This window comes from Arvicanthis niloticus, chromosome X (assembly GCF_011762505.2).
Source record: "Arvicanthis niloticus isolate mArvNil1 chromosome X, mArvNil1.pat.X, whole genome shotgun sequence".
Classification (NCBI taxonomy): domain Eukaryota; kingdom Metazoa; phylum Chordata; class Mammalia; order Rodentia; family Muridae; genus Arvicanthis; species Arvicanthis niloticus.
In genome coordinates this window covers 105,553,258-105,625,346 of record NC_047679.1, presented here as the reverse complement: position 1 = coordinate 105,625,346, position 72,089 = coordinate 105,553,258, and the positions used below count along the sequence as shown (strand labels likewise).

General features: G+C 34.5%; 1 pseudogene; it reads left to right on the top strand.

Moving 5' to 3' along the window:
* The first annotated feature begins 28,534 nt into the window (after positions 1-28,534).
* LOC117694515 (heat shock protein HSP 90-beta pseudogene) lies at positions 28,535-30,610 on the top strand (annotated as a pseudogene).
* The last annotated feature ends 41,479 nt before the right edge of the window (positions 30,611-72,089 follow it).

Below are 72,089 nucleotides of genomic sequence, written 5' to 3'. Positions count from 1 at the left end.
GACAGAATGAGTCAGAGATAGAATATGCCCAATCCTGATGAGCAGAACACTTGAAATAGAGATTACTTAAGAGCATGACAGCAATGGAGAGAAGTTAGACACAGATGGTAGTGTGCTATGTGTGTGAGGCAGATAAACCAAGACAGTTTAACAGAGACAGGTTGTGGGAAGGACAACCTAGACACAGTTGAAGACAGAACTAGCCAGTGAACAAGAAGGAGCCAGAGATAAGAACACATTGCAAAAATAAATATGAGGCCAAGCAGAGCAATTCAGGAAGAAGCTTAGAGAAGCTGGATTGGATCACTCATTTTGGGAGATCTAATTGTAAAGGGGCTAGATGTTTCCAGGCCTAGGCCTCCTAATAGCAAGAAAATAGAAGGAATGCTTGGGTTTAGCTCTCACCTCATCCCTTCATCTGTGGAAATAAAAAGAACATTTATACCTAATTCTGTGTTTTTTAATTGAAAATATAAAGTCAAGTATTTTAGTCTCTGATCTCTAGGAATAATATAACTCTTCACAAGCCAACTAATCATATATAGAACTTGTGATTGAGTCAATGTCTTAATATGAGTTACAAAATGAATAGACTTTTCCTGATCAAGCTCTAATGTCCTTGTAGGCATACACAGTTACCAAATGCAATTTTCTATGCTCTGATAAATCACCATATGAAAGGTTCTGAGAAGGAAATCCAGTTATTGCCAGGTTGCATGTTGTTGTTGTTTTTTAACCTGAGATTTATTCAACACCACCTGAAGAGAATAGTAATTGGATTAGAATTCCCAGGGTGTTACTTTAAATTTTTGATGCAAGAACTGAGCTGATTAATTTAAAGAGATGTGATGTGACTCCAAATGAAGTATATTGAAACACAGGGAAAACTAATCATCACCAGTACTGGATCTAGCCTGTGGTTATCAGAAGGAAATATTTGATGGATGAGACCTGACAATAATTAGCTAATTGTTATTTCATTTTAAGATTATGTTCAGACAGTCTCTGTAGACATAACTAAGGGTGAAACAATTTTTTTGCAAATGATTGCTGAAATTGGACAAATTCATCTTTTCTAATAAATATCACTGGTCCTTACCTCATGCCTCTAAAATGAAACAAATGAAACATCTCTCTATGTGTGTGTCTCTGTTCTCTCTCTCTCTCTCTCTCTCTCTCTCTCTCTCTCTCTCTCTCTCTCTCTGTCTCTCTCTCTCTCTTTCTCCAATATTGTCCCTGTATTTCTTCTAAACAGGATAAATTCTGGGTCAAAAATTTTGAAGGTAGGTTGGTGTCCATATTCCTCCACTGGAGGTTCTGTCTATGTACTCGAGGTGGACTCTTTAGGTTCTCAGTGAATGGTTCAACTTGAAATCCATCCAGTGGGCACTATTACTGATAGTATGTTTTATTTGCAGACAAGACACTAGCATGGCTGTCTTCTGAGAAGCTCTACCAGCAGCTGACTGAGAGCTCTACCAGCAGTTGACTGAGAGAGATGTAGCTACAGATAGCCAGCCATTGGACTGAGGTTGGAGACACCTCTGGAAGAGTTAGGGAAAAAACTGAAAGAGCTGAAGGGTATTGCAACCCCACAGGAAGAACAACAGTATCAAATAATCTGGACCCCTCAGAGATCCAAGAGACTAAGCCACCAACTAAAGAGCACACATGGGCTGGTCTGTGGCCCCCACCACATATGTAGCAGAGGATTGCCCTGTCTGCCCTCAGTGGGAGAGAATGTACCTAATTCTGTATCGACTTGATGCACTAGGATAGGTAGATGCTTAGGTGGGGTGAGGTGGGGGTGGATAGGTGGGTGAGGGGTGGAAGAAGAGGGTGTGAAAATTCCCTATCAGATACAAAGGGGAGGGGGAGGAAGAACTCTTGCGGGGGGGGGGATGAGGAAGGGGGTCAACATTTGGAATGTAATAAAATAAACAATTAAATAAATAAATAAAACATATGTCACATAAAACAATTATATATCTGTTGTTTTAAAAACAAAATCCAAACATTCAACTTATCAAATGAAGACTCAGGAGTCATATGTTGTGTTAAAAGCCTGCCAGCTCAGGGAGGCAAAGAAAGCACACAGCTGACCTACCTGCTCCATCATCACAGAAGGAGAAAGCTTCTTCTCCACACTGTCTTAAATACCCTTCAAATCATAAAACCTCCTTTCTGTTTCCTGGTTTTTCTTATGTTCACTCCCTCTTAACTGGTTACTTGCTCCACCTTTGACCTATGGTTGGTTTTCTTTAGCTTTTGTTTGCAGAAAGCTCTTAGGTTAAATGTTATGTGATAGGGCTGAAACCATACTACCACAAGAAACAGATTTTCACAATTCACAATCTCAGGGTTCACAAGGTGATCAAATATCCTGTAACATATATCATTCCTTTAAGACCTCTTTCTTTTTTGTTAGTTATAAGGTATAGGCATATTAATTCTAGTCATCATATGCACCCCCATTGTCATACAGAAAACTATAAAGCTAATAGAGTTCATGTTCCCTATTTTAGTTTCTTGATAATAGTAGAAGCAGCATTGGAGATGAGCTCAGAGTGAAAAAAAAATCTCATGTTGTTTTCATTCTCCAATGATTTATTTATTTTTGTTTATTTATTACTGTTTGAAACAAGGTCTCAGTGTAAAAACAATGGCTAGATTGGAGCTTCCTATGAAAATCAGACTGGCTTTGTACACCTGACCTGTATCTTCAGAATGCTGGGATTAAAGGCATGTACCACCAAACATAGCTACCATGGTATAATTAAATTTATTATGAGATGATAAAAAAATTACCCAGTCCAATAACTCTTGAATAAATGCCACCACGTATCAATTATCCTTTCTTAGCAGAATATAACATATGAAATAGCAAAAATTTCTACCCTAAGTCATTATGTATTGAGATTTGAGGGAAAAAGATAAGACATTTAGCTTACAGTAGGAAAAACAATAATATCATAGTGATGTCCATATTGTAGTTCCTAATACCTGAGAAGGGTGGAAAGAATTAAAACCTCTGAAGAGAGAAGTGCTGAAGTTAGTGGCAAAAAGCTGGCCAGAGAATTCTCAAAAAATGAAATACCAATGTTGGAGAAATACTTTAAATATTTTAACATCTGTTGCATTAATGCAAATTAAAACTACTTTGAGATTACATATTACTCCCTTCATAATGGATAGGGTTAAAAAAAACAAAAACAAAAATCCTTACAAAAAATCTTGGTATGGGATTACAGACCATTTCAGTCACTGTTGATTTCTTGTTACAGTAAGAATTTATATGCATACTACAATCAAAAAGGTTTACATGTTCTACTTGAAATAACAAAGATGATGGTTGAGGCAAATATTGTTATTATTATCACTTCATAAATGAAGAAATTGAGACTACATTTATGTAATATAGTCAGTAAGTTTCTAAGCTGTGATTTGCACTTGGCCTCCACAATTCAAAAGATAATGCATTATTTTTAGTGACAGCTGACCTACACTATTAGGATTATATAGTAGCAACATATATTCCTGCAACATGTCTATCATAATGGTTGAAGAAAAAGAAAATGGTTGAAGGAAATGTAGATATAAAGAAAGTAATGAAATTTAAAATACATTGTAATGCATACTTATTTTGATATTACAAATGTAATGTAGACTAAAGCATAAATTGAATGTCATTGTGCCCTAATTACATAGTTTTAATAAATATGCAATACCCATGTATCCACAAATGAGATGTAAATGATAATATACTAAAAATATTCTCTATTGTCAACTTTGCTTCAGTGTCCCTGGAAAACTTTGTTTTATTATCTCTCCTAACAGTTTGCCTTTTCACATAAATAGAATAACATAAATATATTATAAATTGAAACATACTCTAAGTAGCATTCATGATGGTTCTCTTTTACATAACAATGACTAGGAGATCCACCTAGTTTTACCTTTTTAGTAGAATTTTATTAGATAAGAATACCATATTTTTCTCAGAATTCACTTATTCCAAAATAATTAATGTATACATTGTCATATATACTTGCTGCATATAAAGACTGTCTAATTAAACTTTCATAATCAATTGCAAAGAATAAATGTTGTTTTTATTTCATTGTATGATGTAATGAGATGAGAGCCATAACCAGTGTGTCACTATTTGGCTTGGGCTGAGCCCAGAGAATTTCTTTCTCTGTTCTAACTATGGCCTAGGACTGGGCTTGGAAGCTTCTATCCTCCAAACAATCTAATCTTCCAAACTGACTGATTTTGACTTAATTGTTCTCATTGGCCTCATACTAACTTTTGCAATATGTCCTAATCTTGAGTCTTCTTCTTTGGCTTATTCTGTCTTCACATGTGTCTAGTTTATTCTCTCTCTGAAAACTGTCCTGGTTAAACCGCCACGCAAAGACCCTGTACACCATCTTTGTCTAGCCCCTTCTCTGTCTCTACAGTGATCTGAAGTAGCCTCAATTTTCAGTACTTTTCTCATCAGAGTTAGGCTACATCTATCCTTGATTCATTCCAGCAAATCTCTCTCTGATTCATCACTTTGTCTACCTCTCAATTAGATGTCATTTTCAAACATGGCTGCTTCCATATACAAACTAACCTTACTTTTATTGGTAGAGATTAAATGTGTGTATGAAGGGCTTGTGTGTATTCCAGATAGATTATACTGTAATCCAGAGTATATCCTCATTTCTTACAGATCACATAGACCTAGGTATTTGGGTGTGATCCTTTTTGAGAGGAGTGATGTTGCTGAATTAAAATTTCTTTCCAGAAAATAATACATGTCTAGCACTTTTCAGCCTTTTGTCTCATTCATAACCTCAACTGCATCAATTTAAAAACTGTACACACTAACTAAAACCCTCTTTTCCCTTTTTATGTGTACCATGAGAATTGGTATCCCTGATGCACATATTCACTTGTTCATTCTTCACATCTCTATCATGAGTCTTTGTTTACATATATGCTACACTTAAAGATCTTGATGTACAGACAGATTACATAATTCTTGCTCTATAACGCAATGCAAACATTGAGTGTGGCAGGGCTTTGATTTCTCATGGAAAGTCTGATTCAAGCATACAAGCTCTCAATCATTTATATGGCTTACATTCAGTACATTTTTATATGGATTGTTTTATGTTCATCATTTTATTTTCTTCTTTTTGTTGTCGATTCATGTTCATCATATATTTTTCTCTTGAGAGCATAAAGTTTGTTTGGATTTGATATAAATCTTTATATACCAAATATATTGCTCCTTTTCTAATATTTTTCAAGTAGTTTTTCTAGCTTGTTATTTGCTTTCTTCTTACTTAGTTCCAAGAAATTTTATTACAAAAACATTTAATTTAGTATAATCTAAACTGGTATAATACTTGAAATTTTGTATCTATTTCAAGATCATTTAAATATTCATTCATGAGTTGTAACATCTTCATTCTAGTATTTATTTGATATATAATATGTTTAATATAATACTTTTAACAAAAACTTTAATTAATTTTTACAATAAGTACATATCTAAAGAAGATATTTAAGGGTATTTTCTATACATATTGTACATGTGAAAAATTGCTGCAAAATCATTGTTTTAAACGTATTTAATTTTGTTCTTCAATCATTATAGAAGTAAAAAACTTGAAGTGAGTGTCATTGAGATAAAATCAAAGTATAGAAACAGCCATGGGTATCTGCTAAAAGTTGTAGGTGACAAGCCTTCCCTTGTCTTATATAGGTTCTAGAAGCATTGAAATTTCATTTCTGCTCTCATCAACCATCTTTGAAGGTACTGATAGATTATGTGGCCTTTATTATATTCTGAAGCTCTTATACTATCTCCTTATCTACCTCCCATTTCCACACTGTTGGTATCATATTTGATCTCCCTAGTTAACACAGGATAACCTAATTGAAGTCAATCTTCATTACCCATTTCTGTATAAGTCTAATGTATATGCATATTTGGGAATTAAGAAGTGCAAATTACCAGAACTTCATTGAATGATTCTTCTTTGTATATTTTCAGAAATCCATATGTAATAAGGAGTATTTCCACTTTAGATGATAATTTTTTAATCTATTGTAGATAAAATTTCTTATGTACTATATGGATGTAACACCTGTCAACTAAAGCTGATTGGCCTGTAGCAGAGGAAGAAAGTAGAGATTGAATATGCAGTAGGCATAAAGGATTTCTGGGATGGAGCCAAGCAAGGGGGTGGGGCAGTAATGGGCCCAAGACATATAGAAAGACAATCTCATGTATCTAAGAATGAGGTAAACAGCCATGTGGAAGGATGTAGAATATAATAATGGGATTGTTATAAACAAGTCAAGAAATATGCCTAGCAACATGGACTAGGTATTTGTAAATACATTTGAATATCAGAGTAGTTGTTTCTGGAAGTGTGGGGCTGGGAAAAAGAAGCATGTGCTTACTGAAAACTCCTAACTACAATCTATTTTATTATGGCCAATTTCAGGTGAGAATAACCTTTTGATATAAGCATGAACTGTGCTTGCACTAAATTTAAAGCATGATTAAGCAATGATTTAATGCACATATGAATATACACATACATACATAAATATGGGTGTTCTTGTGTGAATGGCTTTTTAAATGCTTCAATTTATTATTAGTTGTAATTTTAAAGAGATTTCAGATATACAAACTTTAGAATAAAAAGCAACCTATTTAAGTAAAAAATTATAATCACAAATTTAAGCAAAAAAGCCAAAAAATTAAATAAGTAGTTGCGTACCAGGAATTCTTGAGCCTTGTAAAAATCATAGCAATTAACAATGCTGCTACTATCCAAGAAAGAATACTGAACTTTATGCATCATTAGACTAACTCAGAGAAGCAATTACAACTCTCTTATGGAGTGTTAGTTTAGCTATATAGTATAGGTTGAATTGTTAATTAGCAAAACTCCTAAAAGACAAATAATGGATTTTTAACTGTGGAATTTTATTTGGAACCATGTTTAAAAGTACTACATAGCTGCAATAATAGAATATTGATCTTTTGTATAAATCTAAGATAATACCATTTAAATAGATTTTTTTAAATTTTAAGAACTCTTTAATACATAGCTATCTACAGAATGAAAGAAAATTTCCACAGTATTTAATATTTATCAGAATGTATTAGCCAAGGTATTTGCTTTGACAAAAATCTATATTTACTCTAGCCCATAAATATATGAAATTTAATAATAGAACTGATTGAGGAAATAGAAATGCAATAATGACATACATACTTGGAAAAGTGTACTCAGAGGAAATCAGTAGAAAGATTTTGGGAAAATTATGTTATCAGCTCTAATAATTTCGTTTGTGGAACATGCATGCACAAAGACACACACACACACACACACACACACACACAGAGAGAGAGAGAGAGAGAGAGAGAGAGAGAGAGAGAGAGAGAGAGAGAGAGTTATCTGACTAGTGTTTTACAAACTTGTCAAAATTTGCCCTCAGTTCCATCTTTTCAGTGGGATCTCTTTCCTTAACAATATTCTTGTTTGATTTCTTCACTATTGCATGTCCGTTTACCCATGTTCAAACATATTAAGAAGCTTACCAAAGTATACTACTTATGTTTAATATGCCTAAGTAATAAGATTTGCCTCTCTATCCTCATAGCTATGGATTTTAAGATATTTGGCTCTTCGTTAATCTAGGCCATTGTGTTTTATAATTCTTCAAAGGAAAGACTTGAAAATGTTCATTTTCATAGGGACTCAGGTACTGTAAAGCAATTTCTGGTATACCATATTAAATATTGTTTTTTAATTAGATATTTTACTTATTTACATTTCAAATGTTATCCCCTTTCCCGATTTCCCCTCCTAAAATTCCTATCTCACCCCCCTCTGCCTGCTTCTATGAAGGTGCTCCCCTACCCACCCACAACCCACTCTTGCCCATCTGCCCTGGCATTCCCATACACTGGGGCATCGAGCCTTCACAGTACCAAGGGCCTCTCTTCCCCTTGATGCCTGACAAGGCTATTCTCTTCTACATATGTAAATGGAGCCATGGGTCACTCCATGTGTACTCTTTAGTGTGTAATATAGTCACCAGGTATGTCTGGTTGGTTGATATTGTTTTTCCTGTGGAGTTGCAACCCTCTTCTGCTCTATCAGATTCTCATTCAGAAACATGCACAGCAATGCCTAAACCACTATGTAAACTTTACAATTCCTGTTAATTTCATATGACATTTGTAGACTCATACATAATTCATATAGAATCTGATGATGGTCAATTACTTTAAAATTAAAACATTACTTATACACCATGCTATTTTATGTCATGTATAAAACCTTCTATTTTACTGTGTATGTCATGCAACAATTAGTTGGTTCAGACTGAGAAAAATTATTAAAGATAATAATCTATGTCAGCAGAGCCTAAATACTTGAATATTAATAAAAGATTATGTCACAAAGGTTAAAATAACATGTTATATTCTTTTCATTACCATTCTTTATTTTTTTTTTATTTACAATCCAAATAGTTCCCCATTTAGGTTTCCCTTCTCACAGTTCCTCATCCAACTCCTCCTAACCCCTGTCCCTGAAAGGATGCTCCCCCCCACACCAGTCCTCTTACCTCCCTGGAGCCTCAGATTTCTCTGTGAATAGATGCATCTTCTCCCACTGAAGCCAGACCCGACCCGGCAGTCCTATGCTGCATATGTGTTTCGGGTTATATGTGTTTTCAGAGGGGCCACCAGGCCAGCTCCTGTGTGCTGCCTGGTTGGTGTATGAGTATCTGAGACATCTCAGGGGTCTACCTTTGTTGAGACTACTGGTCTTCCCATGGGGTCTCCTGCTCTTCTGCTTCTTTCATCCTTCCCCCAATTCAACCACAGAGTTCCCCAACTTCTGTCCAATGGTTGGTTGTAAGTATATGCCTCTGTCTCAGTCAGCTGCTTGTTGGGTCTCTCAGGGGGCAGCCAGGCTAGCCTCCTGTCTGCAAGCACATTAAAGCATCAGTAATAATACCAAGCCTTCGAGTCTCCCCATTAGGTATATCCCTAATTGTGTATGTCACTGGACTGCCTTTCCCTCAGTCCCTTCTCCATTTTTGTCCCTAAGCTTCCTTTAAACAGGAAAACTTTTGAGTAAGAAATTTTTACTGTAGATTGCTGGTAAACCGTCTCTCCCTTCGAGGACCTGTCTTTCTACTGGAGGCAAATTCTTCCAGTTCCCTCTCCCCACTATTGGGCACTTCATCTAAGGTCACTCCCACTGAGTCCTAATAGTCTCTCATCTCCCAGTTCTTTAGTATTTCCTAGAGGGTTTACCTACTTTCCATTTTCTTAGGCAGCATAATTCCACTCATTATGCTGGCCCTCTGGCCTTCTCTCCTACTCCTCCCCATACATGATCCTGTTCTGCTTTTCCTCTCCTCTTCCCTTCTCCCACCTAAATCCCTCCCTTCCTATGCATTTCAGGATTATTTCCTTTCCACTTACAAGTAAGTTTGGAGCATCTTCACATGGCCTTTCTGTTTGTTAATGTTCTTAAATTCTGTTGGTTCTATCCTAAGAATTTTGGGATGATACTTTTTGAGTAATACATACTTATTAATGAGCATATACAATGTATATCCTTTTGCGTCTGGGTTAATTCACTCAGGATAATATTTTCTATTTCCATCCATTTGCTTGCAAAACTCATGATGTCCTTGTTCTTAATAGCTAAATGGTATTCCACAAGGATGAAAATAGAAAGTATTACATTAAATGGAAGACATCAATAAAAGGCCTTTGTTTATATTATTCTATAAATATAAATTTTTCAGAATGGGATATATATCAAAACAGAAAATATGTTAGTTTTCTTGGCAACTAAGGAAAAAAGTGGCATGAATGCTTAGGTATGAAATTTGAGATAAAAAAAAAAACATTCTTTAGTTATATGATGATGATTGCAGAGGATGTGGGAATATATTTTAAAACCACACATTTCACAATGTAAAGGGTGGAAAGTATAATATCTGCCAGAATTCAGTAAAATTATTAAAATAACGTTTACTGATGAAAGCACCTAATACTAGAAATAAATGACAAGCTGAATTTTGAAGTATATTGATGTGTTGGCTATTTAAATGCAGAAAATAGATACATAACAAAGGTTTGTGAGAAATTCTAGAAGCACACATGGAAATCTGAGGTAGTATGTGAATTAGTATTAATTGTAACAATCATACTACATGTGAATATCACTGAAGAAATCAAGATATTGAAAAATACTTTATAATAGAAGTTTGTTGAGTTTGGTCATTGTCTTTACTTTTCCCCATGGAAGCTTAGTATTCTGCATTTTGGATGAGATTGGCTATGTGTTCATTATAAGAATCTTTTACTAGGTTGAGACATGTTTCCTCCAATCTCTGCCGCTAGGGCCACTGTTGTGAAGAAAAAGTTGTTACCAAAGGAGTTTTTGTATCTATTAAGATGATCAATAAAATATTGTCTTTAAATCTGTTTATTTATTACATGTACAGAGATACATATTATGAACAATTCCTCCATCTACAAGTAATGCCAATTTCATTATTGCAAATGAATTTTTATCTCTATTTGGTTTATAAGTATTTCATTGGAAACATTAATAAATATGTACATCCATATGTGTAGTTTTTTCTTTTTTTCTTTCTTTCTTCCTTCCTTTCTTTCTTTCTTTCCTTTTTCTTTCTTTCTTTCTGTTTCTTAAATGCCTTTCTCTAATTTTGCTACTGCAGCAACAGAAGTTTAGAAGTTTTCTTCCTTCTTTCCTTCCTTCCTTCCTTCCTTCCTTCCTTCCTTCCTTCCTTTCCTTTCCTTTCTTTCTCTCTTGTATTGTTTTCTTTTGTTTACTGATTAAAATCTGTACTTTGAAAATAGCTTCTTTGTTAGGGATGGACTTTGTGTCCACTTTGCCTTCTCAGTGCTAGTATTTTGTCTGGTTCATGCCTTTGCAGGTCTTATGTGTACTGCCACAGTCTCTGTGAGTTTATATGTGTATGAATCCTGTTGTACCTTGAAGGCAAGGTTTTCTTGGTGTCCTCCACCATCTCAGGCTGTTTCACTTCTTATAGCTACCTTGTTGCATAGGTTCTTGAGCATTCAGGGCTTTGATACAAAAATCCAGATTGAGTGATTTACATTTACATATTTATGAATATGTATGTATATACACATACACATTATCAACAATAAAACTTATCCATTATAAATTGAACAAGGAGGCATATATAGCAGGGTTAAGAAGGAGGGAAAGGAAGAAGAAATTATGTAGTATATTAAGAATGAATAATTCTTAAAATTATGTAGTATATTAAGAATAAACAAAATGAATAATTAAAAGATATCCTATTTAGGACTAAGTGCTCTAAAATTTCTCCACACTGTTTAGCTGTGTATCTTTTTGTTAATTACCATATACTGAAAGAAGAATATTCTCTGGAATTAGAAAAATCAGTAAAATCCATATTTCATAACTTGCCCCAAATTAATTTCAACTGAGCCAAATACATATATGTGAAAGTTTTAACAATGAACTTGTTCAGATAAAGTACGATGGGAACATTCTTTCAATACAGTAAATGATATAGTGTGATTTAAGAAATTTAAATGGTCATAGTATTGTTTTGTTAGTTGATAGAAAAGAATAGAAAATGTTTATCTGGTAGGAAATTTGGCTTAAAACTCAAATGTGTTAATTTTCTTAGTAAAAGACGCTGATGTGGATGCCAAAAGGTGCATGCTGACAGGAACCTGATATAGCTGTCTCCTTAGAGGTCTGTCAGAGTCTGACACATTCAGAGACAGATGCTCACAGCTAACCATTGAACTGATCAAGGGTTCCCAATGGAGGAGTGAGAGAGAAGACTGAAGGAGCTGAAAGGGTTTGTGGCCCCATGGGGAGAGCAACAATACCAACTAACCAGAGCTCCCAGGGTCTAAACCACCAGCCTGGGAGCACATAGGGAGGGACCCATGGCCCCAGTTGTATAAGTAGGGGAGGATGACATTGTCAGGAATAGGTGAATGAGGAAGTCCTTGGTCCAGAGAAGGCTGGACACCCCAGTGTGGGGGAAATCCTGGGTGGGGAGGTGGGAGTGGGAGGGTGGGTGGGGGCATATCCTCAGAAGCAGGAGGAGGAAGGATGGGATAGGGGTTCCTGGGGCATGAAATGGGGAAAGGAGATTACATCTGAAATGTAAATAAAATATCCAATAAAAAAAACAAAAGAAAAGAAAAAAAAGACTTCAAGTAAATGACTTAATTATTCAGATATTAGATTTCTTATTATATTGATATTATATTTATATGTCATATTTTATAAAATATTTTACTTAATTACTGTGAATGCAGATATTTTAGTGCAACTGATGATGGTTTTATATTCAATATTATTATATTACATTATATAATATTATATTATATGAATAAAATTAAATGATATTGGAATTGAGATCTTTATCACTGGTGTCATTGGTTTTAATACCAGTATTAGTATTACTAACATTGCTATTATCTCTAATCAAGTAGTCTTGTAGAGTTAGAATTCCTTTTCTAATATCACTGAGTGCAACATTGCAGAAAAATCTTGAATTTTATAATGATTTGTAAGCTTTCTTTTAATTTTGTCTTAGTGGAACAAAAAAAAAATAATATTACTATAAGGAAAAAGTAACTTTTTACTTTTTCATTTGTTAAATCATGTAAAAATGGTTGACCTGTTATATTTAGTTTATTATCTGATATTATCTAAAAATGATTTATTTCTTTGGACTGAAGATTTTTTTAATGAGATATTCTCTGTGTTTCCTTTTCTTTACCAGATGTCATTTTTCAGCAATTTACATTTGTCCTCATTTTACCCCTCTTTCAACAAATACTATAAAGACTACAGTCGATATCATTATGTACACAACTTTTCTTATCTCTTACACCTGGTATGACTGGCTAATTGATGGTTTGACTGGTACTAATTACTGTTCAATTAGTACATTGCTTTAAATACCAGAATTCTTAAAATATTTGGATAATACTGTTTAGATCTTAAAGTGGGAACAGCTTTTACAAAAGTTGCCGTGATTATCTTAACATTTTGACCTTATGAGCTGCTACTGAAGGTTTACTTAAAACTTAACATTATCAGTGATAAGGTTGGGCTCTAATCATATGTATAAATTCTCTCTTCTTTCTAAAAAATCTTAACATTAAAACAAAATAATTAAGATTAAAGATGTTGAGTCCAATGGAGAAAATATTTTTATCAGCAGACTACAAGTGACACATCTAAATAAAAGTAATAGAGACTTTGATGTTTATACGTATTTGACTATTTTCTGGATAATGGAGATATGTTTATGTTTTTATAGCGATTATATTGTAGCATGGATTGATAAGTGAGTACTCATACAAATTATCACTGCTAAATTAGCTTAGATTTCTTTTAGTTCATGGTGTAACTGGAGTTTTATGAAAAGCAGTTCCACCAGCCAGACACATTAAGCTTAGTTACTTGTCCAGATGCAGCAATTAAAAAGGCAAGTGATCTTAAAGACTAAAGAGAGGAGATTTAATGAAAATAGCCATGTGGGGTAACTGGAGACATACAGTATCCTCAAGTCCTATCTGAGATAAGTATACAAGGCTCAAATTTCAATTTTGCTAGAAATTTTTAGATTAATGTGTTTGTATTCTTCTATATACTAATTCACAAAATGATACACACCATGATTAGAATTGAAATAAAATAGAATTTTCACCCATTTGTTATTCATACTTAAGCACATATTCTTACAAGAGCTTATTTGACAAGTAAGATGGTTTAACAGAAGTTAAAAATCAAGACTAATACTAAAAATATATTTGTTTTCTAGGGTCATGTTCTTTAAAGAAAAGTAACTTATTGTTAGTGTTCTATCAAATTGTATTACAGTAGTCTAAAATCTAACCAGTTAGTTTATCAAAATGTTATATTGACTTCATTTACCTGTATTATAATCATAAAAAAAGAAATTGAGGATGACAATTTTGAGGTAATTATTTAAAAGAAATTTGGATATATTTGAAAAATAAGTGAAAAATTTGACAAAATTTATACCACACACATACACACACACACACACACACACACACACACAGAGAGAGAGAGAGAGAGAGAGAGAGAGAGAGAGAGAGAGAGAGAGAGAGAGAGAGAGAAATTATCCTCCAAAATTAAGGAAGGGAATCTGATTTTGTATTGTTATGTAAAGCAAATCAGAGGAGAATCAGGCTTCATGTATACCATTTTCTACAGGGACTTGAGTATGCTAAATGATACAAATTATTTGAATCCTATGTAGGTGGTACTCATTAATGAAAAATAGAAAGCAATCCTCAGAAATGATAGGTTACAAGTGCATAAAAAAATCATTCCTAATGAGTTCAGTTCCAAAAGTGATTGCATTCCAAGTATAGAAGACTAGAAATGTAACTGAGAGAGTATTTTCAGGAGATTCTAAGCACTGACTCTAAAGCATTCTCTAAAAAGAATTTTTTAAAAAGTCAGTAACTGAAGACTTATTTGAAATTTGAAAGTTAAGAAAATAAACAGATTTTTTCAGTCCTCAGATCGAAGGAAACAAAATATATGCTCAGAACATGAAGATGGTGATTTAACTTGAAAATTAAAATAGGTAGGGTAGTAAAATTTAAAAAAACAGTGTTTTCTCTTTTTCATATTTTTATAGAAAATAGATTAGTCTCTCATACAATACATACTGACCACAGTTTCCTCTCCCTCCACTCCTGCAAGCTACCCCTACATCCCTTCTCCCCCAAATTCACTCCCCCTACTCTTCTTCTTCAGGAAAGAGCAGTCCTCCAGAAGACAAAATAGCCAAACAGTACAAAACAACATACAATAAGAAAAAGCTCTCATTTTGAGGCTGAATGAGGCAACACAATAAGAGGAAAAATTCAGAGGAGCAGGCAAAAGAGTCAGAAATACACTCACTCCCACTGTTAAGAGTCCCACAAAACCACCAAACTACCTGTCACAACGTAAAACCAGAGGACCTGGTGCAGACCCATGCAGACACCTTACTCAGTCTTTGCAAGTCCATGTTAGCTCTGATTAGTTGAATTGGTGGGCCACATTCCTTGATTTCCTCAATCATCCCTGACTCCTACAATCTTTGCTCCCCTACTTCCATAGAGTTTCTCAATCTCCGAGGAGAGGGACTCACTGGAGACCTCCAATTTAGCTTCTCTCTTTTCGTAATGTCTGGCTGTGTGTCTTTGAACCTACTTTACTATGGAGCTAGAGGAATCTTTTGTGATAAGAACTTAACAAGGCACACATCTAAGAGCATTAGCAGAATCTCACCGGGAGTCATTTCACTGTTTTCTTTTTTTCAGTCCTGTTTGTTTCTACCTTAGGTCTCTGGTCCAGTCTCCAGTTCCTGACAATCCAGGCAATATAGGACATGGGTTCCCTCTCCTGGCATGGGTCTCAAGTTATACCAAATATTAGTTGGCCACTGACACAAGTTCTATACCACCATTGTCCCAGCACATTTTGTAGAAGTGACAGATTGAAGATGGAGGGTTTTGTGGCTGAGTTGGGGATCAGGTTTCACTTTCAATAGCCTTCTCAGTATCTTCTTGAACCAAAGAGATTAAAACATAGAGATGAAGGCTCCATGCAGGCACCAGATTGACCTCTCAATGCTCAATGAGCTGTGTGAATGTTTTCTTCAGCAATGGGTTCCATTCTGTCAGTTTTCAGAGCTCACAACCTGGCTCACAACTAAAACAATATTTTCTATTTAAGTCAACTGACACTTTAAAAATCATTTGGAATTAATTAGTATCAAGCAGCTATTATGCATATAATTAAGAAGTTAATCTTTGTTTTTTGTTTATGATATGCCAGGTAGTACTTGAAACTGCATTATAAATATTAGGATTAGTATTTATTATAATATCTATTTTGTGAGGTGTGGTCCATTCTTGAAATCCATTTATCTAAGAAAATTATGTCCTTCCTCTACTTCCATACTGGTCACCAAACCCAATCCAATGGTTGGCTGTAAATATTTGCATGTGTCTCAGTCAGTTTCTGGTAGAGCCTCTCTGAGGACAGTCATGCCAGGCTCCTGTCTGCACACACATTATGACCTCATTATTAGTGTCAGGATTTGGAGTGTGGACATTTGATGGAACCCAGGTTGGGCCAATCATTTGGTATCCTTTCTTTTGGCTTCTGCTCTGTTTCTGTTGCTGCATTTCCTTTAGGCAGGGACAATTCTGGGTTAAAATTTTGAAGAAGAATGGGTGGCCCACTGCCTCACCTGGGGCCATGTTTATCTACTGGAGGTAATGTCTTCCAGTTCCATCTCCTCACTATTGGGCATTCCAGCTAATGTCATCCCCACTAAGTCATAGTAGCCTCTCACCTCCCAGGTCTCTGGGGCTATCTAGAGGTTCCACCATCCCCTAACCCCCACTACTGCATATTACAATTCATTCTCTTGGGCATCTGGGCATCCCTCCTGTCTCTCCATATACCTGATTTTGCTCTTCTTTTTATCTCCCCACCCCTCTCTGACCAAGTTTTCTTCCTCCTGTGCCTCCTGTGATTATTTTATTCCCCTTCTAGTGTGTTTCAGGTATCCACTCTTAGGCCTTCCTTCTTGTTAAGCCTCCTATGTTTTATGAGTAATATTATGCGTATTCTGAACATTTTGGCTAATATCCACTTACCAGTGAGTACATACCATTCATGCCCTTTTGGAACTGGGTTACCTCACAAAGGATGATATTTTCTAGTTCTATCCAATTCACTGCAAAATTCATGATGTCCTTGTTTTTAAAACCTGAATATAATTCCATTATGTAAACGAACCACATTTTCAATATCCATTCTTCGGTTGAGGGACATCTTAGTTGTTTCCAGCTTCTGGCTATTATAAATAAGGGTGCTATGTACATAGTAGAGCATGTGTCCTTGCGGAGGATATTTTGGGTATGTTCCCAGGAGAGATAAAGCTAGGACTTCAGGAAGAACTATTTCCAATCTGATGAACCCTCAGATGGTTTGAGGTTCAGGACCAATATAGAAGCATTAGACGAAGCATTGAAGGGTTTGAAGGGGATTGAAACCACATAGGAAGAATAACAGTGTCAACTAACCTGGACCTTTCAGAGTGCCCAGAAACTAAGCCAAAATCCAAGGAGCATAAATCAGCTGGTTTGTGGCCCCAGGCAATGTGTAGCAGAGGACTGCCTTGTATGGCCTCATTGGGAGGGGATTGCTTAATCCTGTTGAAACTTGATGCTCTAGGGAAGAGGAATGTTTGTGGGGGTGAGGTGGATGTGGGTGGGCATGTGAAGGAGTATCTTCTCAGAAGTGAGGGGGAAGAGAGTGGAATGAAATATTCGGGAATTGGGGACTGGGAAGGAGCACAACTTTTAGAATGTAAATAAATACAGTAATTTGATAAAGATTTATTTTTAAAAAAATTATGACCCTCAGAGAAGCAAAGTGTCACCAAACCTTATGATTCTCAGGCACACTCCTTATTATAATTTTCAATTTAAATATGATGAACTAGAAAACAAGTAAAATTATAAAACTTTTAATATGGTAAGTGGTTCTACTAAAGTCCCCGTTTTCAACTTGTGTTTCCTTAAACTACTATGTCTCTACTTAAAGTATCAGAGACATTTAATTAAAAGAGATTGTTAAAGCACAGACTACCAAAATTTGAAACCTAGACTTTTTCACTCATCAAAACTGAGTGGGAGCTCCTCAGTTGACATTTGTATACAGTATTTAGGTGGTGCTACTGCTTATGTTTCATGAGCTCCGAATTGAATACTTCTTAAGGAGAATAAAAAATGGCAATTAGAATATTACATGCACAAAGTTTTTAGAAAAAAAAGGATACAGTGTCATAAACATAACAGCCATCTATCAGTTTGATATGAAGGTAGCAAGGTAGAATGGTACTATTTAAGAGCATCAACAGTAAATGGAATAAACAGGCAAACCTTTGACTAAGTTTATTTTTTCCATATTTTTCATAACTCATTTGGAAAGAGGGAGGCAAATAATAATAATAATAATAATAATAATAATAATAATCTCTAATAATTATTTCACAAAATAGAAAAACCTGCTTTTGAACTTCAGTCAATGCCTAATACCAATTAATGATACAAGTAAATTGTACAATGAAAACTGTACAAATAAAAATATGTTTGCATCTCATTAATTTTGTGAATGCATTGACCTATTGCACTATGCTTGAAGGGCATTAAGGATGCATATCAGAACATTGTTAAAACCCATTACAGGAAAGCTGTTGTCTCCTTGGCAAAAGATCTACCTCTGGTCTTGGATGGACACATGATACAGATATGTCAGAAGAGTATCTGGGCCTTTCCCTGAAGTGACTGGGAATTCATTCCACATAAAAACTTATTCATATGAAGATTTAGTATAGGTTCCTCTATCTTGTATTTTTGCTGAGGGAATTTTAGGTTTAAATCAAATTTAGTCTTTCTGATGAGAATCCACATAGAAAATTACCCAAATCTATTGTAAGAACCTGATATCAAGAGCCCACGCTAACTTATATAGCTTCTGTTAAATTGCCTACCTGTATAAAACTCTCCCTCTAGAAAACTGCTTATCTTAGCTTCTGTTAAACAGCATGTTTGCACAAAACCTCCTCCTGCATCTGCTGAGAAATATCAGGATATGGCATATGTTATTAAGAACCCCTTATTCTAAATGTCCCTCACTATTCTTGGCTCCTGAATACTTGAGTGTCGTCCATGATGGCTGAAATAAAGAACTTCAGTTGGCTAAAAACTGTGTCTTAGTGGTCTTCACTGATGGACTCCCCATAATACAATCAAACTTTCTTACTTACTATTGTTGTTTATGTGACAAAATATATTACAAAAGGAAATTATAAAAGGAAATGTTTAAATTTAAAACTAGTGAAAGTCTTTTAAAATTACAGCTGGCTTGTCACCTCCATATCACTTGTCCAATGTTAAAATTTTTCACATATCTTTCATTTAGGTTTTGCTTCCTGATCTTTCTCACTAAAGACCTATATGACAGAAGTGAGCAATTACAGTGTAGTCTGAATGTTATATTCTATGATTTAGCACATGGTATTCTGACATAAACTCATCATAGTAACCAAAATAAACATATGTATCCATCTGGTTTTGATGGTATACACCAATAGAATTTGCTGAGGGAGGCAGAGGCAGGAGGATCACGAGTTTGAGACCAGCTTCAGCTACTTTTCAGTTTCTTTATTTGCCTTATCCATGTTTATAAAAACACTAGTTTGACTTCTATCATATGAATTATTTTGTATTTTATGTAGCTTAAATGAATGGGAATCAATTCTACTTTAAATGATTATTTTGACATTATCCATGTTGCTTCATCTATTAATATTGTTGCACTAATTTTCAGTTTGTCCTGTTTACAAATGCAGCCATGAACGTTTGTAAAATAACATTTATATTCAAATATGCTCATTTTTCTCATGTATAATCATGTTGAAGTGGACTGTTTGAGTCAGAAGATGCAACATTTCCCTATTTTAGAGACCACTTAATTATATTCTAATGTTATTTTGTTTTTCTATTTCTGAAATGGATGAGTTTCAGTTGTTGTACCTTCTCACCAACACTTCACATGAGACATTAATTTATTTTTATTCATTTATGGTATTTTATTGACTATAGATTCTTCTCTTACATGAAGAATCCAAACCACATTTTTTTTCTCTACTTCATCCAGTTCTCACCGACCTTCCCTTTCCTCTAGATCCATTCACTCAGTTCCATTCACTTCAGAAAAGAGATAGCCTCCAAGAGAGGACACCAAATGGGAAAGAACAAAATGAAAGGCAAGCAAAGACCCTCATCACCCACAGTCAGACATTATGTAAGGAGAGAATCTAAATTGGAGTTCTCTATCAAGCCCTTCCACTCAGAGATCAGGTAATCCCAGGGAAGAGAGGGAGGAAAGATTGTAGAAATCAGAGTGGATGGAGCTCACCAGAAGAAAGGCTCACCTCGTCAGTTAAGCAGTGGTCACATGGGCTCAAACAGAGTGAAGTGGCAAAGACAGGCTCTGCATAGGTCTGCAGCAGGTCCTTTGTATATATCTTTTGGCTGGTATCTTGGTGTTTTGCAAAGACTCCTAACAATGGGAGATGGTGCTTCTTTGAATTTTTTTCCCTGCTCTTGGGACTCTTTTCCTTCAATTAGGTTGCTTGTACAGCCTCAAAATTCATGTCATTTCATTAATAATTTAATTTTCACTTTAAGGGAAGTATATTTCTTACTAGAAGGATGAAATTGTAGATTTTAACATGAAATAAAAAAATCTAATCATTGAGTTTGAATATATGGATAATTGACAAATTGTAAACAGACCATAAAAGATGTGTGGTGTACCATGAAGCAAACCAATATATACATCTTGAGGCTTCTATAAACACGAAAGTAGTAAATGACAGTGATTATTTAAAGACATAATAGCTCAAGTGTATGAAACTTTACAAAATATAAATCTATAAAATAAAATTAAGCCCAACAAAAGGTATGATGTAATACAACAAAAATAACAACAGAAAAGCCACACTGAGAAACAATTCTAAGCATACTGTCACAAGACCAAGAAAGAGAGACTATTATAAAAAGTTGAGATGACATATCACACAAAGAAATCTCTAATATAATAACCCACATTTTATTTTTTAATCTAAAACCTTGAATACCAAAAAGCATTGATTGAATTCATTCAGAGCTCTACAAGAAAAAGAACTGTTGGTAAAAAAATTCTATATCTGAATAAACTGTCTCTAAAGAGAACAGTAAATTAAAACATCCAAGATAAACAAAAGCTGGGAAAATCTGTTATCACTAGACTAACTCAAAAGAGAAGTGTCTCCTCTAGGTTGAAATGAGACTAGACAATAAATCAAAGCTTATAAAGAAATAAAGATCTTGGTAAAGAAAATACATTGTGCATTATAATAATGATAACCAAGGTAACTATTACATAACTTCATATTATTTTATTTAAAGTTTTAACTGCTGTCGAATATATATATATATATATATATATATATATATATATATGACTGACTGAATAGAGTCCAGGTAATTTTCATTACTCCTTAAAACTGAATGCTGTTTGTGAGGTGTTTTTGTTTTGTTTTGCTTGGTTTTTCTCCATAGAGAAATCTTTTATCTTTTGTTAAAAATAGCGTTTTTCATGCAATACATACTGAGGGTGGTCTTTTTCTTTATCCCATGTCCTTTGAGATCCTTCCCATATGCACTCACATGCAAATCTGCAACTGTTCTTTCTCTCATTAGAAAACAAAACAGGAATCTAAAAATTAATAATAAAACAAAATAAGATAAAACACATAAACAAATCAGAATAGTAAAAACAGAAGATAAAGAGAAAAAACCCACAAGAAAATCATATAACCACAGATGCACAAGTTTGTACATGTACAAATCCCATAAAAAACAGATGTCCATAGGTGTGTAGATTTTTTTCTGGGTTTTTAATTCTATTCAGATTTTTTTCCAATTCCATGCTATGTGGGGAGCCAACAGAAGGCGGCTATCATACTTGCAGCCATCTTGAGCCATATACCCTGACAATTTGTTTTCAACTGCCTACAACAGCTGAGCACACTCTGATAAGATCTTGTTTTATATACCCAGCATTTTCCCTTGGGTGTGTGTGACTTAAAGGTGTGACTTAAAGGCATGACTTGAGAAGTGAGACTTATAAAAGGCAAGAGGCAGACAGAAGAGGGAACTGGAAACTTGGAACTTGGAGGCACAAGGGACTAGGAACTCGAGACTTGGGACTTGGACTAGGAACAAGAAACTTGGAAAGAAAGAAGAGAGACTTGAGAATAAAAGGGACTGAATCACACTCTGTCTGGTCTTCATTCTTCACAACCGCCTTCACTCTCTTGCTGAACCCTGACCCGTGGACCAGAGCAGCAGTGCGGGCTCTGACAATTTAGCCCCCAAAGATTGGGGCAGTGCGGGTTCCAACATTTGGCAGAGCAGTCCCTGACAATGTTATTTCTGTTAATATATCTTTGTAGTACAACTTCAAATGACAAATGATTATTTCTCCAGAAGTTCTTTTACCATTCAGGAGTGTCTTAGTTATCCAGCTTATTTCTCTCTCTCTCTCTCTCTCTCTCTCTCTCTCTCTCTCTCTCTCTCTCTCTCTCTGTGTGTGTGTGTGTGTGTGTGTTTCCATATGAAGCTGAAAACTGTTTTGGGGCATTTTTACTATATTAATCCTACATGAGAATGAGAAATCATTTCATTATTTGACATCTTCAATTTCTTTTTTAAATTTGTTATTTTTTATTATAGAAGCCTTTCACTTTTTTGGTTAGAGTTACTCCAATATCTTTTTAAAGCTATTGTAAAAAGATATTATTTTCTTGATTTCTTTCCAAATCCATTTCTTATTTGTAAATAAGAAGATTACATATTTCATGTATTAATTTTATGACCTGCTACTTTGCTGAAAGTACTTACCATCTATAGGAATTTCCTGGTGGGATTTTAATGGCCACTAGTGTATACAATCATATAATTGATGAGTAAAATTACTCTTATTTCTTACTTTTCTATTTGTACCTACTTGATTTCACTTATTTGTCTTCATTGCTCTAGCCAAAGCTTCAAGTACCATAGTGAATAGGTATGTAGAGTGTGGAAAACCATACTTTTTCTGATTTTTGTTAAAATGTACTGAGTTTCAGTTGATTTAGGTAGATTTTGGCTGTGAGCTTGATGTAAAGTACTTGTATTCTGTTTAGGTGTGTCTTTTGTATCCCCAGGTCCCTCCAGAACACTTATCATGAAGGGATTTTGGATTTGGTGAAAGGTTTTTTTCTGCACATAATTGAATGATCTTCAGGTTGTTGTTTCCAATCAGGTTATATGGTAAATTTCATTTATCAATTTACCAATTTCCAGCCATCTCTGGGATGAAGCCTACTTAATCATCAGGGATGATCTTAATGTGTTTTTGGATTAGCAAGTATTATTTTTGAGAATTTTTTTATTTGTGTTTATGAGGATACTGGTCTAAATTCTTTTTTCTTGTTATATCTTTATGTAATTTAAGCATCAGAGCAACTTTGGCCTAGTAAAATGTTTTAGTAAATGTTTGTTTTGTTTCTATTTGTAGAGTATTTTCTAAGAATTGGCATTTTTGAAACTGGAAGAATTTTGTGTTAAAATCATCTCATGAGTTTCGTTTTTTAATTGTGAGACTTCTAAGTATTGTTTATAGTTCACTGTAGTTCTGTTTAGATTACTTTTCTAACTTTGATTTAACATTGAAATTTGATATATAAAAATATATATCAATTATTTTAGATTTTTTTAATCTAGTGAAGTATAGGATTTTTAAGTATGTCTTTATGATTCTCTAGATTTCCTTGATTTCTCTCATTATGCCTGCATTTTTTTCTGTGTTTTTTTTTTAATTTGAATTCCCCCCTCTCCTTTTGAGTTAACTTGGTAAATATTTATAAATCTTGATTCTGTCAAGGGAATAACTTTTTGCTTTGTGTTGTTGATGTTGTTTGTTTTGGGTTGTTTGTATTGTTTTTGTTTCTTTGTTTCTATTTTGCAGACCTCAGCCCCAAGTTTGAATATAACTTGCCATCACCTCCTTTTGATATTTCTTCTTTTTGTTCTAGATCTTTTAAGTGTGTGGTTAAGTTAGTAATATAAGCTAATATGTTCTCTCTCTCTCTCTCTTTCTCTCTCTCTCATTCTTGTAGGTACTTATTCTCATGGACATGTCTCTTAAAACAACCTTCCTTTGGTTGCTTACATATGGATGTGATATATATTTTATTTTCTTTCAATTCTTGAAATCTTTATTTCTTGACCCATTTTTCAATTTTTAATGAGTTCTTCAGTTTCCCTGAACTTGTAACCATATATTTTGTTGTTTCTGCTGTTGCTATTTAGCTTTAATCTGTGGTAGTTACATAAGATGGAAGATATATCAGTTTTTTTATACCTGTTGAGAATAGCTTTGTGTCGAAGATTGCAGTTAATTTTCTAGAAAAGTTATATGTGCTGCTGAAAAGTTATATTATTTTGTGGATGGGTAAAATGTTTTTTAAACACCTGAGATTCATTTATTATACTCTGACCTTTAGCTCTATAATGTCTGTTTAATTGTGTCTGATATCTTGTGTATTGGTGAGAGTAGATACTGTAGTCATCCACTATTACTCTGAGAGGGTTATTATGGGCTTTTAAGCTTTAGTAGTATTTCTTTCATGAAAATTTGTTTTCCCTTATGTTTGCTACATAGATGCTTAGATTTGGAGTATCCTTTTACTGGATTTTTCTTTGAATTTTCCCTTACAATCATTTTGGAGTAGTTTTGATTTGAAGTCTATTCTGCCAGAAATTAAAATGGTTATACTTGGTTGTTTCCTAAAACTATTTTTTAGGAATATATTTTTTTTCATTTTTTTAATAAGAGATGACAGTTATCCTTAATGGTTGTTTGTATTTTATTAATAGATTAGCAGGATTGGTGGTATTTTTAATTCTATCTGTTATTCTGAGTATTTTTATGATAATTTGAAACTATTGATATTGATAGCTATTGATAAGTGGTGTTTTTTACTCCCATTACCTAATTGATGATGGGTTTAGTTATGGTGGTGTAAGACTATTCCTTATGTTTTCTGGAGTGTCATTATCCTCTTTGGGACAAAGTGCTTTTTTTTTTTTTTTTTTTTTAAGAATCTTCTGTAGATTTGGATTATTGTGTAAAATTTTTCTTCCTATATTTATATTTATTGAAATTTTTGCTGGCTATAAAAATCTATGCTGGCATCTGTGGTCTCTTAGACTTTGCAGAACATCTGTCCAGGACCTTCTGCCTTTTAGAGTCTCTATTAAAACATTGGGTATCATTCTCTTAGGTATGCCTTTATATGGTAATGGATCTTTTTCCATTGCAACTTGGTTCTATACATTTAATGTTTTGATTTTTATGTGTCACGGGGGAATTTTTTTTTCTGGTCCAATGTATTTTGGTGTTATTTATGCTTCTTATACTTTGATAGCCACTTCTTTCTTCAGGTTAGAAAATATTCTTTTATAATTGTGCTGAAAATATTTTCTGTGCCTTTGACCTGGGCTATTTCCCCTTCCTTTATTTATATTATTCATATATTTGGTCTTTTCATATTGTCTCAGATTTCCTGGATGTTTCATGCCTTAATTCTTTTTAGACTTAAAATTTTCATTGACCAACAATTCATTTCTTATTTTTCATCAATGTTTGGGATTCTCTCATCCATTTCTTGTTGTCTGTTGGTGAGGATTGCCTCTGAGATTTCCATTTGAGTTTCTATATGTTTCATTTCCATTTTCCCTTTGTGTGTGTGTGTGTTTCTATTTCTACTTTAGTTTCTTGAACTTTTTTCTTCATTTTCTTCCGCTGTATGTTTTCATAGATTTTATTAATATATTCAATACTATTTCTTTATGGACATCAAGTATACCTATCATGTCTATTTTGTGGTTCTTGTATCATGTTACAGTTATATTGCACTTCTTAAGACCCACTGTGATACTGTTTCTTGTTTTTGTTGCGCTTTCTACTTTTAGGATATTATGATTTCTGTGAGCTGCCTGGTAGGAAATGTTTTTGAAATTATGTGAGATTTGGCTACTTGGAGTCCTGGGAAGGAAGAGGTTATAGTTTTTGAAGCTTACAGAAAAATGGGGAGAGACTAGAAGGTGTGGGTGTGCTCAGTGGATTCCCAGGAGAAAGGAAAGCTTTTGACTTGTATAGACCCTTGGGAATTGGGTCAGAGAGGAAGGTAAGGCTACCACAGGAAGTCTTCTACAAAGCTTGGGATAAAATAGCTGATTCAAATTGGCACGCAGAGACATTACAGATTGCTTACCTGATTCCTTAGACAGCAAGGGTGAAGGGTTTTGAGCATGTTCCTATGAAAGCTGGCAGCTGAGACAAAGGTTATTAACTGTCTCATATTAGTAGCAACTTAATATCAACATGAAGCATAGAAATAAAAGCATAGCATAAACAAAAGATGATCAAATATAATCACCAAAATTTACCATATGTATCCATTTTTTCCTCATATATTGATTGTGTTTGTGTGTGTCTGAATTGATCATCACACTATATATTCAATATTTGACATTATTTTCTTTATATATTACTAAATATATGAGTGGCTACATACCATGCTTGCAATGTTACTGTATTCAAAATTTTTTAAAATAATTACTATAACCAGTAAGTTTTTTTATTTCTTATTATTTTTTCTTGCTTGGAAGCATCCCTTTTCATGTGAACAGCATTATTTGACAGATTTTTAGAAGAACAAACCTGATGGGAATAAATTCTGTCAGATTTTATGGATTAGAAAAGTTTATCATGTCATGTCTAAAAGATATTTTGTAGGACACAGTGCTTCTAGTTGACAGTTTGTTTTATTTTTCCTGGAGTATTTTGAAAATGCAGACACATGCATATGGGTTCTAAAAAAGGATACACAGATGATTGTTTCTCTAATTCTAAATGTATTATATAATTTTTGCTTTGAATAGTAAATATGTGTATAAAATATATTCAACACTGAAAGTCTAAGATTTAGTATGAACCTCCATAGCTTTCATTTTGAATGTCTACTCAAACCATCTAGATAGTCATTGAGTTATATAGATTCTGGATCTGGTTAATTTTGGTTTGTGATGTTTTATGTATTTGAAATGTTCTTTTACAATAAAGTTAACAATATTTTAAAAATTGCAAATCTTATACAATATCAATAGCTTTTATGATTTGTGATCAGAACTCAATGTTCAAGTGATTTGAGTAATTAATTTTCCCCTGTAACATTGTATTGGAGGGAACCATGATCCAAAGCCAGAGGATGACAATTTTCAAATTTTAATACATTTTGATCATATTTACCCCTGCCTCATATAATATTATAAAAGAAGAAAGAAAAATATTTAATAGAATGAAGTTCTGTTACATGGGAAGGAAAGGTGAAATAATGAATGTGTGGAGGAATATTTAACACTGAAAACCTTTTGTAAAAACATATTGAAACCTGAAATACAAGCTGCTTAAAAGATAGTTTAAGTGGAATCATATTATAATAGAGAGGCACACCCCAATGTAGACATCATATAGGTCCAAATAAGCTAGCAGTGGTAGGAACTTTTTAGGAATTCTTATCCAATGAGATCTTATAGAACATCATACATTACAAGGTATGGTATTTTTTTCTTTATTACCTTCCAAAACTTGATGTTAGGAACCTATGAAAAATTTTTCACATTCCTAAGCCAAAAACATGAAGAAAACAAGTGACTACAGCCTTGGAAGCTTCATTGTTTTAATGTTTAGATTTTACAGTGGAGGAAGGCCTTAGACGTGATGCCAGAGTAAAAAAATAACCATCAATTTCACCCAGCCCTGAACTCTGAATGCTATAGCAATGATATTTTCTTATAAGATTCTCCAAATATTTCAATAGTGTTACAAATGATATGGACTTTACAAACCAGTGTCTGAATAGATATAAATAAAGTGTGCTCTGTGAGATGAAATCCATACCTGAGAATGTTAATTAGACTCAGAACCTGTGGGGGGAAAACTGTTCTTACTATTCTCCAAAATAAACAATGTCAAAATGACCCCTAATGATTTATTTTTATACCCAAAGATTGTTTCTCAACAATCATCAGAGAATGTTTTTGTTGCAGTATACAGCTATTTACACAGAAGTATTCAAATGGAGAGAATAATAGACTTTGGAGTGCACAAATTTAAATGGATGTCTATTAACACCCCATTCTCTCAAGGCCCAAGGATCTTCTTGGAATAGAGGGCATAAAATCTGTCAAAGCCAGAGGTGATGTATGATTTCAAGAAAACTATTTTCCAGACACCATATGTAAGATGGACATATAAAACCAAAAAAAAAAAAAAAAAATCTCACAGCATATGAAGATCTGTATAAGCTCTAGCCATATAAAAATACCCATATAGGAAGAGGTAAATGGTTGACAATTAATCATACTGTTAGCTGAGAATGTACTGACCAATGTTATAGGCTAGCAAAGTTTTAGGTATAGGCAGAGTAAGTTTCAAATACACACACACACACACACACACACATATACACACACACACATATGTATGTATTTAAAATTCATATTTTCTGATAATCTATTTTCCCCTCCCCATTTGTTTCTCTAATGTGCCCAACTTTTTACTTACATATTTATATATTGATCTACATACTTATATTCTCCCTCCCTCAAAAAAGAAAAGTATAAATAAAAATAGAAGCTCTCTTGAGTCACCCCTGAGCAGCCTTGGCTTGTCCTATGAGTCAGACATGGTCCTGGCTATTACTTGGCTTTTCTGTCAAGACACCTGAGGAAGTGCATCTTGGAGTACAAAATGGTGGAGACCTTTGCTTTTCAGGCAGAAATCTCTCAGGTCTTGTCCCTTATCATTAATACTTTCCATTCAAACAAGGAATTTTCATTTGAGAGTTGATCTCTGTTTCTTCTACTGCTTTGGATAAGATTTGGTATGAAAGCCTGACAGGTTTCACAGTGTCAAACAGTTGAAAACTGACATTATACCCAACCTTCCAGGAGCTTACGCTGACTTTGATGAACACAGACATTGACATGAACAAGGCTGACCTCATAAATAACTTGGGAACCACTGCTAAGTCTGCCACATAGGCATTCATGGGTACTCTCCAGGCTGGTGCAGACATCTACATGATTGGTAGTTTAGTGTTGAATTCTATTTGGCCTATCTGGTAGTGGAATAAGTGGTTGTGATCACAAAGCACAGTGATGATGAACAGTATGCCTAGGAGTCTTCTGCTGCTGGATCCTTCATAGTTCCTAAAGACCATGGAAGTGGTACCAAATTGATTCTTAACCTCAAAGACCAGAGATAATCTTTAGAGTAGAGGAGGGTCAAGGCAGTGGTAAAGAAACACTCAAACTTCATAGATTATTCAATCACTCTCTATTTGGAGAAGGAACAAGAGAAGGAGAGCATTGGTGATAACACAGTGGAAGACAAAAGTGAAAAGAAAAAGAAGATAAAGATGATGAAAAAAAAGCCTAAAATGGAAGATGTGAAATTAGAGGAGGAAGGTGACAGTGGCAAAGATAAAAAAAGAAAAGATTAAGGAGAAATACATTGATCAGAAAGAGTTGAAAAAAACTATACTTATTTAAGAAAAAAACTCTGATGATATCACTCAAGAGGAATATGGCAAATTGTACAAAACCCTCATCACTGATTGAAAAGGCTACTTGGCAGTCAAGCACTTCTCTGTAGAAGGTCAACTGGAGTTCAGAGAATTACTCTTCTTTCCCAGGTGAGCTTCCTTTGACCTTTTTGAGAACAAGAATAGCATCAAACTGTACATCCATCATGTTCTCATCATGGACAGATGTAAGGAGCTTATACATGAGTACCTTAACTTTATCCATGGTGTAGTAGACATTGAGTACCTGCCTCAAAAAAGTCTCCTGAGAAGTGCTCCAGTGGAGAAAGATCCCCAAAGTTATCCACAAAATACACTGTGAAGAAGTGCATTGTGCTCTTTTCTGCATTGGCTAAAGACAAAGAGAATTATGAGAAATTCTGAGGTGTTTTCCAAGAACTTAAAGCTTAGAATCCATAAAGATTCCAATAACTGTTGCCAACTCTCTGAGCTCCTTTGCTATTACCTTCCTCAGTCTGGAGATGAGAAGATTTTCCTGTTAAAGAATGTCTCACATGAAGGAAACACAGAAGTTTATGTACTGTATCACTGGTGAGAGCAAAAAGCAGGTGGTCAACTTTGCCTTTGTGAAGTGTTTTGAGAACCTAGGGCTTTGAGTTGATGTATAGGACAGAGCCTATTGACAAGTACTATGTATAACAGCTCAAGAGATTTGGTGGAAACAACTTCATCTCAGTGACTAAGGAGGTCCTGGAGCTCTTGAGGATGAGGACGAGAAGAAGAAAATGGAGAGAAGAGCAAGCCAAAGTTTGAGAATATCTGGCAGCTCATGAAGAAGATCTTGGACAAGAAGATTGAAAAAGTAACTATCTTCAGTAGGCTGGACAGTCAAAATGAAGTGGATCATGAAAGCCCCAAGCACTGTGAGACAACTCTGCAATGGGTTACATGATGGGCAAAAATCATCTAAAGCTAAGGCAGACAAAATGTCAAAACTTTCAAGTACCTTGTAGTGCTGCTGTTTGAAATTGTTCTGGTTTCTCTCTCGAGGATCCCCAAACCAAATCCAACTGCCTCTACCACATGATTTTACTAGGCCTGGATACAGATGCAAATGAGATAGCAGCAGAGGAGCCTAGTGCTGCTGTTATGAGATTGTCTTGAGGGTGATGTGGATGCTTCTCACATAGAAGAAATAGATTAAAGACCCCTCTGGGAAGCCCATGCCTCCTGTACAGTTTCCCTGTTTATCCTCTAAAAGACTTACTGACATCTGGCTCGCTGTTTATGTCTAGAAGAATCTCTTCTTTTTTTTTCTTTTTTGGTTTTCAAGACAGGGTTTCTCTGTATAGCTATGGCTGTCCCGGAACTCACTCTGTAGACCAGGCTGGCCTCGAACTCAGAAATCCACCTGCCTCTGCCTCCCTAGTGCTGGGATTAAAGGTGTGTGCCGCTGCCCGGCTAGAAGAATCTCTTCTATATTGTCCTGTGCCTTAAGGCAGGAATATCCCTTCCCATTCCCAGAATACCAGCTTTGAGTATTGTATAATTTGTTTGTTTTAATTTGTTTTGAAATTAAATGTATACAAAATAAAGAAGATGCCATTTGCCATTTTATACATACATATGGGTCTGCTGTAGGAATATGGTTAATATACTTAGCAGTATGCCAAAGGAAAAAAAATTTTTGTTTTCCAGGAGGTGACAATTGCAAATAGCTTTTTGGTTTGGTGTGGAAATTTGTCCTCTCTTCCCCTTCTTAGAGCTGGTTATTTGGCTGACTTGAATCTGTGCCAGTCTTGTATATGCTGTCATATACTTTGAGTTCATAGTTACTGTATCTGAATGATCCTATTTTCTCAGAGTCATCCATCACTTCTGGCTCTTACACTCTTTCTGCCTCCTCTTCCACATAAACCCTGAGTCTTGAGAGAAGGGCCTTATATAGCTATCCCATTTAGAGATGAATGCTCTAAAATCTTTCACTTTCTGCACATTATGCAATTATGGGTCCCTGTGTTAATTACCATCTACTATAAGAAGATTCTCTTATTATTGTTGAGTGATACACTGATCTATGGGTAGAGCACTGTCATTAAAGGTGATTTCATGGATAAGTTTAGTGGTATATACCACTACATTTCCCCCTATCTAGTCTACTAGAAAGGCTTTCATGACCTATGAAGTTTTAAGTTCTTGGTCACTTAGAAGTGTCAAGTATGAGTTTCATCTCATAGGAAATTTTATGTTAAAATATTTGATTACTCCCCAAATTTTTTAAATAATGTATGGGTCTGTATCTGCCCTGCCTTAAGGCACAGTCTCTGGGAAAATGAAATGCAAGGAGTTTGACTGCACTTATCCCAGGCTACCACACCAGGGGCTGGTGTTAGGCTATAGCTTAGTGCAGAGACACTGCTTAGGTGTTGGGAGAGTTCAGTATGAGATCTTGGAAAATCAGAGCTGGTTCAGGGATTCAGAGCAGAGACAGCTTTCTAGAGCAAGGACAGGTAAAAGGAAAGCTCCATTTTGTCTTAACAGTGATTGTCCTGAGCTTGGCAGAAGCAAGTTTGGTGGTGGCTATGACTGGGAGCACGAAGAGGCCTATAGGAGAATTAAATTGTGGCTCTGTAGGCAAGAATGCCTTCTCCAGGGCTCTCCATATGGATCTTGATGAAAGAGACAGTCCATTGTTCTAAACTGCTTATTGACTATTCTTGGTTGAAAATGGATGCATACCAATAGGGTACCCTCTTCTCAAGGTGGACCTGAAATTAAATACCTCTTGCAGTGAGGAATGTCTGGGAAGGGAAGCTTATTGGTTAAGCCCTCAGGACCTTTAAATACCTCATTAGCATGGAGAACTCTGTTCTGGACTTATGGGACTACAGGTCAAATTTCCTTATGTGAAGAGTGTGGCACATGTTCAAGGTCAGAAATATGGCAGGGAATGGGGAGTCGCCTAAGTCTTAGGTGTGTGCCCACTGAGTTTCTGGGTCTCAACCTACTCTACTTTACCAAGCTCCTTGGCATGGTTTTACTATCCAACATTAATGCACCCATACATTTCTCAAGTGGGTCTTTGTTGTAGGTCTCGGGGTATATATAGGTAAAATTTTCCTGATTGGTAGCATGCAAAGTATCTTTTGAATAATGATTGATAATCAGTAGAGGTGACGCTTCTAGTTATATAACAGCTTGATTTCTCTGTGTTCAGTGACATAAGTGATACCTTCACCAATAGGGCTCTGTGATCATGTTATGAAGGATAACAGTTTTTCCAGTAGTATGCAATTTTGGAGAGAAAGTCTATTGGATACTTTGACCAATATAGAGTCAGGTTTTCTAATACTTTGCCTTATATTTGCCACATATTGACTATACTCCCAGATCGACTCCACACCCAAGAATAGCAGGCTAATATAAATCGACTCAATAGACTTAGAGAATGAAAGACAGATTGAAAGAGGAGAAAAAATAACAAGATTAGAAGAGTATGGAAGAAGTGATTATGAGAGGAATTGTGGAGAGGAGATGATCAAGATAATATAAAATATTGAAAGAATTAAAAAATATATTCTTAAAGATCAACATATTTCACCTTAAAATGTCCTTCTTTGATGTTATCTACTCCTGCATAGAAGTTCTCCACAGTACATTATAGCAAGAGGACATTAGCTCACAGCTTCTGTAGCCCTCTGTTTTAGTGCATCTGAACCTCACAGTTGATGTATACACACAAATAATCACAAGTTTATTGAATAAAACTACCACATATTATATTCATAGCTTTAGTAAACATGATACAAGAACCTGTTTATTGTGGTTCATACCTTAGCACTTCTAAGGATGAGGTACCAGGGTTGCATCAAATATGAAGCTGCAGTTTCGGTCCTGCTAGAGCTACTGAGTAAGACCTTGTTGTTTGTTTTATCTACTATTTTGGTATTATTAATAGTAGTTGATATATAACATGATCATAATTTCTTGCTTAATTATCTGCATGTTTTATATGTGTACTGGAGAAGTTATAAGCTTTGTCTTCTAAATGAGATGAAACATTTTGATAATTTTTTTGCTTCAGATTTTATTTTTCTTATACTATCCTGGATTTACCAGGATGCTGGTACTTAATTTTATCATGAATTATAGTTTAATTATACTTTAATATTTCTATAAACATAAAAGCTTTTATAAAGTGTAAGATATATATTTATTTCTCATTTGAAATGTAATGAGATTATATGTGTGTATATGTAGATATTTAAAAAAGACTATTTATATAACCTAAATCAGTTCAAACTACTTTTAATTATAATAACCATTCAATTTATTTTATTGTCAGTGTGATTCAAATTAAATATATGCTTATTGCATTTTGTATTTGTCATGATTTTTTAATATTTTTAAATTTTATACTATAATTTTAGTAGTTATAAAAAGATAATGTTGAATATAATACAGATTTATTAACACCTCTTCTACTATTTTAACTGCTAAAATTCTAATAATATTTCTTCGTTTTGAGTAAATAGTCATATAGCATAGAAAAAAAAAGTCAAATTTTATCATTTTACTATGTATTACTGGTCTCCTAAAACTACCCTTTAGCTACTGAGTGGTTGTAACACATACAAAATTCAGTTGAACTTCTGTTTATATATTTATGGAAATTAATGTCTATTACATAGTTTGATTTATATATTATTATTCTGCTAAATTTTAACAGCATAATCTGAAATCAGAAATTCCTGACCCTGTTACTACATTAGTTTTAAATGTTTTTTTAAGGTTACTTTAGGTATCATACTAATTTTAAGGTGATATTATCAATTGCTTTTAAAAATTATGAGAAATTCTTATGACTGAATTGAACATATAAAACTTCCTTAATAGTATTGACATATTAATATGTAATATTATAAAAAAACTGATAAAGCCATTCTATTTATGATATGATCTTAAGCATGTGTACAAATTACACAGTTTTAAATTTTTGCTAACATTCATGCTGACAAGTAACTCTGTTGCGGCCTGAGCTGCCCCATGTTGGCCACCAAAAATGTTGAGAACCGCTCTGCCCCACATTGGGGGCCAAAATGTCACGAAGAGCTCTATCATTGTTGGAACCCACACTACCAAAAGCCTTGGGGTCTAAGTTTTTAGAGCCCGCACTGCCCCAAGCTGCTCCGGTCCTGGGGTCGGTGTTCAGCAAGAGAGTGAGGATGGACTCGAGGAATGGAGACCAGAGAGATTATGATCCAATCCCGTTTATTCTTCAGTCTCTCTTCTTCTCTTCAAGTCCCTAGTCTTGAGTTCTTAGTCCCTAGTGCCTCCAAGTTCCATGCTTCCTCTTCCAAATGCTAAGTGCCTAATGTCTAATTGCCTGTTGCGAGTCTCAAGTGCCTACTCCAAGTGCCTAATACTTAATAATAATCTCTTTTGTCTGCCTCTTGCCTTTTCTGTGTTTCACTTTTAAGTCACGCCTTTAAGTCATGTCCTTAGGTTTTGTCTCTAAATCTGATCTCTAAGTCACACCCTTAAGTCACACACCTTTAAGTCTCACATACCCAAGGGAAAATCCTGGGTATTTAAACCAAGATGTTATCAGAGTGTGCTCAGCTGTTGTAGGCTGTTGTAATCAAGTCTCTTGTCAGGGTATATGGCTCAAGATGCCTGAAAGGATGATAGCCGCCTTCTGTTGGCTCCCCACATAACTCCATCTTTGACTGTTATCACATAATTGTATGAATTATTTTGGGTATTTTTATAGCTATGATTTAGAAATCTAGAACTGAATTTGATAGGATGTTGACTTGAAATTGAAAGAAAGGGAATTTTTACTTTTGTTCTTCCATAAATATTTTCTATTTTAAATATTTTAAAGTGTTGTATTCAAACGTGTATAGCATAAAATTTACCATCTCAATTTAAAAGATAGACCATTCAGGATTATTAATTTTTCACATTACTATGTAATGTATTTACAAAATTACATTCTTATTGTATTGATTTCTTTAAATAGGCCATATTGTCTTTACATGTTCATGACTCATAATTTGTTCTACCATTAGATATTAAAACTGTTATAGTAACTTCATAACTGTGGATTCCTTATTTCCTTTTGATTTGTTGTGATTTGGCTTGGCTCTTTCCTGACATTTTTCTGAGTGTGAGGTATTTGTTATAAATTTAATGTTCCTTTTTATCTGTGCATTGTAGTGCTTGTGTCCAGTTCTGTACTTGTGCTTTTTACCACTCATCATCCAATGATTCCACAAACTTATCTTGAAATACTTAGAACATCATATATTCTTAAAGTCACTCCAACTTTGAATTTTTAATATTTTAAAATTAAAATGTAATTCCGATTTTCTTTTCATCCCTTTCCTCCCTTCAATCCCTCCCTTATACTTACCCTCTGTCCCCACTCACACCCATGACCTACATTACTTAGTTATTATTACATGTATATGAACATAAATATATAACTAAAATCTTCTGTGCCTGACTGCTGTGGCTTAATATGATTTCTGGCTGACCACATGGTATTGAATAACCAAACAATAAATCTCCTGGGTTAAACCAATCCTAATATTTTAGCATTCCTTAGTTGTCAGTAGTTGTTTGTCTGCAGATGAGTAGGGCTCCATAAAATTTCTCACTGAATGTTTACATGAATAATAAGTTTGTACTCTTTAGGTCTTACTTAAGCAAACATGTTTTTAAGGTATCACGAGTGAAGTCCTTGAGTTTTTAATGAAGAACTAAGAACTCTTTAATATGGAATGTTTTCTCAGCGGTTGGGTTAGAATTTACATTTTTCTTTAATCTTAACTTTCTGTTTATGTAGAGAACAGAATTCACTGAGAAGCTTATGTTCTGTGTTTTTCTCTCTTCCCACTTTCTTTTGAGATTACTTCAAGTTATAAACAGATTTGCATCTTTTATGATCCCAAGAATATTGCAGATTTTCAATGGAATTATTCCTTCTAGCATGTCATCTGGACATTTCTTCCAGGCATTTTGGTAAACGTACATTTTGAAATGTTATATTTCACTTGCAGCAACTTATAAACTTACCTATAAATATATTTTTCAAACCTTCCAAAATACCTATGTTTGAGCTGACTTGTACATATAGATAATAAAAAGATAAACCTTTGAAGTAATCATTCAAAAAGGACCATGTAAGTGATAAAAACTTTATGACTTTAATGATATTCAGTACCCATTTTTTGTACTATTTTCTCTATAAAACATATTTATCATAGTAAATTAAATGATCTAAGAACCCCCAAATACCCTGCCTACACACATATGCAAATATTAGCCATTTTTTCTTGTTTCTCTTGTAATATTTTGTTTAGATTTCAGAGTCCTAAGATAAGAGTTCTAAAATAGTCATGTTCCCCAAATTTTGTATTGTTTTTATGAAGGAAACAGTTTTACTTTTCTAGATATTGACTTATTCTTAACAGTATATTCGTGTTTTAATATTTCATATTTGTCAATATTTCATATTTTTAATATTTCATATTTGTTAATATTTTATATTTGTTTCTAATGTAATATTAAGTAACCTATTTTGATACTGTTATAAATAGGCTGTTAAAATGTTTATATATAAGTATTAATAATTTTATAATATTCCCTATTGTGCAACATTATTGATTGTCTAATTCAGTGAATCTAATTCCAAATTTGTGCATAAGCAAGAATTAGAAATATTCAAATCTAATTTGGTTCTCACAATTGGTATAAAACTTTTAATATTTTGCCCATCGGCTGGCCAATGGCATATTTATTGTTTGGTCAAATACCAACTGATGACAAGGACTTTCAATGTTTGGAAATGCAGATTCCTGATTAAATCAAAGCATTAGAACCAACCTCCAACAGTCGGTATTGTTTTATTGCCTTCTTGTGAAATATTATGACATGTCTTGCAACATCTGACATCTTCACTTCTGATGACTTCTTTGAATGATTATGGTTGGTAATATCATCAGATATAAAGGAGCTAAAATTACCTAGCAACTTTATATGAGTGGTTGTCAGCAATAGGTTAGCCTTGCAAGTAGCCTGTTTTTTTATGATGCCAATTAAGTTAAGTTGGGAAAGATTCACTCTAAATATGGACAGCACTATTCTGTAATGTGGGTCTGGGACTGTATATAAAGGAAATTTCAAGCTGAGTATTAGTATTCATTACTGATAGGTTCCTCAATGTGTGTGATATGTGGCTTGTTCCCTCAGTGACCTGCTAATATGCCTTCTCTGCCACAGATGATACACTCAAACTGTAGGCAAATAAAGACTTTCTGTCTTATATTACATCTCATCAGATATTTTTTCACAACAATGAGAGACTAATAAAAATTTCTGAATGTTCTTTACTCAACTTTAAATGCTATGTGTTTTACATAGAATGTGGTTTTGGGTTGAATATTTTTTTGTCAATTGCTTCATCTGATATTATTTTATTATTTCTGAAAATAGTTCATAAATTACATTTTATTGACTTTGTGTTCCTTTCATTTTATATATAGTTTGTCATTTATTATTAACTATTGATATTTGAATAAATAAACTTTCCTAGACCAGCAGTTTACAGTAGGTTAATACTTCAATAAGCCTTCCTTTTATTTATGTTTTATTGAATATGAAGGGTAGAGTCAAGTACTGCTTAAGTGTCATGTTTGTCTTTTTAAACAACAGATTTCTTTCGTCTCTTATGGTATATCACACATCTGTGATTTTATCTTTATTATTTTGAAATATGTAGCTACAAAAAATTCTTTATAGGTTACCTTTAAATGTTTTTTATATTTCATTGCATTTCACAGCCACTTTTCACATAGTGTGAAACTCGGCTATATTTTTTATTTTTCTTAAATATTCACTTTTATCAGTCTTGTTTGAGATTCATTCATAAGCATGGTGATGGTTTTTCTTAACACTAATAATATTAGTTTTAAGATTTTTATAACAATAAATACATTCATATTTTCCAATATAAAGTTAGTTTTATTTTACTAATTATACAATATCTATAAGAAAGTATTACTTAATTTAAATTTGAGTTTATTTTTTTATTTTTAATATTATACATGTCATTTATCAAATACATATCCTTATGGAAAATATAATATGTATATAAAAGAGCCATAAGCGTTAACAAAGATTTTCCTATATTGTGAGCTCATTAAAATGCACCCAGTTAATGTAAGTTACAAAAAATCTTAACATTGTAGATTATTTTTATAGCCATAACAAATGGTGCCTTTATTTTCTTCTAACATTTACAGCTTGTGCTCTACAGGCTTATAATGAACTCTGTGCTAAATCCTATGTCAAGTCAGTCCATTAGCAGCTTTAGCAATATGCTTTTATTTTTCATTGTTTCTTTCTGTCACTGCAACCAGTTGTGGCTTAGTTCCAAATTACCATCTTAAAATACCATGTAATAGCTTTGAATAGACAAATTTTAACAGATTAAAAAACTTTATCTGAAATAGTGCAAGAATATGTCCAACAGTACCTGTGGAGTGACAAACCTGTAATGCTATAAAGATTCATGTGTGATTATAAGAAGCTATATACAGAAATTCAGACATATATAAAACTAAATAGATAATATTCCCACAGATATGTAGAATGACAAGCATGTATATGCAAACACAAAAATAAGTACCAAAATCTTACCTCCACATAATCTACAATTTCTTCATAAGTTGTATTCCAAGGGGGATGCTAACTTTAGTCACTATAATATTTAATTACTTTTCCTCTATAAAAATCATATAACCTAGGGGCTGGAGAGATGGCTCTGTTTTTAAGGTCATTGGTTGTTCTTCCAGAGGATCTGAATTCAATTCAAAGCACCCATATGGCAGCTCACAATGGTCTGTAACTCCAGATCCAGGGGATCTGACACCCTCACAATCAATCACATAAAATAAAATTAATTGTTTTAAATCATATAACCTATATAAATCACCACTGATTTAAAGCTCTTTCTACTTTTATGAGATTCAGTGAGTTTTGGAATATTTTCAATATAGCAAATATATAGTTTAGGATTTCAAATTTGCCCACCCCAAATTCTACATCATCTCTAAACTTTTGAATCATGTACTGATCCAGTCTGCAGGATCTCCATGGCACAGGATAACTGGAAGGAGTCCAGGTGAATATCCAATATTGATGGTGTCACAGAAGCCAAAGATCTTAAAGCAGAACAATGTCCAATTGCAACTTACATTTACATGTGAAAATGTGAGGACAGAGGTGTATACTGTGACACAGACTATGAGAAACTACATCTTTCACAGGATATTTTTTATGCCTTGATTTGTTTACTTTGTTTGAAAATGTGTGTGTGTGTTTGTGTGTGTGTGTATGTGTGTGTAGATAGATGGATAGATAGGTAGGTAGGTAGGTAGGTAGGTAGGTAGATAGATAGAGGTATATGGTCTTTAATGACGAGGAACGCTGCAAGAGGTGAAGATGAACATTATGGGATGTGGAGATGACTGTGACGAGGGTGCATAATGTGAAACTCAAATAATCAATAAATAGTTTAAGAAAATATAGTTTATGTTCATTAAAGTGTTGTTTATGATCAATGATATTAAGGTGAGTACCAAATTAATTACATACAAAGTTTGTAATTCCTGAAAGGATGTTTACTATAACAATGCTAAAAAAAAACCTAATTACATTCAGGACATAAAACCAACATATTATTCTTAATATAGTATTATTAATATGAACAGCTAATATTTGCTTAATTTTTACTAAAATGTAGTTACTACAAAAAGAATGCTGCATGGATGATTTTTATACTCCTCACACTTGTGAGTCATTTAATGATATCCTCATTTTTCAGATATGATAAATAAACATCACCATGGTTAGACAACGTTTTTGAAATTATATACTTAGGGAATAGAAGGGGAAAATACTAGTCTATTTAATTAAAATGAGTGCAAACTAGAAGTAACTCGAGATATTGAGTGAAATAAGTAACTCTCACATAGACAAATATATGTTTGGTCTCATTTGTCCTAAGTTTTATATGAATACATAAAATCAAATATTTAAAGGTATTATAAATGTAGAAATAAAAATGTCTAAGTCTAAGGAAAGAAAAATGTTTACTGCAATGGAAACAAGTATAAAAGGGGAGGATATTAGTGTATAGGGAGACTGTGTTCAAAGTATACTATATATATGCATGAAGATGCCTTTATGTGACCCAGAATAATACGATGAAATAACAACAAATTATTATGGCACAAGGTAACAAAATACAGGAAAATAATTTATCTAACAATGAGAAATATTTTCTTGAATGATTTTACTACTTGGGACATCACAATGAATGTATGTCTTTAACTAAAGGAAACAATAACTTGAACTTTAAATAATTTCCTGGTTCATTGGATTATATGATATTTTTCATTTTTATGCTTTGTATATTTTATATTAAATATGTATTAGGCTTATATTTAGAAAGTATATTCTAAAAGAAATGATAGCTGTCTGACAACAAAAGAAAAACTGAAGTACAACTATAAGATAATTTGATCTTTAGGTATCATAACAGCTTAAAAAATTATAAAGTTTGCTCTAATACATATTACATAAAAATCATTTGAAATTTGATGAGGTTGAAATAGTTTAAAAATAATTAACAGCCATATTTCTATGTGTATAGAAGTGATGTATAAACATAGTATTTTAATTACATTGCACATAATAAGGAGTTATTTAGTAATTTAACATTAACATTTAAGATTAGATTTAAATATTTACTAAATATGTTACTTTTTACAAATTCACAATAGCATCCATTTTAATATTCCTTCTACTGAACCAAATCTAATTACATGTGTTTCAATAATTTTTCTTTTGTGAGTTTATCTTGTATTAATGAAAGGTCTCGGGTAATTCATTTTTTAAAATTATGTAAAAATTCAGAGAATCATCAATGTAGACTCAATATATGTCTAAGAGGCAATAAGTAATTTATATGTATGTGAATACTATGTTACAAACATGAGAAATTATTGCTATAGAGTTGGAGGCTGAAGTGCTTAAAATCTATGTGTGAACCCACCATTAAAATTTTCCAATAAAACTTTCATTAATAAGAGTTTTCCTAGATGACATCCTTCTTTATTACTACTTTTTAAATTTTTGTTTTAGTTATTTGTGTGTATGTATGTGTGCACATGCATGCACAATACTAATGAGTTCTCCCATGCTTATGTATGTGGAAGCCAAAAGCCAAAGCTGAAAATTTTCTCCATTACTTTCTACCTTAATTTTCAAAGCAGAATCTATTGTTGAATCTGCATCTCACCCATTAGGCTATGTTTTTTTTTTTTTTTACCAAATGAGCCCTTCAGGACTGTCTCCACTAACTAGTACTGGGGTTATCAACACACGAAGCTGCCACTGTGGTTTCATGGCTTCATGTGCTGGAATTCTTTGTGCATGCATAGCCACCAACACTTTATCTACTATGCCATTTCACTATACATGAATTTTACATTTATGTTTAAAATAAGGAGCTGGTTTGGTTTATGATAGAATAGTTGTGTTGCATAATAATAACATATGTATTGGTAAATGAATTATCAATGATTTTATTATAAAAATGGTAAATGTTTGAGAAGATAGATAAGTTTGTATTGTGAAATATCCACAAATAGTAAAATATCACATAAAACGTATAAATATGTACAGTTACAATGTTTTTATACATCATTTTAAATAAAAATGTAATTAACACAAAGGAATAAAAAATGGAAAAGTAGAAAGTATCCAAATACAAACTTATATATGTGATTTATATGCTGGGAGAAAGCTAAGTGGGAAAAAGGAATTTGTTCTGAATATTATGTTTATGAGTTTGTTTGGATGTCATCCAAAATCATTGAACAGAATGAACAAATGTACATGCCAAATCCCAGAGCCAATGTTCAACTTGTTCAGCACACATGGCAGACTGAGAATCAATGCTACAAACAGCTACAAGTGCCAGTAGCTTTGAGAATAACTTAAAAACAACATTTGGAAATTTAGGAGATATATTTCCTTGAAATTGAGATGGGTAAGATGCACAGATTTGTATAGCACAGTTCTTCATTTTATTGTATTTGTTTCCTGGACTTTTCTATTACTCCTTTGAAAATAAAGGTAGAAGTGAACATTTCTATGAGAGAAAATATAAAGTTCTTTGACATGTTTTGAAAATCTAATTTTTAAATGGCTGATGGCTTCTAACTTATTTTCAATGACTTGTCCCTGAATGTTTAATTTGGGACTACTTTAGACTGAATTGTTATATGAAATAGTGGTTCTACCATGTATTTTATTACATGGTTAACAATTTAGCTCAACAAAAATGTCTTCCAAGACCCCAGTATATGACAAGTGAGATAGTTAAGATAATCAAGATATACAGTATTTTATCATCACAATGATCCCTTTAGTTATGGTCAGTTATGGACTTAAGTACTTACCTCTCACCAACTATAAAACATTATGCAGAACAGGGTACTCATCAAGATTCATTGAGCTTGTAAGCCTCAGGTAACCCATGTACCCATAAACTACATATAATTTTTGAGTCCCACAAGACATATGAGTTTCCTGAGCACCATGAACCTTCCTATTCCTCCTATGAGGTATTGTTATTAAGCCCAATTTTATAAGGGCCTCCACAAATCAAGATGGCAGTACTTATGTGCACCCTCAAAGATAGCTGTATAGTTCTAATCCTAACTGCATCTAACAGCTTTGGAAAATAACGATTTCCTCTCCACTTATATAACATTTTTATTCTAGGTACTTAAAATTATCTATCTTGGATTACTTGTTCTCCTGTCCATTTGTATATAACTATTTTAATACTTTTAATTAATAATCCACTTTCCTCAAGTAAATAAAATAATTAAATGCCCAGGATATTTAACATATGATACACAAATTACCAAAAGTTTAACAGTCATGAATTATATCACTATTTATTGAATAACATATATAGCATACTAATTTTAAATCTTTATATGTCTTTTTATTTGTTATTTTATATATATTTTTATTTAAATTGCTATCCCTTTTCCTGCTTTCCTCTATACAAACCCACTATCCCATCCCCCATCTCCCCTGCTTCTATGAGGGAGCTCCGCTACCCACCCACCTGTGGGTAAACTGTCTGGAAATGCAGAAAGTTCCTCCAGGACAGCTGCAAGACAGCAGGACCCAAAAGACACAAGAAATTCCTTGGGTTTCCAAAATGGCTTTATTGGCATGATGGATGATGGTTAAATCTGGATGTGCACTCCTATGAAACTCAGGGCAGACCTGAGTTAAATAGGGAGGGAGAAAGGGGGGAGGGTCTGGGGTAGAATGTTTAATAGGCTATGCCCTATGGCCTTCAGGTATCTCATTAGTATGTAAATCTCTTGAGGTTGAGGCCTGTAGTCATGCCCTCTACCTGTACCCTTTGGGAGGAGCTCCATCCTAAGTGATTGAACAGAGCAGGTTAATGGAGTTCCATGCCACATGTTAGGAGCCTGGATTCTGGGAGTGTGGCTGAATAAATGCCCATCCCTTGCAGGGTCTCTGGGCTACTTCCCTCCAGTGCTTCTACCAAAAACCAAGACCCCTTTCATGGCCCTACACCCACCCACTAATCCACTCTGGCCTCACAAACTTAACATTCCCCTACTCTGGGATGTCTAGTCTCCACAGGACCAAGGGCGTCCCCTCCAATTGATATCAGAAAAAAATCATAGCTCTGCTACAGATGGTACATATGGGTCCCTCCATGTGTATTCTTTGGTTGGTGGTTTAGTCCCTGGGAGTTCTGAAGGGTCTGGTTGATTGATATTCTTGTTCTTCCTATGGGGTTTCAAACCCTAATTTAAATGTCTTTATTTTGTGTACAGAGGGATTGGGAAGTAGATATAAGCATTCAGCAAGACATATGTAGAGGTCAGAGGTCAACTTATAGGTTACAGGTTTCTCCTACTCTGTCAGTTCTGGGAATAGAGCTCATGACATCAAGATGCTATTTAAAGTTTAAGAAATATGGTGAACAGGACACGTAAGTTATCAATCCACAAGAAATATTTATTATATTTGAGAGAAAATATGAATATTTTTAAAAAGAAAAAAACCACAGATTTTAAGCTCAGGCATACAGAAAGTATTCCTCAGCCATCTACATACATACAAAAGTAAATTCCTGGTAGAAAAATCTCTATAGAAGCAGAAATCAATTTTGTATTATTGATTATTTTTACATATAACACTTAGTGGGATATATGGTGCATAGGTAATCAGTCACTCAGTAACTTTTCATGGAATTTTTATTGTGACTTATGACATGGTTCAGCGTGCTAGTAATTGCAAACTATCATTCACATTTATTTTCTCTCACATAGTTTTTAGATATATTAGAGACATGATGGTACAAATAAGTTTAAAATAGACTACTAATAGTTGTAAGAATATTTTTGTTGTTTTCACAGTAATAAATTTTTAGCTAAATTATAAATATAATTACAGTAATTTTCAGAGTATAAGAACAGACATGTATGAAAGTTTAGTGTTTATTTGTACAAATACTAAAATTCATATTTTATGAAATTTTTGGTTGGTAATTAGAAACACATTTTCAATTTTCTCCTGAGAAAATATGAACTAAAGTTCCTTTTCCACAGAAACTGATTAGTTAATTGCCATACCTGAGGGGCTTATAAGTAGTCATGAGTGAGGAAGGCAGTATTTGCCAGTTTTGTGCACATCAAAACTAGACAAATAATTTTGGATTGTATTAAGGAATTTCAAGTCTTACTTTTATTTGCTTTTATGTTTTGATGTGATTTTGTATATTCCAATATTTTCATAGTGGGCTATAATAACAATCTTTACATGGATATGCCAAGATTTATATGTTAATAGGGGATTTTTGTTTCTCGGGTGATGAAGAAAGTGTCCTTTCAGTTAATGCAACTTCAGCCTCAGAAGTTATATAAAGACTAATTGTGAATAAAAGAAGTGATCTTATCAGATACATTGGCCTAATTCTCTTTTTATCTTTTTTTCTCTTGCTCTGCTGCTTCTTGTTTGCAGATAACATTTGTTGATGATATTTCATTCTTTTTAACTTCTGTTTTTGGTAGGAAGAAAAAGATCCCTTGATCAAATATAATCTCGGGGGAAGTTCAAGCTTTTCTTTTGAATGAAAGGCTCTTCATAGCAGAACTCAGGCCAACAGGATGACATTTCTAACATTGAATTTCTGGTGACTTATTTTATACAGATGTAAATTTAACATTATCTGCCCTTTAGAGGAAGAGCACATGAGAGCAAGACCAAAATCACTTCTAAACTGCTGAGAAAAACAAACCTGTCTAAATGTCCAAAATTAGTATCATGCTTTTTTTTTGTGACAATTGCCACTCTCTTAGTGTTGCCCCCTCTCTTTCTCACATAAATTAAAAAGAATTAACAGTTCAATCATTTGATAAATATGCCTATAACAAATCTGATGACCTGAGTTGAATATCCAGTATACATGTGACAGAAGTTCAGAACTTTACAATATGCATCCACAAGGTGTCCTGAATTTTCTACCTCTATACCAGGGCACTAGTAAGTGCACAAAGCACATACACATTTTGTCCAGAACATTGTTTTTCTAAGTCTCTTTTGACAATTCAGCAATATTATTATATGCATACACATACATATATATGTACATATATACATACATATGTATATATATATATGAAACAAAATAAAACATACAAGCAAAAAGCAAGTGGATAGATTTATTAGAGTTCTACATATAGAGTGAAATATGGTAAAATGTAAATATTTTTATAGCTTCTAGGTCAGTCAGAAATTCATGTAATATTTAGGAATTACTGGACTGAACTTCAAACCAAACAACATTGATTTGTTATTCAAAGCTCAACTTCATGTCAAATTGAAGTTATATTTACTTGAAAAACAATAAACCTCATTCATTTTAATGCATCCTAATTAACTCAAGTGTAAACTACATTTCCTATCACCTATCTAGAACAAGTGCATTTTTAATGAAGATATAGTTTTCACACTGGAAGAATATAAAATACTAAACTATCTTTTCATTTTTCAAATACTCTACTTCAAATGAGACACTTTTTCCTATTTTATAGAGTTCTAGAAACCCTTTAGCTATAGTCCTGTATATAACATAAAAATTAAAACAATATAATGAATGATGTAGTTACATTGAAAACTGTTTTTGCTACTTAAAATAACATATGTGTGAAAATTTCATTACTTTGAGCATATTTGATCATTATTAAAAATGCTTGTAGGAAAACTGAGGATCATTATGAAAGACTTATTGCATTAAACACAAATATGAACAATTTATTTTAGTGTTTGAATATTGTAATGATGAGATCAGATATTAAATGAAACATCTTATTCAAAATATATGATTATTTACAACCAGGCATAGAGATGTATAACTAGTCACAACATTAAGTAGGGTATCAATCACTACATGTGTGAGCCCAACCTTATATATATAACAAGTTTCAAATCATTCAGTTCTACATTGTAAGACTCTAAAACAAAAGAAAGAAAGAAAGAAAGAAAGAAAAGAAAGAAAAAGAAAAGAAAGAAAGAAAGAAAGGAAGGAAGGAAGGAAGAAAGGAAGAAAGAATGAAAAGAAAGAAAAAAGAAAAGAAAGAAAGAAAGAAAGAGAGAGAAAGAAAGAAAAAGTGAGATGATTTGGGTCAAACTAGCTGACCTCTTCAAAACTCTGCTTAGAGTCCACTTTCAATAGTATCAAAGGTTAAAAGTATCAGAAGGTTTAGCCTTTGCTAAAGATTGAATTAACATTTCATTTTTTAAATGTCATGTTATTTTCCTATACGTAGTTTATTGTTAGCTTTGCTCTTGAATTGCAACAAGTACAGTATACTTTCAATCTAAATATGTGAGCCAAACAGTTCTATATAAAATAATTTTTCTAAAAATAACATCTTCTAATCCAAAACTGTAAATTGACATTGTGGTAATTGTCCACTGCTATATAAAACTACATCAAACTGAGTATTTCAGAGCTAAAGAGATGGCTCAACAGGTATTTATGGCCAAGCCTTAGGTCCTGAGTTGGATTTCCAGAACCCATGCTGTGAATGTACAAAATCTATTTGCAAAGTTTGTCTTCTGACCACCATGTGTAACATAGTACTTATACACGCAGAGAGACACACAGAAACACACATACACACACAAACACAAAAACACACACACATACACACTGAATAAAATGTAACAAAAAACAGACAGTTGCAAAGCTAGTAACTTTTTTTTTTTGGTTTTTTGAAACAGTGTTTTTTTGTAGTCTTGGCTAGCCTATACACCAGACTGGCTTTGAACTAAGAGTTATGCCTACCTTTGACTCCTAAGTTTAAAGGGTTTAAAGCCAAGCAACACCAGTGCCCAGCAGGCATATTTTATATTCTAATATTTTTAAGGTTTAGGAATTTGGTAATAGCCTTTCAACATAATTTGGTTCCAATGTTCCTCACTGGGTTCTAACCCAGCACTTTAAATTTACTTAAATATACTGACTGTGCTTGGTGCTGGAAATTGAAGTGATTTTTACCATTGATGGATTTAGACCCAAAAATTATGACAATTTACTTAAGAAATATCCGTGCTATATCCAATACAAGCCTAGAAAATTTGAGACAAACTATCTACCATATTCACAAAAATTACAATCAAGATATTACTTTGGCTATAACCAAGTTGAAGGTTTACTGAAGAAACTCTTTACAAACATAATCATGCACTTAACATTTAACTTCTACATTCATTACTTTCCTTGTGCTATGATGAAACACTGAACAAAGACAATTTTAAAAAGTTTGGGAACTTTTTGTTTTCATTTATGATTATAGACGGTTAAGAGTCCATCATGGAGGGGTAACAGCATAAAAGTAACTAGCAGGCAGGGCCATAAGACAAGGAAGCTGAGATCACATCTCCAATCACAAGCATTATAGAATAATTTTAATCTAGCAAGTAGGGTTCTCTGTTTGGAATGCAAACATGACCTTAATATACACTTTTAATCCCAAACAATATAGGTAAGCTTAGTTTGTAGAAGGAAGAGGCCATGTTTGAAATAAGTATTTGATTAAGGAGCTGACAATGTGATGAAGTATAGAACAATTTGACAGAATCAATGAGGCAGAGATAAGATATGCCCAACTCTCACAAGAACAAACAGGAAATGGAGTCTATCTAAGAGCAGTGCAAGAAAGGCTATCTGGAGACCACACCACCTTGGGCTCTATCCCATCTGAAGACACCAAACCCAGAAGCTATTTCTGATGCCAAGATGTTCTTGCTGACAGAAGCCTGGTATTGTTGTCCCCTGAGAGTCACTGACAGCACCTAACTAATACAGATGTGGATGTTTTTAGCCAACCATTGGACTGAGACCCTAATGGAGGAGTTAGGGGAAGCACTGAAGGAGCTGGAGAGGTTTGCAAAGGGGAGGGGAATAAGATGGAGGGTTTGTGAATTGGGGACCAGGAAGGGGGACAACATTTGAAATGTAAATAAATAAAATAACCAAAATAAAAGAGCAGCACAGGAAGAGAGGAGGGAGATGAAAGTCAGTTCAGTTCAGTTCAGTTCAGTTCAGTTCAATTAAGTTCAGTTGAGTACACTGGGAGTCATTACAGTGAGTGCAGTATGGAGGAATTGAGTGTGCTCAGCAGTTCTTGCAGTTCAGGCAGGCCAGTAGAGGCAGTTGGAAACAGAGATAAGAAGGAGCCGGAAAATTATGACAATTTGCTGGAGGTAGTTTGAATCCAAGTAGAGCAATTCAGTAAGAAACTGGAAGAACTCAGATTGAATCAGTCATCTGGTTAGAAAGGAGTTTGAGCCAGAATAGCTCTGTTGAACTTGTCAAGTAAAAAGGATGAGCTTACTTAGTAGTAAGCTCTGAGATGACAATTACATTGCAATGAATAACTTAATTTTAGGGCATAAATCAATAAGTGAAAACAGAAAACAGAGAAAAACTATGTATTTCTATAGTGATGCCCACAATGGCATACATCCTCCAGCAAGGCCACATTTTCTATATCTTTCCAAACTATGCAATCAACTTAGGAACAGTAGCCAGAAATCCAAGACATTTTTCATTTGAATTACCATATTCCATCTTTTACGTTCATATACATACACTAATGGAAAATGTATTCACTTGAATTTCAAAAATTACTCATCATCTTTCTTGGCATCAAACCTGTTTAAAAGTCTAAAGTCTTTTCTTAGATTTAAAGAAATTTCTTTATTGTTGACAAAAATGATGTAAGGTAAATTAGATAGATTATAATCTGCTATTGTATATGTTTTAATACTATGCTTTTACGCACCATTTTGCAGTCTGGTTTCATAAACTATACTGGTATATGGATTTGGTTAATGTGCTGAACATTACTTTAAAACTGAAAACTAAACTAAATGGAGAGAAACTTGAAGCAATCCCACTAAAATCAGTGACTAGACAAGGCTGACCACTCTTTCCCAACCTTTTCAATATAGTACTCTAAGTCTTAGTCAGAGTAAAATAGACAACAAAAGGAAGTCAACAGGATAAAATTTGGAAAGGAAGAAGTAAAAATATCACAATTTGCAGATGATATGATTGTATACTTAAGTAACCCTAAAACTTCCACCAGATATCTCTGAAACCTGATAAACAGCTTCAGCAAAGTGGCTGGATATAAAATCAACTCAAACAAATCAGTAGCCTTCCTCTACTTAAAGGATAAGCAAGCTGAGAAAGAAATTAGGGAAAGGACAACCTTCAGAATAGTCACAAATAATATAAAATATCTTGAGGGAATCTAACCAGCAAGTAAAAGATCTGTATGACAAGAACTTCAAGTCTCTGAAGAAAGAAATCAAGGAAGACCTCAGAAGATAGAAAGATCCCCCATGCTTATGGATTGGTAGAATTGATATAGTAAAAATTGCCCTCTTGCCAAAAGTAATCTACAGATTTAATGCAACCCCCATCGAAATTCCAGTTCAATTCTTCATAGAGATAGAATGTGCAATTCTCAAATTCATTTGGAATAACTAAAAACCCAGGATAGCAATAACTATTCTCAACAATAAAAGAACTTCTGTGGGAATCATCATCCCTTACCTAAAGCTGTACTACAGAGCAATACTGATAAAAACTGCCTGGTATTGGTACAGAGACAGGAAGATCAATGGAATAGAATTGAAGATCTGGAAATGAACCCACATACCTATGCTTTTACGCACCATTTTGCAGTCTGGTTTCATAAACTATACTGGTATATGGATTTGGTTAATGTGCTGAACATTACTTTAAAACTGAAAACTAAACTAAATGGAGAGAAACTTGAAGCAATCCCACTAAAATCAGTGACTAGACAAGGCTGACCACTCTTTCCCAACCTTTTCAATATAGTACTCTAAGTCTTAGTCAGAGTAAAATAGACAACAAAAGGAAGTCAACAGGATAAAATTTGGAAAGGAAGAAGTAAAAATATCACAATTTGCAGATGATATGATTGTATACTTAAGTAACCCTAAAACTTCCACCAGATATCTCTGAAACCTGATAAACAGCTTCAGCAAAGTGGCTGGATATAAAATCAACTCAAACAAATCAGTAGCCTTCCTCTACTTAAAGGATAAGCAAGCTGAGAAAGAAATTAGGGAAAGGACAACCTTCAGAATAGTCACAAATAATATAAAATATCTTGAGGGAATCTAACCAGCAAGTAAAAGATCTGTATGACAAGAACTTCAAGTCTCTGAAGAAAGAAATCAAGGAAGACCTCAGAAGATAGAAAGATCCCCCATGCTTATGGATTGGTAGAATTGATATAGTAAAAATTGCCCTCTTGCCAAAAGTAATCTACAGATTTAATGCAACCCCCATCGAAATTCCAGTTCAATTCTTCATAGAGATAGAATGTGCAATTCTCAAATTCATTTGGAATAACTAAAAACCCAGGATAGCAATAACTATTCTCAACAATAAAAGAACTTCTGTGGGAATCATCATCCCTTACCTAAAGCTGTACTACAGAGCAATACTGATAAAAACTGCCTGGTATTGGTACAGAGACAGGAAGATCAATGGAATAGAATTGAAGATCTGGAAATGAACCCACATACCTATGGTCAGTTGATCTTTTACAAAGGAGCTAAAATTGTCCAGTGGAAAAATGACAACAGTTTCAACAAATGGTGCTGGATCAGCTGGAGGTAAGTAGGTAGAGAAGAATGCAAATCGATCCATTCTTATCTCCTTGAACAAAGCTGAAGTCCAAGTGGATAAAAGACCTTCACATAAAGCCATATACACTGAAATTAATAGAAGAGTATGTAGAGAAGATTTTTGAATACTTGGGCACAGGGGAAAAGTTCCTGAACAGAACACCAATGGTTTACGCTCTAAGATCAAAAATTGGCAAATGGTTCCTCATAAAATTGCAAAGCTTCTGTAAAGCAAATGGTACTGTCAATAGGATCAAATGGCAACCAGCATACTGGGAAAAGATCTATACCAATCCTCCATCTGATAGAAGGCTAATATCCATTATATACAAATAATTCAAGAAATTAGACTCCAAACAACCAAATAACCCTATTAAAAATGGGGTACAGAACTAAACAAAGAATTCTCAACTGAGGAAATTCAAATGACTAATAAGCACCTAAATGTTCAACATCCTTAGTCATCTGGGAAATGCAAATCAAAACAACCCCGAGATTATACCTCACACCACTCAGAATGGCTAAGATCAAAAACTCAGGTGACAGAAGATGCTGGTGGGAATTTGGAGAAAGAGGAACACTCCTCCATTTTTGGTGTTATTGCAAGCTGATGCAACCACTCTGAAAATCAGTTTGGTGGTTCCTCAGAAAATTGAGCATAGCATTACCTGAAGACCCAGCTAGACCATTCTAGGACATTTACCCATAAGATGCTCCAACATATAACAAGGACACATGCTCCACTATGTTCATAGCAGCCTTATTTATAATAGCCAGATGTTGGGAGCCGCAGTGAGCGTGTTAGCATTCACCATTACAAGATGGCACGGGCATCCTGTCCTCCCACTAGTAAACAACTGACTGCGCAGGTGCAAAAGGCAAAAAGCGCTCCAAAGTCACTGCCCATCCCAGGGCGTAATATGGGGTGATGAGTGAACAGCCAATCAGAAGTGAACACGCCACTCTAGGGTATATATAGCAGTGCCTTTCCCGGGCTTTGGGTCTTTCTGCTTCTGCTGTTACAAGTAAAGCCTCGTCTGTGGTAACCACCCGAATACTGCCTCACGTGTCTCTCTTCCATGGGTGAAAGGGGACACAGGAGAGGCTCGGAACATCTGGCACTGAAAACCCGGGAATTTCAAGGTGCAGCGGAAGGCCCCCCGAGACTCGGGGTGGGTTAAAAGACTACAGGATCGAGGTACACCTTTGCAAGGTATGCCTGGGGTGGAAGCCTTCGTTGCAGGTGGATATTTACCCATTGACTCCGCTGCAGTAGTTGGCCTCTTGCTTGTGTTTTCCCTGTTAGCTTATTTGTGTTGTGAGGATTCAGCCAGCAGCACAGCTATTAGGGCAAGTCAAGAGGTTTCAAGACTGGTCCGCTCCAGGCTATCAGCACCAGAGCGTGTTAGACGGCATCAGGCCAACGGGCCTGGGGATCAGGCTATAGAGCCTGGAGAAACAGATCAGGCCAAAGAGCCTGGGGAAACAGAGTACTCAAATGGAACAAGGGCTACTGCAGAGCTCATTAAGCTTAAGGAGCCTTCACTGGCTAGTGGAGAGAGAGTGGAGGACAAAAGGACCCTCCTCTATGACAGAATCTTTGGGGAACCAGAGCAAGCAATGCCAGTGATAGAACAGATGATCTTTGAAAATGCCACAGCTGAATGCCGTGCAGCCATTGTCCCTCATAGGAACAGGAGGCTACAAGATTGGCTGAAGGCCTGTTGTGGCCCGGGAAGGGGAGATGGTTGTGCTTATTCCACAGGTGAAAACAATTCAATTTGGGTCCCTACATGGCTGGTGCAGATTGTGAAGAATGAAGCTAGATTGCAAGATTACGGTTCTGATTCTCCTGATACTGATGTTTGATTTGGGGATAAGTATACCACTGTGGGACATAGTTAGATCTTGGCCTGTTCCCATGCCAGTACATTCAAATTCTGCAGTGCTGCCATTGTTTACAGCTATTGAGTGTTACTTGGTTGCCCTGTCCTCAGGCGCACCCTCCAGCACCCTGAGTTATATAATGCTACAAGTTTTCCATTAAATTTTACACTTGGTTTTGTGGCAGCAAAACTTTATAACATAAAGGTAATCCACTTGGTGTTGATTTGAGAGAAAATAGATTGCTTACATCATTAAAGATTGGTTTTGTTTCTCAAAAATATGGTTATACTCTAATATTACAAAAGAGGCTTAAAAACATAGTTAAACTGCCAATATTCCATTGGCTACAGTTGGTAGTTCAACCGAGAGTTTGAAAAATTTTGATTTGCCTATGTTTATAGAGAAAAGATACAACACGTGTCTTTTAAGGTTTACAGTTTAAATTTAAGATTTAAAGTTAAAGTTAAAGCCAAAATGCACAATTCAGCCTAGCCAAGCCTCAGAGAACAGGCCGGAGGGAGGGAGATTACATTTACATTTGAATTAAGACAATGCAGACTGAGCTGCAGAAGCCCAGGTGCTAAGCATCTCTTTTGTTCTGGGTCTTTACCACCAGGTCCTAGAAATGTGCTTGTTGGAATTCGTCCCTTGTCTTCATTGTTTCTTGTGAGAAGAGGGATAAATCTAAAACCCAAAGACTTTACAACAGTCTGTGGGCTAAAAGTTATGATTATGCTGCAGAAATTAAAATTATGTCTACTTCCCTCCATGAGTATAGCTGTGCCTGCTGGTAGAGTATGGTTCAGGTTGTTTTAATTCCTTTATATTTAAAGTTGTTAAAAATGAGATGCCTTAGATTCCTCTAATATATATAACAATTATTAGAAGATAAAGTTGGCTTTTGTCCGATGTTCTCATTAGACTAGGGAAGATTGGTTATTAAATTAATCCAAAATAAAATTCAAATTTAAGATTTATACAGCCTAACTTGCCTACTCCAGCTACCATTTCAGTAAATGCTTATATAAAAGATGTTTTATACCTTCCCTTTACATTTCTGGTAAAGGTGAGAGATTTACAGCTAGTAAATTTATTCATAATTTTTAAGAGCACATGAAGCGATATTTGTTAAAAATAATTGCTTCAGAAAATGGTTAATCATTTTGCATTTTATATATATAAATATTGTTGTTGCTTTAATACAAAAAATTAAGAGGTTAAATCTTTTAGTGTATATTATTCATTGTGTGATACGTTATTAGTGGATTTCTCTAAAGAAATTTTTTCTGCAAGCCATTGCGCCAATATAACGAGCTTTAAAAATTTTTAGAGTACTTGTTGCTCAAAAAAAGGATTAAAAGGCAGTGTCTTTTCAATATTTGAGACAAGTTGGGGCTAGAGAGATGGCTCAGCTGTTAAAGGCTAGACCTAATATTTTCAAAGGGATACAAGTCCTAAATTAAATCATATGTGTATTTTCTTGAATTTACCCTGCTTCAACACAATTAAATTATGTGTTGTAGCCACTGTTTAGAATGTTAAAAAGGTGTATCTGCCTTTGTCTTGTTGAATGGTGTGTTTCTTGAAGTACAAAATGTTTCAGCTACACGATCTAATATCTCTAGCCATTTAAATAACATTAAAATTAATAAGGTGTTTAGGAATGCATCTGCACAACTGGTGTCGGTGTGTGTGGACCCCCCATTTTTCTTTATGTTATCCAACTTTCAGAATAATTCTGATATCTTGGGTTGTAAGAATGTTACATGCTTTTTGGCACAATGCTGGAAGGGATCACTAGACCTAGCCTTGGTTGTGCGTGTGCCCATCCCAGTAGAAGCTGATCCTGAAACTCTCCCTACTACATCATTATTGAGACATAAAAGAGACTTTGGTCAATCAGAGAGTTGATTTGCTCCAGGCCCATGTGGAGCAGCTCATGGATGTGGTTCAAATGAGCTGCGTGTCAGCAACCCCACATCCAGGTATTACACCTCTGAGATGTGTGAATAATACATTTATTCAAAGCCATAATCTTTCTGCTTATTTAAAAGGGAATTGGACTGGGGAGCTGGAACAGTTGCAGCAGCAATTGCAGATCCAGATCTTGAGCCTTGATGGAGCGCTGAATGACCCTGTTTCCCTTGGCGATTTTACTTCTTGAATTTCTTCTGCCTTTTCTTTCTTTCTTAAAGGGTGGGGATAGGCCTGTTTGATGCAGCCCTATGTTGTGGATTGGTGTTCATGATGGTTGGTCTGTAAGCTCAGAGCCCAGCAAAAACATGACAAGGCTGCTATCGCTCAAGCACTCGTAGCCTTGAGCAAGCATTTCCCCCTGAAATTTGGCTATCTAGGCTAAGAAAGTAGCCACTGACTGAGACCCTCAGTCAATGCACCCCAAGGGTTCAGCCCATTGCACTGGGTTGATGAGAGGTCTAAGTCCAGCCAACCCTTGCCTGAATAACTGTGGTACCTGAATATCTAGAGGTGTTGCGAGTGGGTACTCGACAGGGAATGTTCCACGAGTGTGGATAGATTTCCCAAAAGTATGCCTGATTGCACAAAGGTTTGATGCCAAGAAACCTCCCCTGGTGGCGCCCCAGGGTGGAGGCTCCCTTTCCCCGTCAAAAGGCATCGAGATGGGTATGGGAAGTAAACCCATTTATAATATCTCATTTTGCACAGGGGATCAGGCCTCTGCTTTCCCTCACTGAGTTGGTGCCGCGCTTGATAGGCAATAGGCTGTTCCATCTTAAATATGTAGATGGGGGAGATGTTGGGAGCCGAAGTGAGCATGTCAGCATTCGCCATTACAAGATGGCGCAGGCATCCTGTCCTCCCACTAGTAAACAACTGACTACGCAAGTGCAAAAGGCAAAAAGTGCGCCAAAGTCACTGCCCATCCCGGGGCGTAATATGGGGTGATGAGTGAACAGCCAATCAGAAGTGAACACACCACTCTAGGGTATATATAGCAGTGCCTTTCCCAGGCTTTGGGCCTTTCCGCTTCTGCTGTTACAAGTAAAGCCTCGTCTGTGGTAATCACCCGAATACTGCCTCATGTGTCTCTCTTCCACGGGTGAAAGGGGACACGGGAGGTGCTCGGAACAGCCAGAAACTTGAAAGAAACCAGATGTCTTTCAAGAGAGGAATGGATACAGAAAATGTGGTACATTTAAACAATGGAGTATTACTCAGCTATTAAAAACAATGAATTCATGAAATTCTTAGGTAAATGGATGGAACTAGAAAGTATCATCTTAAGTGAGGTAACCCAATCACAAAAGAACACACATGGTATGTACTCATTGATAAGTGGATATTAGCCCAAAAGCTTGCAATACCACAGATATAACTCACAGACCACATGAAGCTCATGAAGAAAGACCAAAGTGTGGGTGCTTCAGTCTTCTGGAACATGCAGACATCTGTGGACATCCTTTCTCCTCTCCCTTCCTTCCACTATTGCCATTTTGACTCTTACCATTTTCCTTAAGGGCATTTTTTACTCATCTATGAAGCCTCTTTTTAATTTTCCTGAGTCTAGATACTCACACTCACCTAAATACAAATATATACAAATTGGAAATCCCAGGCTAATATTTTAATATACTATATGCTTTATGGATATTTTCTTTGAATTGAAACACTCCATCTGGAGAAAAAAGGGGAGCTCATATACCACAGGAATCTTTTGAAATTCCAGATACATAAAACACTGGAAATTTTCAAGGTTAGCTATAATAGGTGGTAGATTTGTTAGCTAAGTAAAATTGCAATAACCATTTTAAAGGAAGCATATATCAAAATATATTCTAAAACACAATTATTTATAAATTTAATTGCTAGGCTATTTTTTGGTAAAGCAAGATAAAAAAATCAAAGCCAAATTTTAAATACTATATAAGAGCAAATGTCAGAAAAATGGAAAATTAAAATATTTTTGTTGTTTTTAAATTTTTTTAATTAAACATTCTATTTGTTTACATCTCAAATGACATCTCCTCTTCCAGGTTACCCCTCCACAACCATGCAATCCCATCTGCCCTCTTGCTTCCTCCCTTTTGCCACTATGAGAGTGGTTTTTTATCACAATATATTTGATTTTAATGTAACTTTCATTGATTTAAATGTAAGCAAAGCAAAAACAGTGATGTATCCTGAATTTTTCAGTGCTTTGCCACAATGGTTCCAGTGACTAATTCAACTTGAGACCAATATATTAGAGGGGGCACACCACTGACACTGTTTGGAGGGCCAGGACTCATAGACTAGTGACCTAGTGACCTAGGATGGAACCAAACATGACTTGCCCAAAACATTCAATGAAATAATTTCTAATGATATTCTGCAATATTCATAGATTGGTGCCTACCTCAATTTTCATCAAAGAGGCTTGACCCTGCAACTGATGAAAATAGATACAGAGACCTATAACTATACATTAGGGGTTGCTTAGTGAATCCTGTGGAAAAAGAAGAGGAAGAATTATAGGAGCCAGAGGGTTCAAGGACACCACAAGAAAACCTACAGAATCAACTAACATGAGCACATAGGGTTTCATAGAGACTAAACTCACAGAGAGTATGTGTCTGATCTTAGCTCTCTGCATATATTTACAGTTGTGTAGCTTTATCTTCTTGTGAGACTCCAAACAATGGGAATGGGTGTTTTCTCTGAATCTTTTGTCTGCTTTTTGGGGACCCATTCCTCCTACTGGGTTGCCTATTCCAGCTATAACATAAGGAGAGATTCCTAGTCTTTTTGCAACCTGATATGTCATGTTTATCTGATGCCTCTGGAAGACCTGCACTTTTCTTAAGGGAAGTCTAGAAGGATTGTGGGTAGAATTGAGATGGGAGGAGGAGGAATGTGGAGGAAAAGAGAGTAGGGAAACTATGGACAGGATTGAATCATCATTCTGTTGCACCTTATGTAACAGCTATAGCTTGAAGTGTGTCCCTTAAAACTCATTTGTAAAAAGATTAACCTCAGTACATCAGTGTCATGACTGAGGCTTTATGTAAGATAGTTTTACGATGAACCCACTGTTCTCATAACTAAAACCAAGGTTATTTTTGAAGAACTTGGAGAGAAGAAAGGGAAGGAAGACATGGTGAGTATATAATGTCAAAAATAAAAGAAATAATACAACTACTCTGGAAATCAGTCTGACGGTTCATCAAAAAATTGGATATAGTCCTACCTGAGGACCCAGCAATACTATTCCTGGGCATATACACAGAAGATGCTCCAACATATAAAAAGAACACATGCTCCACTATGTTCATAGTAGCCTTATTTGTAATAGTTAGAAGCTGTAAAGAACATAGATGTCCTTCAACAGAGGAATGAATACAGAAAATGTGGTACATTTACACATGGAATACTACTCAGCTATTAAAAATAATGACTTTATGAAATTCGCAAGCAAATAGATGGAACTAGAAAATATTATCTTAAGTGAGGTAACACAATCACAAAAGAACACACATGGTATGTACTCACTGATAAGTGGATATTAGACCCAAAGCTCAGAATACCCAAGATACAATTCACAGACCACATGAGACTCAAGAAAAAGGAAGACCAAGTATGGATGCTTCAGTCCTCCTTAGAAGAGGTAACAAAATACACAAAGTAAGAAATACCAAGACACAGTGTGGAGAAGAAACTGAAGGAAAGGCTATCCAGAGACTGCCCTATCTGGGGATTTATCCCATATACAGATACCAAACCCAGACACTATTTCTGATACCATAAAGTGCTTGCTAACAGGAGCCTGATATAGCTGTCTCCTGAGAGGCTATGCCAGAGCATGACAAATACAGATGCAGATGCTCTCAGCCAACCATTGAACTGAGCATGGGCACCCCAATGGAGTAATTAGAGAAGGACTGAAATAGCTGAAGTGGTTTGCAACCCCATAGGAGGAACAGCAATATCAACCGACCAGACTCCCCAGGGCTCCCAGGGACTAAACCATCAACCAAAGAGTACACATTGAGCGACTCATGGTTCCAGTGGCATATGTAGCAGGGGATAGCTCTGTCTGGTGGTGCATGCATCAAATCCCACCACAGTGGAGGCAGAAACAGATTTGTTTTAGCCCAGCCTTGACTACACAATGAATTTCAGCTCAGCCACAGCAGTATAAATACTCATTTTAATAGATATGTACTATGTAAGCGTTGAAAAGAAACTCCCAAGTCTGTCTTGTAATTCTTGCTTAAACTAAACTAACCTTGTCATATTTCATAGTAGTGTATATCTACTTAATGATCTAGAGGACAAACATTTAAAGTCCTAATGCAGTACAAATTATGTTCCTTTCTATAAATTACCCATGGGTAGACATAAACATTGGAAAATATTGACATTCTTGTCTACTAGATGTGCTTTGATCATTGATGAAGGATATTTCTTCCTAAGTACAACCAAAAGTTCCTGACATTATCAGAGAAAAATTAATTGTCTTGTATCTGAAATATGCTCAGTTTGAGTGTTCATAAAAGATATATAGTCAGACCAAAGGCAGAATACAAAATGTAGATTCAGGTTATGATAATGTACATACACACATATACCATCAGTCCAGAAAGGAACATATTTATTAAAAAAATATAATATAATTCAAAAATTACATGAACTGTCTTCTTCATGCATTTGGGGCTGTACATGAATTGAAAATCTTGAAAAAAATTCTAAATTTTATCTAAAATAGTATATTAACAAAAATAGTTGTTTGTTTATATTTAACTGCTTTTAGTAAGCAAAGATTTAAAGTATAGAAATAAAAAGTGCTGACTAACTCAATTTTTGTTCTTTGTATTATTGTATAACAAATATTCCTAAAAGAAGTGATAATATTGTGGAAAACTAAAGAATATAAAGAGCAAGACAGATAAAGTCTAGACAGAATTTTGAGTTTTTAAAGTACATTAAGTGATTTGTACTATTAAGTACAAATAATAAATAATAATAAATAAAAATAAGTAAAGATATTTTTGTGGGGGCTGGAGAGATGGCTCACCATTTAAGAGCACTGACTGCTCTTCCAGAGGTCCTGAGTTCAATTCCCAGTAACCACATGGTAGCTCACAACCATCTGTAGTGGGATCTGATGCCCTCTGCTGGTGTGTGTGAAGACATCTATGGTGTACTCATATACATAAAATAAATATCTTTTTTTTTTTTTTTTTTTTTTTGGTTTTTCGAGACAGAGTTTCTTTGTGTAGTCCTGGCTGTCCTGGAACTCATTCTGTAGACCAGGCTGGCCTTGAACTCAGAAATCCGCCTGCCTCTGCCTCCCAAGTGCTGGGATTAAAGGCATGCACCACCACCGCCCGGCAAAATAAATATTTTAAAAAGATATTTTTGTGATGTGTAGAGCTCTATCAGATCAGAGATTTTGTTAATACAAAAATATAGCTCTTTCTTAAATGGCACCATAAATTAGAAAACAATTTAAAACATTTAAAATTATAAACATTTAAATTTAAAAATTTAAAACATTGCTAAAATTATAAATATTAATAAGGTTTACTTGATATTTCAGTGTATACATATAGTGTTCACTAGAATTAATATAGCCCTTCCATTTTAACGGCCTCCTTCTCAACATCTAATAATGGCTTTTCTCTAACTATGACAAATATTCTAACTTTCATATATAAGACTTTCTTCCTTACCTCATATATATAATGTTCTCCAGTTCCATTCATTTTGCTGAAAATGATGACTTCATTTTTTCTCGTGATTAAGTAATACTGTGTTACAGACCAAATATTTTGTTTTCTCTTTGTCTGGTTATAGATCCCTAAGACACCTTAGGTATTTCCAATAATGCTACAATAAACATGATAGCAAACATGTTTTCAAGAATGCTGAATTCATTTCCTCTGAATACCTGCATATTGATGGTATATAATATGTAGTTCAATCCCTGTATATATTACATAAAATTGGAACCATACAATCTTGTCCTCAAAACATACATTATTATATGATAAAAATCCTTCACAGTAAGTAGTTTTTACTTTTTGAAATGCATAGTGTATTGCTATCTATGCACTGCTTTTTACATTGGAAATCTCCATTTTCTTAGAAATTTCAGAGGCTTCATATTACATTCCAACAGAAATAAATATTTAAAAATGTTAAGTATATACTTGTTTAGGTTTGTGATTGAATGTTAAATATACAAAATGATACATTTATCACTATACTTTCATTCATATAACTTTATTTGATTGTAATATATAGCTATCCCTCCACACAATATTCTTCATATTTTCATATCTTGTTGTGAGATTTTAAATTTGAGTGCCAGGATTACAAACATATGCTTCCACACCTGTTTTATGCCATGCCGAGGACAGAATTCAGTGCCTTGTGCATACTAGGCAGGCATTCTGCCAACTGAATTACTGTTCATTTTTGGAGTAAACTAGAGTGATTGATATTGTTATGACTCCAACCAAGGACATCTAAGTGTTCCTTTTCTTCACATCCTTGCTAATATTTGTTAGCTCTGAGGCCAGTGATTATTAGACTGCCATCATTTTTCCCCTTTAAATTGATCTACCTATTGAAGATCTTTCTACTTCTATGTCACTTTTCTAGGAATGTTGAAATTTTACGATGATTGGATGAAATCTGTAAATTGCTTGATGTAATGTGACCATTTTTTTCAATTTAATTTTTGTTGATTCATGTACATAAAATATGTTGTATTCTTCAGTTTATTTCATTGATGTTTCATAACTTTTTTCTAGAAGTCAGTACCAGTTGCTTTCACATAGCAGAAGCTAAAAAACAAAATGAGAAAGACATTACTTTTACTCATTGTTTCAGAAGATTCAGTCCATTGTCACTAATTCTATTGTTTCACAGTTTATGAGGATACAAGTGTCTTCATATTATGGTGTCATAGGTAAACATATCTATCATTATACATTTGTCATATTCTCTGATTAGTAATACGCTCTTTTTAAATAGCTGTATTTTTTCTTCTCATAATTGTTTTCAGTGTATCACAAAGGTTCTAGTATGTTGCCTTCCAGTTTTTATCTTAGGATATTATTTAGTTATTTACTTGATTACACTGAAAACCAAATTCTGTAACCATTAAAATATTTATTAATATTTCATATGAGTGGATGAGGTGTTTCTCTTCCTTAGATGTTGCTTTTATGAAATTAAACTCCTTGGGTTACTATTTTCATTCTTGCATTTTTTGTAGATAGATATTGAGAATAGATATTGTTTGAGTTTAACTTTATCATGGATTCCCTTATTTTTCCATGTATGATGATTTAAAGTTTTTTGGGTATAGCAGTCTTGGCTGGAATCTGATCTTTAGAGTCTGAAGCACAGCTCTTCATTTTGTCTAAAATCTCCTTTGAAAACTCAGGTATAATTCTAATGGGTCTCCCTTTATGTGTTACTTGGTCTTTTTCCCTTACAACTTTTAGTAATCATTCTTTGTTCTGTATGTATAGTTGTTTATCATCATCATCATCATCATCATCATCATCATTATTAATTATTATTATTATTTTGTGACAAGGGGACTTTCTTTTCTGGACTGATATATTTGGTGTTCTGCATGCTTCTTATGCCTTTTTAGGTATGTCTTTTAGATTAGGAAAAAATTTCTTCTACGATTTTGTAAAATATATTTTCTGGGTTTTTAGACTGAGATATTTTTCCTTCTTTTTGCTACTATTCTCAGGTTTGATCTCTTCAGTGTCCAAGACTTTTGGAGGGTTTGTGTTACATATTTCTTAAATTTAACATTTTTTGACTGATAAATCTATTTCTTTTATAGTTTCTTCAGTATCTAAGATTCTTTCTTCCATCTCCTTTATTCTGTTGGTGATGCTTTCGTTTGTAGTTCTTGTTCACAAACCCAGATTCTCTATTTCCAGAATTCTGTCAGTTTCTGGGTTTTTTATTGCTTCTATTTCATTTTCCAAGTCTTGAACAGGTTTATTCATTTATTTTAATGGTTTGTTTTTATTTTATTTAATGAACTTATTTATTTCATCTTTAAGGGACTCTATCATCTTTATAAATTTGGCTTTAATGTATTTTCCCTGTGTTTCAACTATGCTACAATATTCAGGGCCTGCTATAGTAGGATAGCTGGGTACTAGTGAATTTGTATTTTCTGGCCTTTTATTTATTATGTTCTTATGCTGACTTCTAAACATCTGGGTTTGGAATGATTATAGGTCTAGGTGCTGATTTCTGAGTTTGTCTTTGTTGGGGAGGTGTTTTATTTCTTACTTTTGGTTTCCTCTCTGAGTTTTCAGAGTGTGGTACATATATATTGCCTGTTTCGCTGACCTTTTCAGCTGATTTGTGTACAGAGAATGCCTGTTAGTGTTGGAGGCTGGGATATAGTGACAAGTGAAGGCAGGGACAGGTTAAGAGGGGATGGTCTGTGGGATATGCAGATATATAGACAGTCAGAAATGGAGTCTGCCTCTGGTGTTGTGTTTCAGTGCTAAGGATGAGACTGAAGGATAGGTTCCAGGAGAGCAGAGAGAGAAGATAAGGTCTATAGGTTACCTATCTGTTTTTCTGGAAAGATTGTCCTGCCTGAGTCAAGTTCATAAATCTAAAATCCTCACTAATCTTTTAAAGTTCAAGTAAAAATTTCTATTCCCATTGGAACTTTCCATGATGTTTCATTATATTTACAAAAGACAAAAAATAAAAGGAATCGAACTGTGTCAAAACAGATAAGAAATCCAACTAAAAAATAAAATGGAGTTGGAAAACTTGAGCTATAAGATACACATTTGATGAATATAAAAATAAATATTGCAGCATAACATAAAATAAATATCTGTGATCTGATGTCTATCTTCCTGATAGAAATAAATTATTTAATAAGTAAATATATTGGGAACATGGAAGTAAAGGACAAATTTCTTTTTTAAAAGACTTTCTAATAATTTATGTAGACATTCCAGTGTCAAGAACATGGTTCATATCATTTAACTTTTCTAAAGGTAAGCTGCTCATTATGATTATCTTCAAAAGCAAAGTATGGGAATGTGGAAATTTATTGTACTGTGAAAATTAAAAATGACTAAGCAATACCTTAAATATTTTATTCTCATATTTTATATGTGTTCATGTGAGTCTTTGTGTGTGTGTATGCATGTGTGTGTTTTTAAATAGCGTGTGTGTATGTGTGTATGTGGTGCATAAACATGTGCATGGGAAAGTATCTGTACATGTGCATGTTGAAAGAAAATTAAGAGTATCACTCTACATTGTAATTCTTTGATACAGTGTCTCTCACTGAAATAAAGCCAACAAACTCCAGTGATCTTTCTGTTTTCATTCCCAATGTCAAGGAGGTAACAATAGAGTATGCAGTCATGCCAAAATTTTTACAAGGGCTCTTTGATTCAAATGCATATCATCAAGTGTGCACAACTGTTACACTTACCACTGATTATCCTCCTGTTTGCTTCTAAAGTTTTAAAATCAAAATGTAAACCAGCACCTTTCGTTATGACAATTTCATATATTTGTAGTCTTTGATCTTTGTTGACTCATCCTTTTTTTCTATACCGGAACTTCTTGCTTGTACCTTTCTGAAACACACCACATGTCACTTTTACAAGTTCATTGTCATATGCTATTTTTGACACTTTTTATCCTACCTCTTTTTTTTTCTTTTTGGTCTCTTCCTCTTTTTATTATTGGATATTTTTTATTTACATTTCAAATATTTTCCCTTTTCTATGTCTCCTCTTCTGAAAACTCCTATCCCATCCCCCTCCCCCTGCCTCTGTGAGGGTGCTCCTCCCCCAACTACCATCTTCTTGTCCTGGCATTCCCATACACTAGAGCATCAAACAACCCTCAAGCCCAAGGGCCGCTTCCTGCACTTATGTTGAACAAGGGCATCCTCTGCTATGTATGCTACACATGGAAGGAGCCATGGTTACTTCCATGGTTGGTGGTCCTGTCCCTGGGAGCTCTGAGGGGGTCTGGCCAGATGATACTGTTGCTTCCTCCATGGGGCTGCAAACATCCTCATCTCCTTGAGTCCCTTTTCCAACTCCTCCATCAGGAACCCCCATGCTCAGTCCAATAGTTAGCTGCAAGCATCCTCCTCTGTATTTGTCAGTCTCTGGCAAAGCTTCTAAAGAGACAGCCATATCAGGCTCCGATCAGGAAGCACTTCCCAGGATCTACAATAACTTCCCCATTTAATGACTATATATAGGATGGATCTTCAGGTGGGGTAGTCTCTGGATGGCCTTTCTTATAGTCCCTGTTCCACACATTGTCTCCATATTTCCTCCCATGAATATTTTGTTCCCCCTTCCCTATAAGAAGCACTGAAGTACGCATACTTTTGTCTTCCTTCTTCTTGGGCTTCATATGGTCTGTGAATTGAATATTGGGTATTCTGAACTTTTGGGCTAATATCCACTCATCAATGAGTATATACCATGTGAGTTCTTTTGTGACTGAGTTACCTCACTTAGTATGATACTTTCAAGTTCTATCCATTTGCCTATGAATTTCATGAAACTCAAATGGCTGAGAAACACCTAAATAAATGTTCAACATTTTTAGTCATCTGGGAAATGTAAATCAAAACAACCCTGAGATTCCACCTCACACCAGTCACAATAGCTAGGATCATAACTCAGGTGACAGCAGATGCTGGCAAGTATGTGGAGAAAGAGGAATACTCCTTCATTGCTAGTGGGATTGCAAGCTGGTACAACCTCTCTGGAAATCAGTCTGTTGGTTCCTCAGAAAATTGGACATAGTACTACCTAAGGGCCCAGCTATATCACTCCTGGGCATATACCCAGAAGATGCTCCAGCATGTAATAAGAACACATAATCTACTGTGTTTATAGCAGCCATATTTATAACAGCCAGAAACTAGAAACAAATGAGATGTCCCTCAAGAGAGAAAGAGATACAGAAAATGTGGTACATTTACACAATGGAATATACTCAGCTATTAAAAACAATGACCTCATCCTACTTTTTTAAAGTTGTTTTTTTGTACCATTTCATGAGTCTCTTTTCTTGTTTAATTATATCTGCTCATACTCAAATACTGTATTTCATAAATAAAAATTAGATGTTAATATCCTCATATTAGTATGATGTATAAGCAGGTGTTGCCTAAGTTTATGTATTCTACTACATATGTACAATATTTCTAGGCAGTCAGAATAGAAAGTCAGGTCCCCTGAGACTTGAATTACAGTCCATGGTGAACTGTCAAATGTGAGTACTAGTAACTAAACCTGTGTTGTGTTTTCTGGAAAGGAAGTACATGATCTTAACCAGTGAATCATTTCTTCAAGCCTGATGTTAAATACTTTAAAAGAGTATTGGACATATGTATAGTTCCTCTTTTGAGAATTGTTTATTCAATAATTTGGGTCATTTTCTGAATGAGCTATGTTGTTTTGATAATTGCATTGGAATAATGCTTCTGACAAATGTGCACTGCTTATACAGTGTGAATGACAACGGAAAATGGGAATGGAAAGGCTTTTTAAATGATAAAATGATCCCATAAGTATAAATTTGTTATAAAATAAAATTATGCTTAAAATTAATAGTAATCATATGGAGTAGTAATCCAGCAGAGAGATTATATGGCTGTATCTGTCACTCAGGAAATGTAATAGCAATGTCCATTTAATCTTATGTATCTAAGCAACTTTTACATATACTTTAATGACCAGTGCTTTTAAAGGACAAATGTGAGAAATGAGTGTAAGATATATTTAGACAAACAAAATTAATGAATCAGTCTCTGGAATACTTTCAGATGTTTCTCGACCAAAGAGATTATATTAACTAACAGTGCTTCTCTGATTAGAATTTATAATTTCAATAATGAAATATAAATTTACTAAATTAAAATCTTCTCTAATGATATACACATACATACACACACATAGAGGCATGGAATTTAGTTTGTATATTCCAAAAGGTAAAGTATTATTGAATAGTCCTTGTTGAATTTTATTTTTTTAAATTTAAGGGTTTTTTGTATATGAATCTGTCTATATCCCTGAAATCATTGAAGTGCACAGTTGGAAGCTCTGACCCTAAAGTAAGAACATTTGGAAGATTTGGTTGTAATGATTTGAAAATGAAATGTGGTCTACAAGTCTCTGTTGGATAATGGTGTTACTATTTTGTTAGATCCTGTAAATTTGAGATTTGGGGATCTTCTTCCTAGTTAAGTTGAGTGGAGGGGAGATAGATCTTAGGATTTATAATGTGTCCTGACCCATTTTTATCCTTTTGGTTTCTGGATTGTAAATGTTGCAAACCTTTCCTCCTCCATACATCTTCTTAATACATTTTACCATGAAGTCCAGAAACTGTAGAACCAAGGATTAATCAAGGAAGAAATCATCTTTATACAGTCTCCTTCTGGTATTTATTATAAGCAACAGTCTTACAAAATCAACCATGATCCCTGAACATGATTTTTTGGCAGTATGAGGGACTTATAATATGTTGATCTGCATGTGTGTGGTAAAGTATGTTAAATATTTTATTCATAAAAGTTTAGACACAAAATGAAATGATTAATAAAGATAAAATTAATATCATTTCTACTGATTTATAAAGTATACCAGTGAACATTAACTCCTATGTTCTAGTCTCTATGGCTTGAAAAAGTACTCTCTAGGCTGTGGAAAGAAAAACCTGGACACTAACACAACCATAAAACCCTAGATCTACAATCTGTCTGTCATGTAAGATGTACTGGGGCAAGGGTGGCACAGAACTTGTTGGAATGGCCAATCAATGTTTGCTTTAATTTGAAGCCCACACCACAAGAGAAATTCCATGCTCTATACTGCTTGGGAAGACAGGAACTGGAGACTAAATAGCCCAGTGAGTTCCGGTAGAACCAAACATTACTGCCCCCTCCCCCCCAAGAAAAACAATGAAATGATTCCTAATGATATTCTCCTATGCTCATAGATGCTGCCTTGTTCAGTCACCATCAGAGAGGTTTCTTTTGGCTGGAGATAAGCGTGAATGCAGAAATGTACAAGAGAACATAATGGACAGAGAGAGAGAGAGAGAGAGAGAGAGAGAGAGAGAGAGAGAGAGAAAGAGAGAGAGAGAGACTACATTATAGGTCTCCAATGGGCCCCTCTCCTCAGAGATTGGAGAATCCTATGGAATAAAGAGAGGGAAGATTGTATGACTCAGAGGGAATGGAACACACCAGGAGAACATGTCCCACAAAGTCAACTAAGCTGAGCTCATGTGGGCTTATAGAGACTTAACATCAAGCACAGGGCCTGCATGTATTTCTAATAGGTCCTCTGCATACATGGTATAGTTGTATAGTTGGGTGTTTTGTGAGGCTTGGAATGGGAACAGGTGAGTAACTCACTTTTTGCCTATTCTTGAGACTCTTTTCTTCTTATTAGGTCGACTTGTCCAGGCTCAAAATGAGGCCTTTTGCTTTGTCTTATTTTATGTTGCTTTTTCATGTTTTGTTGTCTTCTCTTGGAGGCCCACTGTTTTCTGAAGGGAAATGGAGAGGGGAGTGGATCTGGTAAAGTGGGGAATTAGAGAAATCTGCAAATAGTCAAGGGAGGGGAAACTGTGGTTGGGATGTAGTGTACAAGTAAAGAATAGCTTTACAATTTAAAAAGAGTCAACTGGTTGGGCAGTGGTGGCGCACACCTTTAGTCCTAGCACTTGGGAGGCAGAGGCAGGTGGATTTCTGAGTTCAAGGCCAGCCTAGTCTAGAGAGTGAGTTCCAGGACAGCCAGGGCTATACAGAGAAACCATGTCTCAAAAAGAAACCCCCCCCAAAAAAAAGAGTCAACTAAACTTGTATCACCTCTGTAAATACATAAATACTATTTGTTTTCTTTCAGAATAGTACACATATTGCTCAAGGAGGAGAATTAATCTTCCCTAGGTAATAGCACCCTGGCTGATTATCCAATATGAATTGGTCAGACCCAGAAACATGTACCTGAAGCCAATAGTGAAGAGATATACAGATTGTATTTATATATTTATTCATAAATAACAAAAAATGTCCTCTATAAATTTTAGAGGACATGAGTAATGGCATTCACAGAAGAGTTGAGAGAGAGAATGGAAATAGAACAATCATGTTTAACAAAATAAAATAGTCACCAAAGTTTTTATATGACATATAGTTTCTCATTTGTGGGAAAAGCAAAGTTAAACAAATATGATTATATCTGAAAGTGGAAAAGCAATTACTAGGCACTGAAAAAAATATGGAGGGTTCATCTCAGGCCAGAGTAGGTTGAATGGTTATAAACCATACATTTTATATGCATAGTTGAAAGATTGCCAGTAAATCTCATTAGTATATACAAATATATAAGTTAGAACAGGTATAAGAAAGAACTTACCACAATGAGATAGAACTTTTAATGAAAAAATTGAAAAATGCTCAATGAAATATCAGGTTGTTCCTTTCTAATACTGTAGTAACTACCCACTGAAAGTGACTTAAGATTGTAGAGTAGTGAAGTCTTTCTGTCTTAAGATATAAGATGACAGAGGATGAAGATGGGTAATGAGTTTAAATTTTAGGAATTCTAAGACACAAGGAAACTGCACATGTGATTAAACCCAGTATAAGCCTATTTTTGATTGAGCAAAATCCAGGAAGCCAGTTGAAAAATTTATAGGAAGTTCTATGGAATGAGGGGCTCACAGAGTTAATTGGAGACTAATATATATTTCTGATTTTCTAAAAGGCAAGTTTTAACATATGCACATATTCACAACAGTCTAAACAATGCCAAAACCATGATTATATGGAGCTCTCTGGACAAAAATGTAAAAGGTAAAACAGTATTCTAAACTGCCTATCAGGCATTGAAAACACAACTGAGCACGTAGAACATCTATTCTTTTACAAAGAGAAGAAGACTTATTTGCTAAAGATTCTTAATGAAATCCCCATCCAATCATTGAGTAATTACTAACTACACTCATTGATCAGGGTCATCACTGCCCACACAGCAGAGGGCCTACAGCCTTCCCAGAGTTTCTCTAGAAAAATCACTGAAAGGTCAAGTTGCAGCAGCAATAGCAAAACAACAAAGAATAACAGGAAACCTTAGAGAATTTGGATGTTACTTCCAACTTTGGTACACATAATTATATAAACGGTATAATTTCAATTGAAATTTGTATGACTTTAGGAATAAAACATGGAAATGTCATTCATCTACAGAAAATCAAACATACCAATAGAAACTGGTCCTAAGCAAATACATATATTGGATTCACTAAATAATGAGTGTATGTTGCTTATATCATACAAAATATAAACACAATAAGGGGAAATTAATGGAGTATATCTGAACAATCCTTCTTTTAATTCTATTTAAATAAACTTGGTAAAAAACTAACTAGTTTTAATATTACTTTAAAATCTTATGGAAATGACTAAGAAAATACAAAAAAATATAGAAAAATGGCAGGGTATATGATATAGAAAATGTATTTAACATGAAGACTACAATGAAAAACTATAGAAATGGAAAAAATAAATCATAGAAAAACAATTGGAAATGTAAAAAATATGCATCTTATTAATGCCATTAACTATAGATGAATCATTTTTGCCAAAGTTGAGCAACTTGAAGATTGAGTTTAATTTCATAATAATTTATTCCATGCTGTTTGTAAGAGACATTCTTTATAGTTAATGTAAGCAATAGTTTTATGTCAAAATGTTATAAAATGATAGTAAATTGTTGTATTTATCTTGAATGCAGAAGAGAAAGGAGATTTCAACATGAGTAGGTCCTTAAACAGTATTGTTGGCTTGACATGGGACACACCCAAACACCAAACTAGTCAATTAACCTCTAGGAACTGAAAGAGAGCACACTGACAAACAGCAAAAAAATGGCCTCTTTTTCAAAACTTAAAGGTTCTAATTCTTCAATGACCTTTTTGAGGGAGGCCAAGGTTTGTTTTCCTCCTAGACTATAGTTAAAAGACCATTATGAAAAATGATTTGATTTTATTATTTTGATAACATAAAAAGAAAACCACAGCCAGCTCCACACAGATGTGTAATGCATAGCTATATGGGTTAATAAAGCAATATTGTCATAAATCTAGAAATAATCTTCGATAATTTATGTAGTGGCAACTGAAAATTAAGATATTGTCATGTATTCTAATAATTTTAAGTATTTAATTTCCCTGAGAAATAAAGATTTTAAACTTTGTAAATGATATATACATGGAACATACTAAAAAATGAGTTACATATAAAGAACATTCAATTAATTAAAAATCATCAAAGGAGGGGGAAAGGAGGATGGGACCTGGGTTGGAAAGGAGACAGGAAGGGAAAGAGGGAAACA